General features: G+C 44.0%; 1 long non-coding RNA gene across 1 annotated transcript; it reads right to left on the reverse strand.

Moving 5' to 3' along the window:
* Positions 1 to 1,351: 1,351 nt before the first annotated feature.
* Positions 1,352 to 56,277, reverse strand: LOC148222537 (uncharacterized). Its single transcript, XR_015806128.1, has 5 exons — positions 56,193 to 56,277; positions 55,007 to 55,150; positions 43,997 to 44,165; positions 16,938 to 17,046; positions 1,352 to 1,983 (listed from the first exon to the last, which is right to left on the reverse strand). It is a non-coding gene; the product is annotated as an uncharacterized LOC148222537 (long non-coding RNA).
* Between the last annotated feature and the right edge of the window lie 424 nt (positions 56,278 to 56,701).

The following is a 56,701-nucleotide window of genomic DNA, read 5'->3' on the forward strand; positions in this document are numbered from 1 at the left end:
GCTTTCACGGAGGGATCTGCTGTAACTTGGGGCTCTCTATTAACTTACCCAGGCATTCACTTTACCCAGAGGTATTTCTCACTCTTCCAGTGTCAATGAAATTGCTCCTGCACAGCAACATAAAGGGATATAGATGCTGCTGAAAATTTCCTATGAAAGAAATTAAATCACTCTTACAAATATACAGCGAAGATAAAGGATGAGAAGCTGAAATTACAGTAAAAGATTCTTAGAGAAAGGTGCTTGATGGTAGGATTTAAATGAAAAGTCAACACTCACCTGAGGCTTCAAGTCTGGGGAGATTGTCTCTGGGATCAGACAGGACAGAAGTGAAGACAAGAACAGGGCTTTGTAACAGGAAAGTTACAGAGATATCAGTATTAACAAAAAGCCTTGAGAAACAAAGGTTAGGACAGTAACCATGTGCTTTGTCTTTCTCAGCTGTTGAGTAGAAGCTGGTTTTGCATTAAACTTTGTATTTTTATGAAGAGATCAATTACTTCTCGTTGCAGTTCCATCCCAAGTTTGTAGCCACGGCACAGAGTGTAAGGAGGTGTAAGGCACCTCAGCAGGCAGCAGCAGCAGCAGGAGCACAGGGTGGCTCCCAGCAGCGAGGGTCAGTGTGTGCACCCCGGGCTGCTCTGCAGAGTGCCAGGGGTGATGCTACTCTGGGACTCTCACTGGACGTTTAACACCCACTTCTGCATGCTTTTGTTTGGGTTTCTCTCTGCTCTTCCTGGGACTACTTACAAGTGATTACAAAACGTTATCAGGCTTCTTCCCTCTTGCTATTGCAAAATGTTCATAAAAAGAGCAGTGCTCTCCTTCATACTCCATCCAAAGGCAGACATTGGTGCCTGTTCAGTTTTCACTGTCTTTCTTGTGCGTGCAGTGAATTCTTCCGGCCTGCCATCAAATATTTCCAGGAGACCCTCGAGCTGGGGGTTCAGCTGTCTGGCTCCTGTACGAGGTTTGCAGTCTACCCTCTCCAAGGGCCTCTGTCCATGGAGGGCAGCGAGGAATTTCCTTTGACCTGGGTGGGCTCTGGGTCTGACACCCTCTGGAAAGGTAGCAAAGCCATGGGTACACTCTATTTTTCTCATTCTCATATCCCTCACACTGGAATAAAACTTTGCCTTGGGTTCAATGGGATCACTTCTTATTAACTCTAGCACAAATAGGAGCAGGAGCTGGTCTGCAAATGTTGAATTATTCATTGTGTCTTCAGCAGGGCTTTCTAAGATACCCAGTATCTTTGATCTATGACATCACTGGTTGTGGAAGCCAAGAGGAGACATTCTACAATTGAAATGTAAATTCCCAGATATGACCTGAAATGTAAATTCCAGTAATGTTCCTCCTCCAGGTGATCTCTTATTTCATACAAACCCATCTTCACAAATATTCACCACCCCCACTGCAGCTAACTTTGTATAATTTAAAAGCAATGATGCACAACTAATTGCTGGTGCATTGTGCTCAGTTATAGCAGCAGTGAATGATTTCCAAAAGTTGATTATTCTTGGATGAATGATTTTCTTACCTCTGGTACATGCAGGATTTACTTTTGCTGCTGTGATAGACAGCTAACCACATGTTCTGCCTCAGTGGAACAGCAGTGTGTGGTGGTGAAATCCATTCTGTGCTTTGCAGTGGGTGTGTTCTCTTATGGTTTTTGACACTGATGTTTTATGGTGTACACAATCACCAGGCCACACTTGAAAGAGAGAGGGCTAAAATGGAATTTAATACCTGTAAATTTGATCCAAAGCCTTCAAAGAGTTTCCAAAAAAAGAATTATGCACACTGGCAGGAGACAGTGTTTGCAGATGTAATATGTTTACTCTCCTCAGTTGTAGAACGTGCAGAAAATAAATACCACCACATGCATTCTTCATGGAAGGCAGGTAACTTCAGTGGGCTCCTCAGAAGGCTGAAATTTGACTATCAATCTTCTGTCTGTAGGCTGCCCAGCAGGATTATCTACAAGGTGTTCAGAAAATATCAGTTCAAACAGAGACATCAAACTATCTCTTTTCGTTTTGGCAAATTAACAGAATCTTTTGCGCTCAAAGCCACTCACTGATACGGAGACCAGCTCTCAATGTCCAACCCTCAGTGCTGAAAGAAGAGGGAAATTATTTAAGAAGTTTAAATGAGTAGAAGCTCAAACTGGTATTTCTGAAATAATTTAACAGGTTGCCCAGAGAATCTGTGGCTGCCCCATCCCTGGAAGTGTCCAAGGCCAGGCTGTACTTCCTGCAGACACCCAGATATCTAAATGGTGTCATAAAATTGCACCAAGTTTCACTCCTTGTGGAAGTCCATGGGATTTAGCTCCTCCAGTCTCAATGTTTGTAAAGCAAATTAATAAACTGAGGAGAAGCTAGTCCAGGCTGTATTGTTATCCGTTAGGGTTGAACCTGCCAAGAGCAGATCCTGATGTGATTACTGAGACAAAAGTATCACTGAAGTTCTGGAATTTTGCCCAAATTAAGACTTCAGCACTCAGTCCTTGGTCTTTTATGTCATCAGCAATCATAATGAGGTTATTTGTTAGTGTTCTCAGCTAAATAGTATCTAACAAGAAATCGTCACATTTGTTTGACAGAACAAAATATATTTTCGTGTGAAATCTGTTCTTCAAAATTCCAAGCCCTGTTTACACCCAGGAAATTGCTTCATTTGTAGCAATTTCCTTTTCTTTAATTCCATTTCCAATTCCCATTATGAAACTCCCAGGCATGTAATATGGCCCAAAAAATAGGTGGAGTAGGACCAGAAAGGAGGAAATACCTGCCCTTTTGTACATTTTACTCCCATTTCGAGAAGGAAAACAGGGGAGACATATACAGAAATTCCAAATGTAAGCAGTTACAATAATTAGCAGCAAGATTAGCACTTGATTAGCACTTTTTTGATTTTTTCCATATCCCCCTTTGCAGCCAGACATAAGTGGAATATTGTGGCTGACGTACTAACAGCCCTTTTGTGAAAATTCCAGTGCAGATTATGAAGCTACGCCCCGAGCCCTGCTCGCAGCAGAGGTAGATGTCACCATACCCAGCTCACAGGCTGCAAAACACCCCTCAAAGCCATGTTCAGGATTAGCCACAGAGCCATGCTGAGTGTGAGCCAGCTGGAGCCACCCCGTGCTCTTCTCCTTGCTCACTTCCCAGAAATACCCCGAGCTGGGCTGGGAGAGGCAGTTTTGGGGTTTGAACTGGGGTTCTCTAGCCCGTGCTGTGGTGTTGGCATCACTGCCCCTTCCCTGTGCTCCATCCACACCGAGGGTGCTGCCCTGCACTGTGCACTCCTGCAATCTGCAGGCTCCCAGGATGGGGTCCCTGGTGAGATCCCACTCCAGGCAGGGCTGTCTGAGTGCTGCCCTCGCTCTGTCTGCCTTGTGGTGATATTTGTGTCACCAGCAGCCAGTGACAAGGTGGCAACAAACAGCATTGCTGGGCAGGGAGGAGCAGATGTTTGACACGGGAAAGGCACTGGCACGGGAGTGTAAGAGCCAGAACAAACAAAAGAAAAAAAGAGGTTGGTATATATTTTTCTTCCTTGATAACAGAACTGACTTAGCAGAGAGGGGAATCAGAATGCCAGGAATTACCTCCCTGACCCCAGCAGTGAAATGCAGTGGCACCACAGCTCACCTCTCCCATGCTCTAGTGCTCTTTTTCATCTCCAGCCACTCCTGGACTGGACTCCAGCTTCCCTTGTCCTTAGGAAAGCTCCTGTTGCTGTTGACAAATGTCATCAGTGCAATGTCCCTGGGAGTTCCACAGCCACGTTTGTAACAGGGTGTGTAGCTCTTCACTTCCTACCAAGAAGGGAGATATGATTGCAAATCCCAATGTGCTGGGGGAAAGGGAGCCTCTTTCTCATAGCCATATCTTCCTCCATGTGTTTCCTTCCCAGCCTTCTTCATCTGCCCAGCAGCTTCTCCACAGCTCCTACTGCAGCCAGGAGGGTGTTTGCCTTTGGAGATCTCCTGGCAACTGCTGGTAGGTGAGGTCTGAAGTGGACCCTGCTCTTGAGCACTGATGCAAACAGCTCAGTTCTGCTCAGCCCCAGAAACCTGACAGAAGCTTGCGGTGGAATTGGGAAAAAATGTAAAGCCCAGTTACTCCGGGTGAGAGCCTCACAGGACAGCAGTCAGTTAAGAAATTACTCTTCAACTCACAGTGTTTTCCATGAGGTTTTCCTAAATAAATTAAATCCAGCTCCTGCATATAGAAAATGCAAGTGTTCTTCTAAGCTTCTTGAAATTCACACAGTGAAAAATACTGGAGAGTTGGGACTTCAGTCACTGGTTTCTGTACTGATTTGCATGCAAGGGTTGTGCACCAGATTGTGGTGACATTCCAGCTGCACCAGCTGTGCTCCAAGCCCTGCTTCTTTATGTGGGAAATTTAGCCAAACCGTGTATTTTATATTGCTTTATGTTCTTGTTTTCCTTTGTGAAGCAAAAGCTTTAAGAAAAAAAAAGGTGGGGGGAGAAGGGAAAAAAAAAAAGGCAAAACCCTCACAAAACCCTAAAACCTGAACCATTTTCACTTTGAACACACCAAAGAATCCTGATCAGGGTACAAAATAAAGTAGAATTTTAGCATTGTTAAGGCTGCAGCCTTCTCTCCTGTGCCCTGTGGAAATCAGTCCAGCTTTTCCTCTGCTGCAGCTCTGCTCCAGCCAGACAAGTTGTTCTGCCTGGTTAAACCTGTGCCGTGTGTTTCATGAGCAATGTAAAAGATCCTTATTGCTGTTCTAAAAATACAATGTACTCAACAATCCTAATCCAACAGTGCAAGACAACACAGGTTTCTTTCATTAGTGGATTGTGGTAGGTATTGCTGAATCTAGTTCAAACAATTACCATTCAATGTTATATCTGCAGGCAGTGTAATAAACTGGAACTGTTTTCACTCTGATCAGTCACATGAGAGGTATCTCCTTACTGCTGCATCCCCTTAAGCATCCTTATTCACTCATATGTGCATTTTGGCAAGTGCTGCATCCTCTCCACCATTATTTAATGTACAGATCTCAGCCAGGGCTCGTTATTTTGGGAGTTGGGCAGTGCCTCCTCAAAGTGCCACTGAGGGTGCACCCAAAGTCAGATGCTGAGCCCAAATTCTGAGGCTGATGAGCTGGGTCAGAGCATTCAGCCAGGACTGTGGTGATGGGAGCAGCCTTTTAGGTTCTTAATCTTCAAGATTTGGGGGGTTTGTTGTGGTTTTGGTTTGGTGTTTTTGAGAATAGTTCTATGAGGAATAGAAGGAAGTGGTGAAAGGAAAGATTTACTAAACTCTTCATAAAATAGGCTTGAATTCTTGGTCTGAATTAATGTTCTGATATGGTTTTTTCTTCTAAATCTTATGTCTTGTGCAGAAGATGCAGCATTATCTCGTCAGATGAAGATTGGGGCGTTTTTTGAAGCCACAACACTGCTACATGTTGTAGTTGACCACAGTTTATTTTAAAAAGAGCAGCTGGACAAAGTGAGGTCAAGGAAGTTGTGTTAATGTGAGTCAAAAAACGAGAGGGAAGAAGTCTGCTAAATGAAGAATTTCAAGGTTTGCATCCTTCCCAAAAAATTAACTTCTTGATGAAGTTTCCTTGCATTCCTAGTTGAGCTCTGCTAGATTTCATTCTGTAGGGATCAATCCAGAACAAACTATGGCATGGGATTGCAGGGGAGTGTGGGAGGTGATGGGCAGGCTGAGAGCAAGGGAAGCTCAGATCTTGCCTGGGAAGGAAAATGTGTCACTCCATGCAAAGGAGGCATTGACTGCTGTGGGTCAGCTCTTACTTCTGCTGGGGTGGAGACGACCTGGTTGTAGACCTCAGGGAGTAGAGGATTATCTTCCTTAATTGTATGTGTGAACATAAAATTAAATAAGGCTAATGAATCATGTAAAAGAAACCATTTTAAAAGCTCAGGCAACTAAACCTGGGTGAATTTCTGTTTAAAGCTGTATCCAGTGATGTAGCGTCACTCAGGAAAGCGTGTGCATGTACCAGGTTATCACACGTGCTCAAATGAGCTCCCTTCCCAGAGCTAATGCTGCTTCGGGGGGCAGGTAATAAACAAAGAGTGTAGGTAGGCTCCAGAATAGATTAGCTAATTAGCTTTTTTCTTTTTTATGTCTGAGCTGTGAAAATTGGCTGCAGCACTCCCTGTGATTATAACTTTTGCCTACTACAAATTTTGCTGATGTTTGGTTGAGGGAAAAATAGCAATTACGCAAGCCACAGGTGCCGTGATAGCACTCCAAGGTGTGTTGATGAAGTAAACAGCCCTGCAGGATCAATTTCCCTGTGTTTCAAAGCAGAGCATGTCTTCTGTAAATCTGCTGATGCTGAAAGATGTGGCTCTTCACATGTCCAAATCTCAGAGCCAAACAGCCACAGAGAACTCCTGTAAGGGAGTGACCTCGTTATATTTCTTGTAGGTTGGGCTCAAATGTGTCATGTGAAAGTAAACATCATGTCCTGCTGTAAAAAGGGCTCAGTGTTCCTCATCAGTGCAAGAATCCAGGATGGGGAAGGCAATGATGTTCCCTCTGCTGCTTCTGCTTTGCCTTCTGAAAAGGTAGAGAATGAAGAGGCATTTCAGGTCCACAGGTGTATTGTTAGTCTTGCACTGACTCCATGTACTCATGTGAAATACTTGCATAGTGAAATATCCCCTCCAACAGAAAATTCATCTCTGCTTTATCAAGTGTGACCAAATAGAACACAAGACTGCCTTCTCATAAGATTCCACAATGGTTTGGGTGAGAAGGAACCTAAAAATCACCTAATTCCAAACCCCTGCCGCGGGCAGGGACACCTTCCACTTGTCTTCTTCTTGTGTCCCCTCAACAACTCCTGATCTCCTCCTTTCCAGTGCAGGCTCTGCTGCTTTATCTCTCCCATCTCAGACACTCTGTGCCTGTAAGAATTTCCACTTCTTGATCATACTATTTTCTATCTTCTCTCTGGTGTCTAAAACACTTCAGTGTTCTGTGCAGTGCTACTTAATGAGTTTAAACTGAATTTAAAACAGCTGAATGTAGCTTCAAGACAACTAGATATATTTTGTAGGGGAAAAACTAACTGGAGAGAGAATGAGAAAATCCCTTCTAACATTTTCACTGTGAACACTGAAGGGTAATTCTGTAGTTTATTTGCAACTCAGCCTTGGTTTTTTCTCTCTTAAATTTAGGTCTCTAAAGAACCTCCAGCACATATTTGCTCCCGAAATTTCACTGATAGTTGCAGGAAAATTGCACCACAAGGACACTGTAAACTGCACAGTGGTAGATTTCCTTGGGCTGAGGATGATGTAGAGAGAAATCTGCAGCTGGAGGAATGGGACACACACAGACCCCAAACACACAGCAACCCCAAACACACACACCCAGAGACCCACCCCAAAAAAACCCCAAGCAAACTCTCCTATTCAGATGGAGAGGGAGCTCTTCAGGAGGCTTTTTGTAGGAAACACAGAGTAAAAAGTGTTGTGCAAGCCCAGGGCCTGGCACACAGCTGGCTTTTACCTAAATAGAATAGGAGAGCTGGGGAAGGTGGGGCAAGGCAAGCCTGGGGCAGGCAGGCGTGACAAGGAGCCTTCCTACAAAGGGAGTGGAGGACTTTCGACTGAAATGGCTTTGAGAGGATTATGTGGGTGCATTTGGAAAGAAGTGGTGACTGTATTTGCTCACCATCCCAAGCTGGCACTAGTTTTTGGAGAGGGTGGAAGGTATTCCCCTTTCTGCTGGCACTGTTTACATGAAAAACCTGAGCTTGTAGGAGGATATAAACTGGGGGAAATGGTGAGTTACTTCTTGGTTAGCTGTGGGAAGCTAAGGAAGATGAGTGGCTGTTTGTTCACTGGATTACTCCTGGAGGAGTGGGGAATGTCTCTGGAGGGGAACTGCCATGGGCAGCACAGTCTGACAGCTGCTTCTGGGTGAGGAGTCCTTTCATTTGCAGTGCTGGATGCAGCACACCTGTATGAAAGTCTCACTCAAGTGAATCCTTGCAAACAGGGCTTTGTGGAAAAGAAAGAGTGGTTTGGCAGATACAGCACAGCTTTCATGAGATACTTCTGATTAATGTGGATTTGCCATCTCTGCCCCACCATCTGCTACCCAAGAATAGAAAATTTGGAGTGTTACTGCTGCTGCCTCTAAGCTTCCAGTTAGGATTCAGGTTTTAATGGAATAATTACATCACAAACCAGCGAGATCTTGCTCTCAAGCCGTTAATGATCATTCCAAAAACGAAATTTGTAATTTGCTGGTTTCCCTGTCCCTCTTTTGTGCCCTTGCCCTGTAGGAGGTGGCCAGCCAAGCTGGGCTCAAGCTGTGCTGCAGTGGCTGTGCTGGGCTGGCCATGGCTGGTGTGTAGCCAGCTCCAGGCAGGGCAGGGCAGGGGGGAAGCTCTTTGCTTCTGCCTGGCACAACAACTCGTCTGACAATGGGCTCTGCAACAGCAATGCCCGGGTTTGAAAAGCAGCTCTCCTATGGCTGCTGGGGGGTGTGAGGGATCTGGAGTCAGTGTGGCTCAAGGGAGCCAGGATGAAATGATGATGATGGTGGTGATGTAACCTGTATTGCAAAGTGCCGAGAAACATTATTTTGTTTTGTTGTTTTGTTGTTGTTGTTGTTTTGGTTTTGGGTTATGGTTTTGGAGAGGGTTTTTTGGGGGGCGGGGTTGTGTTTTGTTTTGGTGAGGTTTTTGTGGTTTTTTTAGTAAGCCAATAAGCTCCCATCAAGGGAATTGATTCTGGGTTTTTATTTCTTCCTCCCCCTCCCCCAGTGTGCACTCTTAATGCTTACGGAAAGTTAAGAGTCACTTTGTATTTTGTTTTGCTCTTCCTTAAATGGGGATGTTCCATCTACTCTCTTCTCAAGCCTGATCAAGCCTTCTATTTGATCCCAAATAGCCCAGGTTTTCAGTTTATAGAATTATGAATAAAGGCTTCATGTGCCATTTAAGATACACGTTCCTTCTCATTCAGAAGTGTTTGGCATTTACCCTTCTTATTTAAACATGTTTAAGCGACTCCATTACTAAATACTGCTGGAGGGAACCAAAGAGGGAGAAGAAATTTGGCATCAATCCCAGTGCAATTTGGAGGTGAAGGTCTGAGGATGCTCACTATCCTATAGAATGACAGTAATTAAAATTAATGAAAAATCACTGCATAACACCCACCACTTGACATATTTCCTCGGGTGGTTTTTGCTAAAATCTCCAAGAGAGACCTGTGGCTTGGGGCTTTGAAGTTCCCCTGCCCCTCCTCAGTCTCACCTCAGCTTTCATAAGTACAGATAGATAGCTGAATAAATATTCCAAAAGAAGGTCATTACTTAAGACTCTTCTGTCCTAAGTAGATTAATTTCTGTCTCACATGCCTTTGTAAAACTGCATTGTGCCCAGGTAGAAGGATTAGAGTTTGAGGAGCTGCTCAGCCCAGTGGCAGGGATACAACTCCTTGGAGAGGCAGCAGGAGGAACAGCAGGGCTGGTGGAGGAATGGAGTGTGAAGGGGAAAAAAGCCCCAGCAATACACAGCAAAGACCCCCAAAACAAGTAAAGAATCCCCAAACTCCACCCCAAAAAATCAAGCCTCACAAAATATTCTGTGTGAAGATAAATCTGTTTCGTTGGTGAAGAAAAACAGACTCTGTTCTTCAAACCTGACTGATTGTGACCAACAGCCCAAGTCTGGTAAGACATGGGACAGGAGGCCCACAGAAACAGTTATTTCTTATTACACTTAAAATCTTTGGGTTGATTTCCTGGTTCTTATTAGGTGGAAGGATCTCATACCGGGATGCCAAATGGCAAACTCACTATTTGACAAACTTTGAGGAAGAAACCCATATTGTATGGGGTTTTTTTCTAGGTGAAACAGTGCTGAAAGAACCCTATTAAACTGTCTCTTCCTGTTGCTACCACACAGTGCCACCTACCCAGGCCTGTGGATTCTCTTTCAGATGAAGGAAACCTCGTCTCTTCTCTTCTCTTCTCTTCTCTTCTCTTCTCTTCTCTTCTCTTCTCTTCTCTTCTCTTCTCTTCTCTTCTCTTCTCTTCTCTTCTCTTCTCAATAAAGACTTCAGAGAAACACTTAAGTGGAAATTCTGATCTATTTGTGAAAATCTTTTCTTGCTGAGAAAAAAGATCAACATCAGCATATCAGGCAGGAGAGTTTCCAGTGTCACTTGGAAGTGATATTAAAAGACTCTTTTGAATCAGCAAAGCACCTAACGCGTAAAATCCTAGTGCTTTACAGCCTCAGTGTTTGGTGAACAGTCAAGACATTTTATTACCCTAAGGAAAGAGACAGAGTTGTTTTTGTCTTGGTACTTCTTATTCTGAGTTACTCTTTGTTTTTTGTCATGTTGCAAATCAGCAGTGAAGAAAACTCACTCAGCAAGCAGTAAAAGCAGCAACAAATGTTTACCCCTTGGGATATGTACTCTGGAGAGAAATCCCCACCCAAACGGAGCAGACACCTCAAGGTCTGCGCCTGCAAGTTCAGCTTGACTTGGAATACAGGCACGGAGCCAACCAAGGAATCCCACAATCCAGGGCTGTATTTGAGGTTAAAACATTCTCTCTCTAACAGGTTAATAAGTTATCCACGAAGCACCAGAAGCATCAGAAGTGCAGTTTGAAATATCTGATATTAAATCTCTAAAATAAACATTGAGAACTAGAGAAAATAAATTGCTCTGGGAAAGAATTGAGTAATGTTATGATTTCCCTCTTCCTCACCCCTTGAATATATTGCTTAATCTGTCCTAAGACTGTAATTACCATCCTTAAGAAGGATGTGCATATGGGTGCCTTTGGGTTCCACTCTCTGTTTCCCTTACAGCAGCAAAGAGGGACCTTCCTGACTTATCAGTGTTTATTAATAATCTGGATTTTGGGCAAGATTCTTATGCCACATTGATGAGAATGAATCCTGGTTCCAGAGTAGGATCCTTGCCACTGATATAATGAAACTTTTAACTTGGCAAAGTAAAATGTAATATTACTGTATTATATTTCTTATAATTAATAATATAATTATATATAATTATATTATTATATTTCTGTAATATGCAATGCAGAAATTGAGCATACCCCATTCAGCACTTCTTCCCCCACATAACTGAGTTCCAGTTTTGTTCCTCTGTACTTTTTCTGTGATGGTTTCACACTCTGAACTAGAAAAGGTTGAACTGGAAAATCTTCCTGGAGTTGCACATCTTTGCAAATATGGAGATTGTGTTATAATTTATGGGGCTGTGCTATAATGTCTTGAGCCATGGTATCCTCCTTCAGGAGTTCCTGGAGAATGGTTATTTATGTAGATGTTTGCTAATGAAATCCTGTTTGTTTCGAAATTGTCACACCTACAGCAGCAGTGTGATCACACCCTCAGACTATAAAATCTTCAGGGCAACAACTCCTAGTTTGCACCAAAGTGCAAAAATCATAAAATACATTAATCTGCCTTGTTCAGAGCATATGTATGACTGGCAAGTGCTTCCAGGAAAAACTGTGAATTCCTTTCTTTCCCAGAACTGTTCTATTCTGCATTTTCTTTAGTGAGTTCTGGAATTGAATTTTCAGCCTCTCTTCTTGTTCGTTAGATTTTGTTTCTTCCTGTCTTGTCTTCTAGGTTTTATGACTACTTATTTATAGGTTTGTTTCTTCCAGGCGGTTAAATTGATCTTTAATTTTATTTCATGACCACAGAGGAAAACAGCACAAGCTGCAGCAAGTTGGGAGGCAAGCAGGTATTGTGTGCACTTTCCTGAGGCTAAACAGACCTGTGCTCCAGTGTCTTGGCTGCTGAAGTGTGCTCTTGTAAGGAGGAGGATGTTAAAGGAGATCTGGGGAATTCGGTTTTTTATTGGATTAAATGGAATAAAGATGTGTGGCCACTGACCCGTGTGTGGCCAGAGTGGAGCTCAGGCCTGGGCTCGGTCACCGAGCTGGCCTGAGAGGGCAGGAGTGGCTGTGGGGAGAGCAGAAAAACCCCAATCTCTGGGGAGCAGAGATATTCACCGTGAGCCAGGGCTTGGGTCCCTGGAGCTGCTTTGGGAGTGGAAACGGAGAGAGCTGTGAAGGAAGAGGTTTCACACCAGAGCCGTGCCTGGTGCTGCCCAGAGCAGCAGACCAGAGCAGGGGGTTTGTGTTCCTCAGCTCCAGCTGCTGGGGGAAGCAGAGCTGACAGGACCTGAGCAGGGCTCGCTGCTGATGGAACAGGAGCTGCCTCCACTTGCCAGGCAGCTGTTTCATGGTGCAGCATGACTTTGCTACTGATCCCACTACTCTGGGGAATAGGATTTGCCACTTTGTTCCTGTGCCTTAAGCAATTGTCATGTTTTCAAAAGAAAATTGCTCTGCTACAGTTCTGATTTCCACTTTTTGAACGCTGTGTTTCGTTTCTGCTTTCTCTTTGCTTTTATGAGACAGAGGAAATCATTACCTTGACAAGATGCAGCAGTTTCCCCACATACAAGGGGGTCAGGGCACTTGGCAGGTGACAAGTCCCTCTGTCACACTGCTTGGCACGCTGGCCAGTGCCAGGCTGAATGGTTGAGAGACACAGTCATGCATTGTAGGGCTCTGGGAAGATCCTGGTGCTTGGCTCCAGCAGTTGGCTGTGATGGAAGGCACGTGTCCTTCACACACAAAAGATTAACTCCTTGTTCTGCAGGGCAGAGCTCAGGCTGGGCCCAAGGCTGCTGTGCCAGTGCTACACTTCAGCTTCTATTTGGTTAATACCAGAATGTATAAAACCACATGTTGAATACTTCTGTTGGAACCAAAGATCATTGTGTTCAGTAAATCCTCCTCAACAGCACTCTTTTTTGGGAGCTGATCCCTTGGCCAGGTATCAGTAGATTGTGATCAGAGCTTCCACTGCACAATATCACACACAGGAAAACTGAAATGTGTTTCCTGTGCTGGGACATCCTGCAGCAGTGATACTGTGTGTGGCTGGGGCAGGGATCATGGGAGCTCCAGCCCCTTCATGTTCTGCTGCTCTTCTTTGGGTTCTGCTGCTCTTTTGTGAGTTCTGCTGCTCTTCTGTGAGTTCTGCTGCCCTTCTGTGGGTTCTTCGGCTCTTCTTTGGGTTCTGCTGCCCTTCTGTGAGTTCTTCTGCTCTTCTGGGAGTTCTTTCAGGAGGGATTTGCCATCCCAGAAGGACAGCCTGAACTGTGGTGGATGAATCAAGTGTGGAACTGTGCACCAAATCTTACAACATTAGTACTAGCAAACACCTGAAAGAAATGCTGTAAGACCGACTTAAAACAACAGAAAAAACGGGAAATATTTCTGTGCACAGCAGGCAGCAGCCTTGTGGAACAGTCTGGGACTCCCTGGAGCTGGCTGCCCAGAACAGTGGTGGACACGGTGCTGTGTGCAGAGCCAGGGCTGGCTCCTTGGCAGCCTCAATCCCACACTGGGATCTCAGGGATGTACAGGGCATGATCTGTAGGGAGTGCCTGGCCTTCAGCTTTTGTCTAAGTAACTTCTTCCTCTTGCTACAGCTGGAGAGACAACATCAAACTAAAGGAAGCACTTGGCATTTCACACCTCCTTCCAGGGACTCTGAGGGACTGAATGCCTGTGGTTTGCCCCTCCAGAGAGTGAAGCTCTGGGGCTAAGGGGCACTGCAGTGCTCCTGACGTGTTTTGGGATCAGCCAAGCACATGGCTGAGCAGGATGTGCCTACATGCCTAAAGGGCAGGTGTTAACAGTGCCAAACTGGGAGTTCCCTCTGCATTGTAGAAGCTCCAGCAGCAGCTCCGCAGGTGGAGAGCCAGGAGTGGCCCTGCTAACCCAAAACAACGTGAATCTGACCCACAGTAAATTGGTTTGCTCAGATACCCTTCAGTGTAACTCCTCAGCTATGGTAGAAAAAGAATTCACAGTTTTTCCAGCAAAAGAAGTTTTGCTCCTTTAACCAGTTTAGGAGCCCTTGTTTATTTCAGTTTTGAAAAAGATCTCAGCAGGATTAAAATTTATGCCAGAGGTAGCTAATAAGCATCCCCTTTCCCTTGTCATAGCAGCAGGAAAATCATCAAGGGCTGCTTCTACATATAAACCATCTGCCTTCAATAAAATAACTGGATGCACAAACTTGGAATTTAATATCAGTCTTATTCAGTGTTTTTTTCAGGTTGTGCAGAGTAATGAAGTGAATTGTGTGAAATACTCCAATAATTTTTTTATTAATGTTGCCCAAGTTAGAGAACTAGCACTTACATAGTATTGACGTTTTCTTTGTTTGTTTCTTTCTTATCAAGTTTCAAATATTTTTGAGGGTTTGGCAGGCGTCCCTGATCCCTGAAGCTCTGGATGATTTATCACCTCCCTGTACAGAGGGAGCCGTGTGCCAGCTGCACTGCCTGCTCTCCTGTGTCGTTTCCAGCCCTCACTCCAAAGCTACCTGTGCACAGGCAGAGCTACACCAACACGTCCCCAGCCAGGACACTTCTCTCTGGGAAGTTTATTGCTCTAAAAGCTGTATTTTTAATGAACACGCTCAGGAAATGTGTTTGTAAACACAGATTTATGGCTATTTTGCTGCCTTCAGAGGAGATAATTTTGGAGTGTTTGTCTGGACCTCCTGATACCTTAGTTAACCACTTGCAGGTCTCAGCCTTTTCTGTATCATCACTCCATTTTAAAACTATGGCAAATTAGGCCTTTTAATTTTTTTTTTATTGAGCCATAAATTATGGTTTCCTGGATTTGACTTATGCTTTTTAATTAATATTTTCCCCATCCCTTTCCCCTTTCCAGAAAGTCTTTATCTGGCAGTTCTCCAGTAGAGGTTCTGCCCCAAGTTGAAATCCTGCTTCAGGATTTCCTGGTCTTGCCTCAGCTTATTGCACGTCCATGGAGTCATTCTGCAAACAAATTAATTTCTCCTTGTCTAGAAATTATAGAGCTCTTTCATTCTGTCCTTCTCCAAAGGATGTTAGAACAAATCTGTCTGAGGGGCTTTCAGGGCACTGTGCACTGTGTTGTCTGTGGGTAACAGCCAGGTGCATCTGCAGATAGAACAGGAGCAAGAGAGGCTTGAAGAATGGAGAGACTGGAAAAGCAAACTGTTATGGTGAAAATAGCTGTTTGTTCTTCCTGGGTTAGGGGATTAAACTAAATGGGTGTCATCACCCACCCAGACAAAAATCATGAAATCATCTGCCTTCCCCTGCACCTTGTTTTGGAGAAGGCTTTAGAAACTGCTCCCTTATATCTGCCCCCTTTTTTGTGGAGAAATGGTGAAAAGTTACAGCAAATTTTCTTCCGTGCCTCTTCTGCAGGCTTCAACCAAATATCTCAGGGTTCTGTTGCCTACCAGCTTTGGAGCTTTGGCATCTTGCCCTACAGATCTTCCACTGCAGATATGAACAGAGCTGTGGCTTTGTTTGGCTTGAAGTCGAGCTCTTCACAAGGGATTTGGGTAGCTGTGAAGCAAAGTGGCATGACAGGGTTCTGAGCATCCCTGCTCTCCTTTGTCAGCAGGTGACAATCTGTCACCAGTTAAAACTCTCAGGCACCCAGGAAAAAGAGCAGCAGATGGAGTCAGTTGCTAAGCAAACTGCTCACTGGCTTTGTGTGAGGTTTTAAAATCACAGAATCACAGAATTGTTAAGGTTGGAAAAGACCTTTAAGATCATCAAGTCCAACTGTCAAGCCAGCACTCCATATTCACCTCTAAACCATTTTGTGAGTTTCTAACTGAAGAGCACATTGTGGGCTTGCTGGGTTTGTTATTTTTCCCAGCCTTGCCCTCTATGCAGCTGTCATACAGAGAACAGGTCAGGCCAAGGCTGTCACTGCAGGGTGACACTGCCTGTGTCACTCCTTTAGGAGATCACAAGACTAACACTGCAGTGTGGCAACAAAATCTGCTTTTCTTCCTTGTTCTACCAATCCTATGCTCTGTGTAGGAATTTATCCTCTCTATGCTCAGTGCAATTTCTCTGACTTGTGTTCCTATGCCAGGGAAATGGAGCCCATGAACAATGTCCACAGGTATTGCTTGTGGGAGGTGCTGGACATCAGCTCTGCCACAGGGACTGGCTCTTGCTTTGTCCTACACTGTGCTGGGTGAGTTTTGTACTTCATACATTTTTAACACTAAAAATGCACTAGGTGGGAAGGATGTGCTGCTAATGCTGCACTTTGTCTATTTTTAGACAAAAATAAAATTTGCTCATTTGCAGTTGTTCCAATCGGGAACAAATATTCTCAGTCAATGCTGAAATTAAACCCATGTGAATGTGCTGGTTCTGCTTGTCACCCAGGCAGGTGCTGCTCTGAAATAGCTCCATTGATGTTCAGGAACACATCTGATCAAAGAGGACATCAAAAGCAGCACAATCTATAAAGCAATAGTGCCTGCATGGAGACACTGGTTTGCAATAAAACAGGAGAGCTTTATTGAATTACATCAAATTGTTCTTGGTGTGTTGGTAGCACAAGCAAATCTCACCTCTGGATTTTCGAAAGTGATGATGGGAGGGAGTGGAGGGAAGTGGATTAAGTTCTAAAGAAGAGCTGGCTTTGGCGTTTCTGATGAAGGTTTTGCTAGAGCAGGGTCCAGACACATACTGAGATTCCTGCAGGGCTCAGGCTCAGGACTTGGCTGAGGCTGTGGCTGGCAATTCTGCCTGGCTGGCTCGCTCTGCACCTGGCATATGAAGGCAAGTTTACATGTTTGCAGTGCAAGGAGATTAAAATACTGCTATAAAGGGGTAAGAGAGGAATGCTTTGGCATTATCAAGGTGTGCAAAATGATTCTCCCTGATGCGATGTGTGATGAGTGTGACTATGGAACCTTTACCTGCTGGGTTTTCTTGTTTGGTCCCTACACCCACTCTTGCACAATTGCCCAGTTAAAATGTTCATCTTTCTCACCTTTTGGCTGTTTGCATGAGAGCTGAGTGAATCTCTGAGGTGAAGCAGACCTGCAGATCTGGAACACGATGGGATCAGGCCACCAGGACGTTTTGGGCAATGTTTTAAGCTGTGAAAAGCACACAGTTAAAGAAGAGTTTTTCTGTTTCATCTAAAAGATCAATATCCATTTGACAGTGAGCAGAAGGGGGAGCCAGAAAGGCACAGTCAGTGCTCACCCTGTATCTGCCATGTGGTGGAAATGGTTCTGTGTCACTGTGCCTGGGTCCAAAAGCCTGAGCTGACCATATTTCTGTCATCTTACTTGTTATTTTTACTTTCTCCATCATCTTCCTGTAATACCAATTCACTTCAGTTCTAATAAAAACATTTGTAAGATAAAGGAGGCATCTTGGATGAACATTTGTTGTTTTAATTTCCAGCATTGATTCTCTGAAGATTGCTGGTCTCTGTGAGATGATATGTGGGTTTGTGGGGTTTTGTTCCTGTGGAGACTGGGAATCAGGAACATGCAGCACTATCTGCATTAGTATTCTTGTTAACCTGGAGTAAGAAAGTTGGAATACACTGACTTTGTATTTTATTCCCTTACAGAGGTAGAAAATTAATTTCCTAGGCTGGGAGATGCATTGGATGAACAGAGCTGTGTTTGGATGGGGGTTTCAAGGTTTTTCTTTGAGTTTTGGGTGTTTTGCCTTGTTTAGTTTTGCTTTTTCTTTTACTTTTTTTTTTCTATCCCCTAAAAAACCGTTCTAAACAGGAGTTGGAAAAAACCTGCAGATTTCAAATGAAGATGGATGTTCAGATGGGGCTTATTTGGAAGTTTTCAGTAGCAGTTCTGCAAACATTTCGCACTCTTGGAGTTTGAACCTTTGTCTCCCACGTTCCAGTGGAAGGTGTCCTTGGAGAGGGGATAGGACACAGGGATGTCCTTGGAGAGGGAAAAGGACACAGGGATGTCCTTGGGGGTGAGGACAGGACACAGGGATGTCCTTGGAGAGGAAAAAGGACACAGGGATGTCCTTGGGGGTGAGGATAGGACACAGGGATGTCCTTGGAGAGGGAAAAGGACACAGGGATGTCCTTAGGGGTGAGGATAGGACACAGGGATGTCCTTGGGGATAGGATAGGACACAGGGATGTCCTTGGAGAGGGAAAAGGACACAGGGATGTCCATGCAGAGGGGATAGGACACAGGGATGTCCTTGGAAATGAAAGGATTCTGCTGAGAAGCCCTTTGGGTTTTGGAAGTTAGCAAAGTCATGGTGGAGGTGTGCTGGGTACTTTCTCACTGGTGTGCCTTAGGTACCCTTTTAGAAAACCCTTTCTATTTTAGATTGAAGGAAAATGGAAAAGCACTCCAGAAATCCTTTATCAGGCTTTTTCTGTGGTTTGGTAGGTTTTTTCTTCCTCCCCTTCAGTTATTGTGTGGTCAGGCTTGACAGGCTTTTAATGCTCTGCCAGGTTCTCTGGGAGCTGCAGAGACCATCCTTCTAATGGATAAATGATGTAATTATATTTCAGCATCCTCTAAATGGGTCTCTTCTACTACTGGGGTGCTCACATGTCCATGCAGTTGAAAGTTTTGTTTGGTGCATCTGTTTTTAATGAGGATGTGGCCCTAAACTATCACAGAGGGCCAGGAGAGCCAGCTGTCAAGAGCTTCTGGTACCCAGAGCTGGCTGTGATGACTACAAATGTTTTTCATTTGTCTGATTAAATAACTTCTCCAACACAGTAATAATCAAACCTGCTTCTTTTCACTATTCAGCTACACTACTAAGTGACGAGAAATGTGAAGAAAAACCGGGGTGGGAAAAAAAGCCCTTCAGGACTTTAAAAGTTCACCTTTTAACCTGTATTTTCAACACCTGCCTTGAGCAGGGCTCTGGTGCCACAAGGCTGTGGAGTGATCCCCGTGCTGTCACACTGTGTGGTGCTGGTCCTACCTTCCCTGCAGCAAACTTCTGCTTCCAGAAAAGCCAAAAAGCCCTGGAGCCTGGCTGCTTTTAGAACAGGGATCACACTCCTGGGACTCTGTGTTCACCAGCGAGTAGGTGGAACACTTGACACCAAAAATTGCAAGCAGGGACTGGAATCTGTGTTTCTATTAGAAGCGGGGCTGCATTTTCCTCAACTGACCTCATGGAGGTTTTGAGGCAGAGACTGACTGGAGAGCCAGAGCTGGGGTGTAGACTCACCTGCCTTTGGGTGCTTTCTAGTAGTGCTTTGTGCTGCTGCCTGTACTTGAGCCACAGTGTTTGGATTTTCAGAACTCAGGGAACCTGTGTTTTGGGACTGCACTTGGTCTGCTTGCCTGGTTTCCAAGCCAATCTACAGTTCAGAACTTGTCTGTGTTTGGCAATAGATTTTAAAACATACACATGGCCAGTGGAGCCAGACGCCAAAATACAAATCCCAGAATCCCAGAATGGTTTGGATTGGAAGGGACCTTAAAGCTCATGCCAGTGCCACCCCTGCCATGGGCAGGGACACCTTCCATTGTCCCAGGCTGCTCCAAGTCCTGTCCAGCCTGGCCTTGGACGCTTCCAGGGATCCAGGGGCAGCCACAGCTTGTCTACCCTCCCAGAGAATTCCTTCCAATATCCCATCTATCCCTGCCCTCTGGCAGTGGAATCCATCCCCTGTGTCCTGTCCTTCCATCCCTTGTCCCCAGTCCCTCTCCAGCTCTCCTGGAGCCCCTTTATGCTCTGACAGGGGCTCTGAGCTCTCCCTGGAGCCTTCTCCTCTCCAGGGGAGCACCCCCAGCTCTCCCAGCCTGTCCATGTGTTATTGTGGGCAAACCAGAGGTGCACTTTGAGGATGTGTTATCTTCATTCAGGCGTAGCATCACTGGAGGACAGAAAGAGCAGGTGAATGCAGGCTTGCTGAGGAGCCCCTCTGGCTGTTGCTGACTGGACATGCTCACCTGCAGCAGCCTTGGTTCTCTCTGTTTTAAAATCCCCTAATCAGTCACTGCTGTGGTGTGTGTGTGCCTAAAGAAATCTCATTAAGGTCACTGGTGAGTTTTCTTGGACAGACATCACAGAAAACCTATGTCTTAAATGGTAGCTTTGGAAATCATTTAAATGGTAGATAATGATGCTGGTTTTTTACTCTGTGCTTCTGCAGCAGTGTGCTCAGAATAGATTGGAGTGGTTTTGGCCAGTTTGGATCTTTTATAGTCAATATTTACAAGAGAGAACTGAAGAGCAAAATAGGTGTGTTAGGTGATTAAAAAAGGGGAGAAAGAGAAAGAAAGAGTTGTTTACATTAAAGGAAGAACAGATGTCTAACAGCTTTAAAAATAAAAATAATCAATTTCCAGCAGTAGTGACTACGAAATAGAGCACTAGAACATGACTCCAGGGAGAGATAGTGGATAATGGGACCCAGTTTGTTGCCTGCCCAGTCCTTGAGCAGGTTAAGAGAAGCTTTTGAGAGCACCAAGCTGGGCTCAGGAATGCTGGGGCTCCTTTGTCCCATGGTTTTGAATTAAAAATCAAGTTGCAAACACCACATGTTAAACTCAGAACACTCTCGCCTGCAAAGAACTCAGAACAACATTTTACCTGCAAAGAACTCAGTTCCTCCTGCTCTGGGCAAGCCCCAGGGGCAGCTGAACACCCACAGCCAGTCCCTCGCACTTGTGCTGTAGGGTTTTGTTTTATTTTCAAAGCCGTTTCCTGTATTTTGCTCATGTAGAATTACAATTTAAAGCCCTGGCTGAGCTGTTTGGGTATGCACTTCAAAGAAATACAGACTTTCAAATGCAAACCAAACATGTATCACTTCTAGGGGCTGTTTCTATGTCACTTTTCACATTTTGTGATAACTTCGCAGAAAAATACTCTAAATGATGTGAATTTGCAGTGATTTTTTTTAAAATTCCTGAGAATTGTCCCTTGTGATTAAAGAGGTTGTAAATCAAGTGTGTAGGTAACTTTCTAAGCCTTGCTTTGCTTGCTGAGCTCTTTGATCTTTAGGTGCAGATGTTCAGCTGGGTGCCATAGCAGAGTCAGGCACCCGAGGCCCTCTGTCACCTCCATGCCATCAGCTCCATGCCTTCACCTGTGCCCTGGCACTGGGGGCTGCTCCCACCTCCTGGGGCCCCTCCACACGGAGTTCTCTTGATGGGGTCAAGCTCTGTGGGACTGAACCCTGGCCTCTGAACTGCCTGCTCTCCTAGAGCTGCATTTGCCTCCTGAGGTGTAACGCTCCCTCTGCTCTCAGGAAAGCCCCAAGACAAGCAGTTGTTAAATTTCAGTGGCCTCCATAGCTGGAAAATGTCTGAGGCATTTTAATCAAATCAATCAAACTGGCGCTAGTGCCTGTTTTGGCTCATAACAAAATCAGAGGAGAAGAGTAGTGCTGAACACACACATTGTGTTTTGTGCTGCAGTAAAGTGAAACAAATGCCCCGTTCTGTGGCAGCAGGTAATGACATCTCCCACAGAGCAGAGTTCCTGTGTTAATCATATTGGACTTCTCTAACTGTCTTGCTTCCTTCTCCCAGCCAACCAAGCAGGTTGCTGAAATTATGACAAATGCTCACACACTTCATGGAATAAAAATCCTAGTCAATCTTTTCCCCAGCCCACGGTGCCCAGAATGCTTCCAGTGAATTGTGTGGCCGTGCTTGCAGGCTTCCTCCACCCAAAGTTTTTAATGGAATTCCATCCGAAGCTGTCTCTAATATCTGTCCTGTTCATGGTCTTTCCTTTGCACAGTATAATGGATTCTTTAAGCTTTGAAAGTGAGTTGTTGTGGCCTAAAGTAACAAATCAGTTTTGGAATGCATGCTGTCTGTTGTAAATGATTTGGGGGCAATAAATTTTCTGGTACAAAGCAATAGGCAGAGTTTTCATAATGTTGAACAGTTTGGACTTGTCTTGAAGGGAACAATGTCGCGAAAGCAATGTGCTGGTTCCAACTATTTGCTATTATAAAAGACAATTTTTTTTTCCTTAAGGTAGAATCCTCATCAGATTTCATGCTTTGCTGTAACTTGTTTTATTCCTTATGTTAGACAAATAAAAATATTTAAGCATAGTTGTGTATCTGTTACATGTTTTAATGTAAATTTTTTTTTTAGGCTGCATAAGAAAGCTTATATGCATTACCCTTTTTACTAAAGACCCATTAAAGTGGATTTGATTGCTCCCAGAACTTTTGATAAGCTACATTTGAACCTGGATAATTGAAAACTCAGGCCTCAGTGCAGAAACTGTATGTTTTATCTCAAATTTAACATGATGGTTTTTCAGCACCCATTCGTTCTCTCCTGGAAATGTTCACAGGTGGCAATTTCTAGAGCTCTCCCACAGACAAATCTGATTAAATGGCTGCTCCAGACAGCCCTCAAATTAGAACTGGATTTTGATGAGACTGGATGTGCAGTAACTATCAAGAGACACGACTCTTTCACTTCTCCATTGCAGCATCTGTCTCACTGGTTCTGTACTGTGCAAACCATGAGAAGCTCAGTCTTTACCCAGGTATCCAGGCTGAGGGACTGCAGGGCAGGAAAAAATGAACCTCCTTCATTTCCAGCAGCCACGAGACTGAGTAACTTCCCTTTTCTAACTTTTCTGACACTTCTCTTTCCGCAGAGCCCCTTTCTTCCTGCAGTGCCCAGGGTGCCAGTCTGGGGGGACTGTTACTGCATCTGCCACTTTGGTTAGGGCTGGGTGTTCCTGGGTTAAATTAGAACAGTGGAAGAAACTTGTGCATTCAAAAGTGATTAAAATCTGCTCAAATGAGACCTTTGACTATAAACTGGGGAGTAATCGTTGAGTGGGTGAATTTCCACAGCAATCTGAGCCGTGCTACCTCGGGGTTTGTCATTAATCTGGCTCCAGTTTGTCATCTCAGGGTTGCATCAGCAGGCTCTTGGCTGAGGAGGGAGCAGAGGAGCTGCTTTTGCAGGGATGGGAAAGCTCAGGATTCTCTTCATCAGAAGGATTTGACAATCCTCCCCCTTCCCAACCCTGTGTGCACCTGTTCATGTCTGGAACAGGATAGTGGAGTGACTGCCACACAGGGACCTTTCCCCCGCTCCTGTGATCAGTTCTGTTTGCTCCTGGCCTGTTATTCCCAGGAGTGAGGATCAGCATCCATGGGCAGCAGCAGGCAGGGAACAGCAGGGCTGTGGCTGCTGGCTGGGCAGGGGAGGCTCCAGGGCTGCTGTACCAAGGGCAGGATGAGGCAAAGCCCTCCCAGACCCTTCCTCACTCCCTGCCCCTCTCCCTCCCTCCCTCCACCCCTGCCGTGGTCCCCAGGGATGCTGCCCCAGCAATGGGACACTTTCTCCCCATTTCTGAGAGCTGTCGATGTGTGTGAGTGCAAAGGGAGGAGAGAGCAAAGCACAAACATCGCAGGTATCCAAGCCTGCAGGAACCAGGATTCTCATTTCTGCGTCCTTTAGTCCTTTTTGCTCTCTCACAAACCAGCAGCTCTATGGCCACTCAGGAAATTAACTTACTTATTGATCTTCCCGAGGCCCTCGGGATGTAATTCTGTCTTTATTACATCAGATTTTAGAAGATATTTTTGAACAGTGGCAAAAGCATAGAAGTCACAGGGGAAAAAAATCACCAAAAAAAAAGGAAGAGAAGCAGCAGCAACCTTATGTCTCAGGTTTGTGGGGCTGATGAAATCAGTTTGTGTGCATGAGGAAGAGAAGGAAGATTTTAGCAATTTGTGTACTTTAGGAAATTTATATCAGAAAGCCTAATATTAGATTTATTTATAAGCTTCAATTCTTCCTTATTTTAGCTCACAGAGAAGAGTTCAGGGTTTATCATGCAGCTTTTTATTTCCACCACATATTTTCAGAACTACTTATCTTTATCATTCCCCTTTGCAGCCTAAAACTTGGCTTGCCAGCTCCTGAGGTTTTCCATGGAATTGCTTAAGGTGCTCCCATAACAGCCTGCACTAATTTCCATACGGCAAATGTTCTCCTCTTTCCCAAAGAACACCCTGGAATGTGTGACTTACACGAGCAGCCGCTGCAAGAATGTGCCCTGAATCTACAGTGATCAAATCTAAAACAGTTCATGCAGATCAATTCTGTTCTATCACGAGAATACGACTAATGTTGATTTCTTCATTCCAATTTATGCTTTGGACTTTCAGTTTTCCAGTATCTCCTAGTGAGATTTTCTAATATATAGGACAAATGTTCATATATACACAGGCACCTGATTTTTCTGGGACAGCTTTGCTAATATGCTCTTAGAAGTAACTCTTTGTCATTCAAACTCGATTTGAATGTTAGAAGCGAGATTTGAGTAAGAAATGAGAGAAGCAGTTCATTAAAAAATTATTTCTTTCTGACTTCCACAAAAACTAAGGCAATTGTTCAATCACGTTAAAAAATCAAGGCAGTTACAACTAAACTTTCTTGAGGATTTTGCTTTCAAGACTTATTCCAGGTTTCTTACAGAACATTCTTCTATGTACAGGAACTGAAGTCAGACCTGGCTCCAAAAAAAGGTGGCACCAAAAAACACGACATCCTGCAGCAATTAAAATTCTCTTTGACAGAACAGAAAATGTTGATGAGGCTCCCAGGAAATGAGAGAACAAGACAGTGCTGGTGATGAGTTGAGGTTTTATTTTCCCCTTATTAAAGCACCAGCAAAGCTGAGTCCTACATTCCCAACAGGTAAAGGATTCCAGCGTTATTATAACGTGGTTCAGTGTGAAGAGGTGAGGTCTGCAGAGTGAGAAGGAGCAGAAGACAGTCTGTCACCCTGGCATTTCTGTTTCTACATTTTCCTTATCACCAAGCAAAGAATGCATTTTCTCATTTATACCTACCTGTACCTTTATGTAGCACAACCAGCCTTTCATGCATTTCAGAGCAGTGGAGATGTCATGCTAATGATAAGTTCCTTTTTCTGCCTTTTGAAGGGCAATTTAAATTGTCTCCCTGACGCTGGGTTTGCATTAGTGATGCTGACACGTGTTCATGTGAGTACTGTAAATGGATAGTGGAGGAGTGGAGGTATTTCTTTCCTCAAGACTGATTTTTTTTCCCTCATTGAAATACAAATTGCCATGTCTGTTTGAAGCTGAAGTGTGGGGTGCTCTTATTAGCACCTCTAGCCTGAAGCCTTTTCATATTCAAATTAATGTTAAGTGTTACCAGGATTACACATCAGGCACTTTAAAAGAATGGGATGAGGAGCTCGTTTCAGCTGTTTATTGTTCATTCGAGGTTGTATTAACTATGCTCATTTTAAAATCTCATTTCTTCATCTTCTGATATTTTGGAAGAGAAATAAGAAAATGTAGATAAAATTTAGGCCTTGTCTTTGCTTACATCGATTACCCTTCATTTTGATCTTGCCTTTCTCCTAAATTAGCTAAATATTCAAAGAATAAGGGAACAGGAATGACTACAGAACTGAAGGGTTTCTGTTTTTTCTTTTTATTGATGCCATCTCCCTGGCTGCAGAAAAGAGACTGTCTGCAAAGAGACATGTGATGCTGACTGGCAGCTTTATAGATCTTTCTAAGCGTATGTTCAAGTACTAAAAAGAGTTTTTCTCCTCTCAGAATACACAGAGTGCAGCTTTAGAAGAGAATATTCTGCAACTGCATTCAGCCTGTGATTTTGGCGGCCAGCAGCAGTGTCTGGACTGACCGTGGGATGAAATGCTTCCAGGAAAGCTTTCAAATGTGCCGCAGCTCCATGCATCCTATGGCTATGTCCCCTCCATACAGCTCAGAGGATGCTGTGGATGCAGAAGCCCCCTTAAATATCAGGTTACTTCACATTTTTATATGCAGCATATCATCATGACCCTGTGATTTAAATGATCTTTGAATAGCAGGGCTCCTTCAGGGGTTTCAGGATTCAGAGCTCTGGGAGTGCCCCAGCCCAGCACAGGAGCTGTTGCTGCTGCCTCAGGTGCACAGGGGCAGTGAGAGGGTGTGACACAAGGCCAACTTCCACACTCCCTGTCTTCCTAAATCTGGGAAATCGTCACATGGGAAAGGAGCTACAAGGTGTACAGGACTGTCAAATAGAGGAAAAAGGTTCTCTGCAATACAAGATCCTAAAATATCTGATGTCACCCAGAATGGAAAAGAAGAGATTAGAGATTTTGGACAAGGGGAAGCAAGGAAAAAAGGAAAGGAGGATAACTGCCTCCTAAGACCCAATTTTAAGAGCAAGCCTTGAGTTCAAACCTTGGGCAGAGGTTCAAGTCAGTTCTTTATCTAGACCAGTTCACCTAATCCTGGTTATCAGCTTTCTCCTCTCCTGTAGCCATGGGTTGCTGTATAGCCAAAGGGAAGAAACTTCCCAGTCAAGAAATACCAAGGAACTTGCCTCAGCTAGCTGCAGAAGTTGAAAGAATTTTTCCTCTATTTCAGATTTCAGACACTTTTAACTGAAGTTTTTTTTCCTTTTTTCTTTCTTTTTTTTTTTTTTTCTTTTTTTTTTTTTTTTTTTTTTAATATGCCTCTCTCAGTTTTGATGGGACTCTAGTCTTTCAGTTCTGGACCCTCCAGGCTTTCAACTTTTCCAGTTCCTTCTCTGCAAGCAGGACTGCCCCAGCCTGTGCTGAGCACTCTGTGAATTCTGTGCAAAGATAAGTTCCTTTGAGGTCTTAGTGACCCTGCAATTTATTCCTGGACTGTGGTAAACTCTGATTTGTATAATCCATTGAAACTACTAAATAAAAAGGGTGCTATAGAATATTTTCCCGGTACAGCACCATGTCCTGAACAAAACAATGGAAGTAAAATGAAGAATTTCCAGAAGAACTGGCCATCTGTCCAAACACTGCTCAGCTCCTTGTCCGAAGGCTATTTTATGGAATTTGGTGTTGAAGTGTTTGCCTGTGCACCTGTGGTTGCACACAAGGACACTTTTTCTTCCTTAAATAAATATTTATACAGGAGATACTTGCACTTAATACTGCTTGTTTTCCTTTTGGTCTAGTGAAAATATTGCTATTAAAATAGAGCAGGACAGGAATACTCTGCAGCTCCTCTGCACAGAGCAGCTCCATCTGCTTCTGGAAGCTGAACATGTTTCACTGATTATTCACTGTGTAGCTCCTGTGACAGCAGCACTGAAGAGGAGCCTGCGGCTGGAGGCTGCTGGCCCAGAGTCACCCTGAGAGAGGCCTCAGGGACCTGGGGAGCACCAGGATTTTACCCCTTTCTGGGAGCACCAAGATTTTGCTGCTTTCCTTTCTGGGGAGGTCAAGCACAGCAGCCCTGGGCCCTCATCTAGCACTTTTAAACCATCTGGTGGATCTGAACGAGCTGCAATCCTTGGATGTCAAACGGATTTCAGTCCCAAAAATTATGTGATGTCAAAGCCCTCTGCTTACCTGGGGGTCAAAAATGGGAGCTACAGTGGCAGGGCTTGGCTCAGGCTCCTGGATACTGGCATCCTCTCGCTCCAGCTGAGCCTGTTAGCAGTTTTACAGAGCCCTGAGTGGGGTCTGCTCCTCACTAGCTCTTCCTTCAATACTGCCAGTGGGGAAAATTAGAAGTGAAAAATAAAATTTAAAAAAATCTTTATTTTCTTTGGCTGAATTACAGAAACCTTAGCAGATTCTCTTTAGGGATAATGGGCTCATCCTTACAGCAAAAGGGTGTAAATGGAATTTGGTCTGCTTTGTTATGAGAGATGACAACAACAAGTGAAATTTGGATAAATTTCAGTTCCCTGTTTTAGAAATGGATTGCTGAACTAAAAGGAAGAGCTGTGCTAGAAGAAACTTAAAATTCTGTGGTCTGGGGCTTTTTGTGCAGTTTAGAAAGCTCTGTCTTGTTTTCAGTTTCTCTGTGTGATTCACGAGAACACAGAACTGCTTTGGTTTATGAATTCAGTGATTCTCTGCAAAATTATTGAGTGTAATGAAAAGAATTTAAGTCCTTTTTCTTGTAGTGCCGTATTAATTCTTGGAGATGCAAAGTATTACAAAATGCACACCTTACAGTATAATACAAATCCTGGCAATAAAGCAGCCTCTGTTGCATTATAAGATACCAATGCTAAGTTTCCTTTATGCTGTGTGAATTTCTAACTCTTTGTTGCTGTTTAAGTAAAATTAACAAATGCAGTTTACTCCAAATATGTAACCTGCTGTTCTCTGGTGTTTGCAAGCAATCCTTAATCTTCCCTTTTCTCTTGCTGTCATCTCCAAGGGCTCTTCCTGCAATGATTAGAACCCTTTTTCACCTTTAGGAATGGCTCAGAATCACAAACAATATATTCAGATGAAAGGGAAATGCTTGACCAACCCGTCCTGGCAGCTCTTTGATCTCTTTGGGGCCAGAGCATCTTCCTGTCATCCCCTTGGGAAGGGGAACAAGTGAAGCATTGTCCTGGGGGGCAGAGAGGTCTGCATACCTCACTTAGACAGGAAAACACTGACCCCCTCCTGCCTGCTGAGCTGGATGGAAAACTGGGAATTTTCAGGAAGAAAAAAATAACAACAACGTGCTGTGAATGAACCGGCCAGTCAATCCTAGGACATCCCATAGGTGAGTGTGCAGAAGTTCCAGAGATTTCTCTGGCAGGAAAAAGCCTCTTGAATGAGACTATCAGAAAACAGAACATTCAGAGTATAACTGGAAATTGCAAAAAACAGCAAAGTGAGGAGAAAGCTTGAACTCGAGGTGAAGTTTGGCTTTAATTTAGAAACATGCTGGGTGTGCAAGTTTAGATTTAGGAAAGGAACTGAGAATTGTCATTTGAAGGCACAGCAGAAGCTCCTGGTGGTCAGCCTGCCCAAAAGACAAAGCTCTGATGGTTCAGGTGATGCTGAATTCATGCTGTGGGACTCTCTGTGTTAAGTGATTCTGGAGTATTTTCTGAAGAATTTTATGGTGGTTTCTATGTTTGAGATGTGTGATATGCAAGAAGGACATAGACGTAATTTCACTTGACAGTTGGGTGCCAGCACTAAGATCTTGGGTTTTGTTAAATCCTCCCAGATTTGAAAACCTTCAAATTACTGAACATTAAATTTAAGGCTGAGTGATATGGCCAAGTTCACAGAGAAAGGCCAGAGTCAGTGAGCAGTAAAACATGATCCAGGATCCACATCTAAAATGCTATTTTATATTGCTTTGAGACTTGCAATTATGACAATTTAAAATTACAACTGGCTGAATGCACAAACCAAACAGACCTGTCAAAGGCATAAGAGGTAATCTGCCATCTTCCTTTTCTGTTGTCTCCTATAATATGACAAAAAGATGGTTGTGTTCGCTGCACTGACTCTGCTCTGTAACTTCTCACTCTTGCCTCAATTCAAGGGGGGCAGAATTCTTGTCTTCCCCTAAACCTACTGTGCGTTTTGATAGAGGCCCTCTGATTTCTGATACAATGCGAAGTGCTGGTTAAGCTGATAGTGAGCAAATAATAATTTAAGTGTAATGAATACATGCTGATAGACAGATAAATCTTTTTCTTGGATTTTTGCATACTTAAGGATCTGGCCCAGCTCCATTCCATTGAGGGCAGATGAGATGCCTGTGAGATTAGTCCCAGATAATGACTACAGAACATTATGTCAGAGTGTAACAAAAGATTGTGTCGTATAGGTACTAAAAAACCTCAGTTACCTTCCTAAGGCAGTGCTTCAAAACCTGTTGGTTCAGCAGAACTTAAACTTGCATCAACAACTTTTTGGGCTCTTTAAAACATTTGTATCACTGAAATGCCGATTGATTTCTGCTGTGCTATTGTCCAATGTACGACCTGCTGAAAATATCCTGTGATATTGTTTTCCCCCTGCATCTTCTAAAGCAGTTACAAAATGTAGAGATGAAATGAGATACTGTAAAATGCAATTTCGATGGATTCTGCCTGATCCATGGGTAATGAAAGGGACACTGTTTGTGGGCTCAGGAGACATGGAAACCTTTGGGCACCGTGTCTGGCACAGTTTGTAAGCAATACCCAAAGCATCAAATGCCCAAAGCCAGTCAGGAATGACTCAGGGTGTTGTCCCAGCTCAACATGCAGAGGATGTCCTAAAGCCAAGTGGTTTTGTCTGAATGTGTGTGTTAACTTCTTATGTGCACTTAGGCACACAAAGGAGGAGATTGATTTCTAGAAAGGCTTCAATGTACAGTTATATCTAAGATTAGAGTTCATGATGGATGTCTTCAGAATATTGATATCATGTTACTCCCTCCATCAATCACAGTGTGTTCGCAACTACTTTGAAAATGAAGATCGACCAATTAAAATGACAAATAGGGGGTAAACAAGTCTTAGAGCTTAAGCTGCCTTAGAGCTGCTCAGGTGAGAGCCACCAGCACTGGGCTGGGATGCTCCGTGCTGCTCCAGAGTCAGGACTCTGCTGTGCTGGCCCTGTCCTGCCCACACACAGCAGGGACTGCAGCCAGGATGTGAACTGGAACCTGAGGTCTCTTCTGCTGAGCTTCAGATCCATGAACTAAACATCATACAGGAGAACTGAGGGCCTCCAATGGTGGCAAACCTTTAGACCACTATTCAAAACTCTCCAGAATATTCAGAATATGTTTTGAAATACTAAGCCATTTAATTTTTGTGGTGAATTCTCAAATCCTGTTTACCTTCTTTGTTGTGGAAATAATCAGAAACTGCCTGATTGGGATCATCCAAACAGCTGCTGGCAACTGCCATCATCTCCTGCAAAGTTGATATTAGCAAGAAATAATTGAATTTCTTATCTTTTACTACATAATTGCAACAACAACAACAAAAAAAACCCCAACACCCTACCTTAAAGGGAGGGGGAGGGCAAGGAAAGGTGCATAACTGAGGAGACAATCCCTGTCTCACACATGTAGTGACAAGCTTTATGTGATTTTTATGGCAATAATTACTGTATCCTGCTGATCAAGAATAATTATCATCACCATAGCAACTTCCTATGGAAAGAGTGATTGGGGGTGGGACAGAGCGGAATGGCTCCTCGAGAGCAGCATTGACTGGCTCGTTTGGGATGTTTCTGTGCTTCTCTTTGGGTCTTGAAATATTAATGCTCATCCTGCACGTTTGTTTTGGCTTCTGTATCCAGCAAGGAAATGGGGGGTGCAGCATCAGCATGAAAGCCCCAGAGCTGTGGCTGCACTTTAATTCAGGTCCTGCTTTGGCTGAGAGCTGGAAAGCAGAGCCTGGAGCCCCCGAGCTCAGAGAGCATGATTTCTGTTCTGAAACTCTCTCTTCTCATGATTTCTTGCAAAATTCATTGCATGCTGATATTTTTTTCATTTCTTCTTTCAGTTCCATTTCACCTGTGCAGAGATGATGCTGTTTCAAAGACACCTTTCAGATTATTTTAAATTGAAAAATAACATTTTGAGGAATACCAAGTGGCCTGGACATTCGTGAACACACAGAGCAGCCGTTTTAATGGTTTGAGCAGATGATGAAAACAACTCATAAAGTTAAGATTATGTATTCCAAAATATCAATATATCTGTACTGAAGTTTCCAAATTCCTCACACCAAGAGTTAAGGTAGCACAGACCCAGTGCTTCAGAGGAACCAGAGCAATAGATCTAGAATATGTGGCAAGTCTGCAAGCATGGTGCTAAAACTTTCCAGTCCTGAGGGTACAGTCAGTTGGACTTGTTCCTTTTAGCATTGCCAAAATAATTGCTGTGAGGCAGGGCTGAGCTGAGGACAGGGCCTGGCGTCCTGAAAATCTGAATTCCAGCATTTTGTCAATGAATTCCAGGTTTCTGATGCTTCCTTGGTGACACCACACGGGATGGTGAGCGATTTGGTGATGGTGGTGAAGGGGTTTTCTCCCTCTTTCTCTGAGAAGGGCTTTTCCTTCTTTCATGGAGATTTCCCCTCCCAGTGCCAGATTAACTTGGGGTGGTTATGATGCCATGGATGGTAAATCTTACGGGTGGGTGAGGAATGGTTTCATCTTGCCAGTCTGCAGATGTGGAGGGTCACTAAATAATATCTTGGTGAGTAGGTCTGTCACTGGAGGAGTGACATTCTCGTCCTTCAGGGCTGCTGGTGCTGTTCCAAAGTGCCTGTTTGCAGAGGTGGGGGATGAGAAATGTACCTGCTGTATTGAATTGTACTCATGCCCTTGTTTCTTCACTTTCTCAGTCTTCAGAAAGATGTGGTTTGAGATTCATTTCTACTTTTTGATCTTCTTGAGAGATCAAGTGTATTTTGGTTCACAACTGGCAAAACAGAGTCTGTAACTTGCAGCCCAAGAGCTGACAAGTGAAGGGAATGTTGTAGAGGGATTTTTGGAAGAAGAAAACTGCAGTAAGTGTGTAGTAAGAACAGGACAGGTGTTCATGGTCCTTCTTTGCTGCCATGAACCTGACTCCCAAGCTTCCAAGCCTTAGAAGACAGAATATTTTGAGTTGACCCCTTGGAACATGGTGTAGGTATTGACTTTTTGCCTTGCTTTTCAAGCCTCTCTGCACACACAGCCCAGGATTCTCCTCCTGCCTCCTCTAGCTCTGTGGCAGTGCCTGTGCCTGTCCCAGCAGAACCCCAGTGCTCAGGGTTCTGCCCCTGCTCACATCCCTGCTGTCCCCTGTCTGTCTGCTCCTTTCAGAGAATGTCCCCTTTTCCCACTGACAGAAAGGGAGGAATGGCTGAGGACTCCCATAGGCTGAGAGCTCTGTCTTGTCTCTCAGGACAGAGGCCCTGAGAGAGATGTCCCCAGGCATGGGAACGTGGTAGAACTCAGGTAAAAGGGGCAGAGCTTCTCTATCCACCATTTCTCAGCTTATTTTTTCCCTCCAAACATTTTCTCCTTGTTCTTCCCTGAATTCTGTAGAGGTAGCAGTCCAGGGATGCAAAATGGCAAAAAGAAGGCAGCACTCAAATTCAGGAGCCTTTTAGCACTTCATGTCCACCTGCACTTTCACCACTGCTGTCACCAGCCCAACTGTCTGTGCTCTGCCCCCAGAGATTCATTTGCAAGTGCTGGGGCTGTGGCAGACACTCAGAATTCAGACTCTTGGTTCTTTTCCTGGCACTCATTCCTGTGGCCGAGAAATGACTGCTGTGACTGATTCAAACTTATCCTGCTCTCAGTGCTTATTAAGATCTTTCATCTCCCACTCATTTCATTTGCATTGTATTGCTTCCAAGCTGCTGTGTGGCCTCCAGGGCACTTTAAAAGTCGTATTCTAAATCTACAAGTTGCTTCCTCTAAGAGCTGTTTTCCTCTCAAAATAGAAGCATGTACCTACTGGGGAAGGCAAGACAAGCCTGGGATGATTTTTTTCCTGTTGAGGTCTTATTTGTGTACAGAACATTATCACATGGAAATTTAGATGCTCTGAAAGTTCTGTAAAACCAAACAAGTGCTTCCTCCATTGTGGACAACGCTCTCGGGCACAGGGTAGGATTGTCGGGGGGTCCTGTGCAGGGCCAGGGGTTGGACTTGATGGAATCACAGGAAGCAGATTCTAGTTTTAGCTATTGTGCCTGACAAATCTCTAAGAACTTTGCTTCTGTTTTTTATAAGTAATGTAATAAGTAATGTATAAGCAATAAGAACTTACACAGTTCTGAATCAAAATAATTAATGTTTCTGCACTTTGACTGCATTTTCTACCTGTTGCTCTAACTACTGGGCACTAAAATGACAGCAAGAAACATTTGCAGAGTGTTACCAAATATCACATAATTAAGCAATTTGACATTGGAATGCAGAAAACAAAATGTAACAGTAAAAGACTGGTCTAGATTTCATCTGTTCAAAGTAATAATAAAGACATCAGCAGGGAAATCAGTCATGCACATATATTATTTGTGTGCACTTAAGTTGGACAGATAGGATAATGGATGTGGTATACACCAGATGTTACATTTCCTGGAAATAGATATGTTAAAGGAGCTCACAAGTGGTTGTCAATGCCCCTTTCATTACCCCATAATTCTAAATTTATACAGTTGAAATAAACATCTTTGTTTGTCTGAACTTGGGATTCACCTTTAAATTCTCTGTGCTACTTTTATGTGCACGGAATAATAGTTTAAAACTCTGCCATGCTATGCCATGGTGCTCCTTAAATCCTCTAACAAATTAAAAAGCTAGGAACTTTCTCACGGGCTCATTTTAGGACAGGAGCAGCAGCCAGGTGGGCACAGGGATGTTTAAATATAGCCAAGGCCCACACTTTGTCCATCACAACATGCAGAAATAACCTTCTCAGCTGTAATATAGCCAGCCCCTGTGGACCTGCACAGCAGTGGCTGATCCAGGTCAGTCATTTGTGGAAATTCCTCTTGCACATGCACAAAACATTTGGAATTGTTTTTAGAGATGTTTTCTTAAACAGAAGCCAATAACTAGGCTGTTTTAAGGATTAAAAGCGCTCTGTACTGCATGTGATAGTTTACCGAGGTAGTAGTTGGTCATGTTTTTGCAGGCCACTAAAAATAAAATCAATATAGTTGAAGAAGAAATACTATCAAGGTGCTCATACCTTCAGTATTCCATGGGAATGGCTGCTCAGCAGCCCAGGGAGCAGAGTGCTGGAAGCACACACTGTTTGCACAGGGAGCTGTAGAAAAAGGTATGTCTTCAGCTGTGGAGCTGCTTCTTTATGTAATTTATTCTGTGCAGGCTTCAAGCATTCACAACTCCATGTGTTTATCCCTCTGGTAACTACTGCCTCCCTGGGCAGAGTGGGACCCTATTCCTTACCCAGACACGAGGCCTGGCCTGTCACTGCAGACCCTGCCAGTCTCCTCTGGGGAGGGAGGGAAGGAAGGAATTTGTGTTTCTGTTCAGCTTTGTTTTCAACACCAGGAATCCTTCATTAGAAATGCTAGCCAGGAGGGGCAGCACACTTGGGTTATGTGACCTTGTGAGAAATGGTCTCCTCAGATCAGCACTCCATCTGATGAGGAATAGGATAAGGAATAGCACGAGGAATAGGATAAGGAATAGGATGAGGAATAGGATGGGGAATAGGATGAAAAATAGGATGAAGATTAGCTGCTGCTGACATCACCCTGCTGGACAACGCACGACTGGAACACTACTCCATATATTTGATGTCTGCAGGGCTTTCAGCCCCAGGCCAAGACACCTTCAGCAGCTCTGACTATTGATGGTGGTGTTCTCAGGGGGTTTGGGATGCTGAGGAGCACTTCACTGAAATCAGGAATAGGATCTGAATAAAGGAGGAGTCTGAAAAAGGAAGTACATTTGAGCTGGACAGAGCCTTTGGAGTGTGTGGAATGCACTTGTCAGCAGTTATTTTTGTGCCAATAAGTTAGATAACTGTTACTGTTTACATACCAATTTGCTCTGTTGTTGAATAATTTCTGTAGTAGTCAGGGCAACAGTTCTATCACATGATAAATTAATTACTCCAAAGATACCCATCTTCATAAAGGAGCTTCGTATCATCAGGTTATGCAGATGCTTGGAAAATGTAGTACATTTCTTAGTTGGGAGATAGGTCCAGTAAATAAACAAAAATCATCCCAGACTTCAGGCTCAGCCACAATCTGTGTGTGGTATAAGAAGTCTTCCCCCTGACTGGACTGGGATTCGGATCTAGTTTAAAGATCTGGTTAATAAAACCAAGCTCTTGAATTCTTTTCTGCCTGTTCCGTTTATGTTGATCTGAGCAGAAGCCCCCAGGCAAGAGAAGACTTGGCATGGGATGGGCAGAACCAGGTGGGAATTTGTCTTTTAATCCATTGTAAAGCCCATGGTACAGGATCAGAGGAAAGGTAGGGGGACTGCTGATCTTTGGCTTCTCATGGTGATTTTTCATGGAATAAGTGCACTCCCATGCCAGGAAAACGGAACTTGAGTTACTCAGCCTTGAAGCATCTCATTGTATAGAGGAATGAGGCTTCCAGAGGTCTGTGGTCAGGAGATTACAACCTCCTGAAAGTGCTGGAGACTTTAACTCTGATTCATTTCTACAGCAAACCCCAAAGTGTAGCATAAATATTTTCCTCCTGTTTTGATGATTTTAGAAGGTAAAGAAAAGAAAAAAATCATGGCAGAAGAGCAGAAGGCTTAGGTCTAAACTGACCTGAGGGTATTAATAAAGAACAGTGCTCATGGCTGGAATAAAATGGACTGTCAGGGTCTGAGTCACGGTGGGAAGTGCTGCAGCTGGAGATGTTTGTGGGTCAAGAGAGTAAATTTATCTTCAAGGTAGCAAGAAAGGGTGGATGTAGAACTCTCAGGTTAGGTAGGAAAGACCTGTCAAAAGAGGTTGTGGGTCTTCATCCCTGCTGGATCTCTCAGTCATGGTGCAGTGTCCTCCTTTGAGCTCTGCTAGAAATGCAGGTTATGGAGCTGAGTGGAAGAACCAGTAGCAATCTGTAAGTTCTCCCTATTAAAGGGCCTTGCTCTATTCCTGTGTTCTCCTGTTCAGACTCTGTGCTGCAAAAAGTTCTGTGACCTGTCTGGGGGCGGGGGTGCTGTGGCAGCTCTGGCCGGGTTTCCAGCATCCTGATAAAGAACTTGCTGACACACCTGAGACAGGCATCTCCCAGACTGTTAGAACTTTATTTCAGTGTATCAAAGCAAATTAGCTATCTACTTATATTAGAGTTAAGCTGCTCAATAGATCTAAACTTTTTTCCCCTTTTTTGCTACTTTTTATAATTTTGGAAGACAAAAGCTTTTCTAAAGTTAGTGTAAGAACTTCATAGTGATTGAAATCAAGGACTTTATTTAGCATGTCCAATGCACAGTGTGGTGGGATGCTGAAGATGTTTCATTAGGTTTCTTCACACAGTAATATTGGCAATATTCTGTCCAAGGGAAGAAAAGGTAGGAAAGAGGAAAAAAAAAAGCCAAAATTAAGAAGTACAAGGTGCTTAATTTTATGGAATCTGTGAAGAAATATGTCTTCAAAATCTTCAGAGCAAAAGAGCATGGGGAAGCAGCTCTATAATTACTCCAATCAGAAAGTATGCCAACAAAAAAGGAACAATTAGTGATGTTTCCCAGGCAGTGGATATTTCTTCTTACCTGAGTGATCTATTGCAGAGATATGTAATTAGGACCACATAATAACAGGTTGGGTAACTGTATCCCTGTCAAAAAGGGAAGAAAATCCATCCTATTGATAATTGCAGGTTTCTCTGTGTCTCACTTCTTTCCATCCTCCTTTTCTCCTCATCAGATTCCTTGAACGTGCCTGACATCTGGCTCACCATACTTTAGTTTGGATCAGTGGACACATTTCCATGTTCCACTCCAGGACCTGGAGGTGCCCCCAGGTGTGGATCTGCTGCTCTGGGGGTGTCCATGGGCAGGGGGGTGCTGCTGACCAAACACTGCACCAGGCCCTGCTAGAGCAGCCTCTGTGCTCTGCTGGCTCTCATGGCAAGGGGTGGCAGGAGGAGCCCCTCAGGGAGCACAGGCTGAGCAGTGCCCCAAGTCACCTGGGCTGTGCTGCCCATTCTGGAGCACCATGTGCTGGTGCTGCTCCTGGAGTATGGATGGACACCTGTGAGGGTGGCTGGGGCTTGTCTGCATCTCAGCCCTCAGCCACGGGGCACCTGCAGCTCTCCTCAGTCAAGCCAGGTTTGAACTGAATTTCAAGACTTTGAAACTGAAACCTGCAGCTTTTTGCATTGTAAACTGAAAATCTGACTGGTGCTTGAGAGGAACAAAGACCCTCCCTTTGTATTGCTCATAACAGTGAGTTCCTTTCTAAGAAATAGCATTTCATTTTTGTGGATATGAGGATGAAATGAAGCTGTCTTCAAATAAGTAAATAAATAAAGCAATAAACTACTCATGCAATGTCACATTTAGAGCAGAAGTAATTTTTCATCTTTGCAGACCCCCAGACAAATGGTGAAGCAAAGCTCCTCAGGTAGCCAAGAGCTCCAGGCTCTCCTTCCAGAGCAGGACAGAGCTCCCCTTGCACCCTGCCTGGGCAGAGGGCCCAGAGCAAGCCCGGAGGTTCTGCAGGACCTGCTGAGCTGAGCTGCAGCCAGGGAGCTTTCCTAGTGCCCGAGGGCTCTGCCAGGCTGGCAGCTGGAGCTGTGCACACATCCCTGTGCTCCCAGAGCAACCCTCCTGAAGCTCTGGCACCCTGCACTCCCCTCTATGCACAACTGCTCTGGTTTGCATCTAGAGAGTGACCAGTGACAGTACATTTCTGCATTTAGAACAAGGGGATAAGAGACAGCTTTATCTAGAAGATACTATTGGCCAATTATGACTTGCTTCCCTTTTTAAAGAGTAATAACAATATGTAATGAAAGACATTGTTTATTTTTGATCTTTGCCATTGAATTGGGTTTGTCCCAGTATGTTCTTTTAACTGGAAGTGTCATCTATGAACGTGGGAAGTATTTTTCACTTTTCAGAACCAGCAAATGAGCAAGTCAAGTGATTATTCATCATATTAGCATTTCCAGAAAAAACAAGTTTTCTAATGCTTATATAAAAGAACTGTAGTACCACTAAACCAAAAGCCAGCTTTCCAAAAATGTCAAGAACAAGAGAGGCTTCCAAATCTGTACCTATTTATTGAAAAGATCTATTACCAATCCAAGATTGTTACAGTGGCTTTTGAAATAAATTACACAAAGAACATAAATTGTATTTGTTATACAAAGTGACAGATAGAGAAGGGAGTTTTATTCACAAGTCCCTTGCAGTTTGATTCTCTCTGCTCACCTTTACATTAACAGACTGTTAGGATTACAAAGCCAGGAGCTGTCAGCTGTTTCCAGGAGGGTTTTTAGACCTCTTATTACATGACTCAGTAGCAGGGATTTTCCTCTGAGCGGGGGTCCATTCCCAGAGAAGTACGTTCTTGTGTTGGGCATCTTAAAACACATGATTTTAGATAAGCACAGCAATGGAGATTCAGCTGTATCCTAATATCCAATAGCACAGTGATCTTCGCTGCCTGAAAGCAGCTTAGGCCTCCCTAAATTTGTTCAAATAAGTAAGCATCATCTTTCAGAAAATTACCTACAGAATTCAATATAGATTATTAGAAGATAGATCATATAAACAATATAATAGTGTACCTTTCATCCCCATAATCTCTGTCCCTCCGGTGGTTTTAGATAACTGACTCAAAATGGCCATAACCTGACTCGAATCTTTTCGGAGAGAACCAGGATCTTTGTTCCTGGAGCTATTTCTGCCTCTTTTCCTTTTGTCACTAACAAAAAAGTAAGCCAAGAATCTTATTCCTCTGAATTCCCAAACTTCTTGCTCTGAATGCAGTTCCTTGCATTACTACCAAGATATCAATCTACACTTGTCCTGCTACTGTCAGCAGTGGCTCCCACCCCTGCAGCCTGTAGAGAGGAGACATTGCCATCTCGCCTCACAATCCAGACTTTGTTTCTCCCAGCAGGGAAAAGGCTCATTCCAAGATGCTGCACTTTCAGGTGTGTTGGCTTTCCCGTGGAATTTTTGCTTCCTGACAAAACCACTCAGATGGTGATTCTGCTGGAAAGCTGAGTTCCTCCTTGTGACTTCCTGATCATTACTCTTCTGATCATTACATCCACACGTTTAACTCACATAGAAATTAGCCCGTTTTGCCCTCTGACCTTGGGATTACAGTTAGAAGGTTAATTCCAGTGGTTCTTCTTGACTTGGGGAGGCTTGCACTGACTGTGTCTCCTTACAGCTTGACAGTGAAATTCTGGGAGTAGCATTTGACAATGCAGACAGCATCAATGGGGGCTAAAAGACCCAGCTGAGCATGAAGAAAGGATAAATTGATTACAGCTCCCTCAAGCGCAGATTGAACTGTCGGCTTCTGGTTACTGTTTGCTCTGTACTGCGTTTTGATTTTTTCTCGTTTTGATATAAAAGCCACATTACATGCAAGAAATAATGCCGAGGTATTTGTAGGGAAGATATTTTGATAAGAATCCAATCAAGAGTAGTTTCTGTCATAATTTTCTTCAGCTTTTAAGCCCTACTGGTACAGTGCTCCAAATAAAACATACTGTGGTGAAGTTCTCTTCTGACAAACCATCCTAAGGTTTGGTTAATTGTAACACAATAAAGAAATCATTAAAAACCGATAGGACAAGCTATAATCTTGGAGTCCTGGGGAAATACTTTTTAATGCCCCTCTGGTTTTTAATCAGTTTTCACATCTGATGGACAAACAGGAACTGAGCTGGTATCAGTGTTCCCCAGAGAGGCTGCACCTTCCCCATCCCTGGAAGTGATCAAGGCCAGGTTGGACAGAGCTGGGAGTGTCCTGGGACACTGGAAAGTGTCCCTGCCCATGGCAGGGGTGGCACTGGATTTAAGGTCCCTTCTAACCCAGCCCACTCCAGGATTCTGTGACTCCCTGTATAATGCAGCACATGCATCAAATCTCAGGATGGCAGGGGGAAATGCAAGTTCCAGCTGATTCAGACACTTCGTGGCCAGCTAAGTTCTTTGTCCTGTAAAGTGTTCATGTTCACTGAAAGTTTCTGGGGAGAAAAAGAGGAGAAAAATTCCAGCTTTACAGATAGAGAACTAATGCAGTGGGCATTAACTCTTTGTGAGCCAGAGCTGGTCACAAATTAAAGAGCGTTTGGTAGGAACCAGCTGTCCATGGAATCAGAAGATGTCATTGGAGTTCCAGCGACAGAAGAGAAGTGAAGGGTCCTGGAGAGTCAGTCCTGTGAGGAGCAGCTGAGGGAGCTGGAGCTGTTTAATTTGGAGAAAAGGAGGCTCAGGGGGGATCTTCTCACTCTCTCCAACTCCCTGGCAGGACGGTGCAGGCAAGGGGTGCCGGGCTCTGCTCCAGTGACAGGATAAGAGGAAATGGCCTCAAACTGCACAGGGGGAAGTTTAGGTTAGACACCAGGAGGAGTTTCTTCATGGAAAGCATTGTCAGGCATTGGACAGGGCTGTCCAGGGCAGTGGTGGGGTCCCCATCCCTGGAGGTGTCCAAGGACACCCTGGACGTGGCACTCAGTGCTCTGGGCTGGGCAAACAGGTGGGGTTGGGCACAGGATGGACTTGGTGCTCTTGGAGTTCTTTTCCAGCATTAATGGTTCTGGGGTTCTGTGGAACCTTCATCCCTCCCACAAAGAAGAAAGATAAGGAGTCTCCTACTGCCTTGCTGCTCCAAGATTTCTTAGAGGTTGCATTTCCTACGAGGGGAACATATCCTAGGTCCTCTGCCATGACCCAAATCCAACCCTAAACAGGGTAAATACACGTGAAACACTCAGTCCTGGGGTGCTGCAGGTGCTCAGGAGTCAACTAGGAAGTTTTGTCGACGTCAAACTCTTTGTTTATTCAGAAAAAGAAATAAATAAAGAAATATTTGTTTGAATTTTAAACTGAACTTCTGAAACAATTAAGTGGAGCTGAGCAAATTAATAAAACAAAGACTAATGACACGTCCCCCACACTGCTTGGCTGTGTGCCCCCATTGATGACTGGTAGAAAGTTACAGGCATTAAGTTGGTATTTTTCATTACTTGCGATGAAATATGAGGATTTCTTACCATTCCCTCTGCCTTATTCTTGTAACTAAAGCCACCCATTCATTACAAGAAATCATTATTTATTTGTGTGCAAGAAAGAATCCAGGCTACTTCACAAATTCTAGTGCTCTCTCAGTAGCCTGATTACTGTTACCATTCACCTTTTCTGTATGTACCCCTGAAATTTGTCTGCACCCAGCAGCAAAGGCCAATCCTGCAACAATGCACTTGTAGGCAGGAGGAAAATCCCAGCTTTGTTTGCAGCAAGTGTTTCATGATTGTTTCTCAGTGTTTTTTTACCTGTGTGAACCAAATGGGGGTTGTGTACATGCCCCAATTGCGTTTTAGCAAAGCCTGTTCTAGTGTCCACCTTAAAATTTATTCAGAATAACATGAAAAACGAAGTTGTGGATATAACCCTGAAGGCAACTGCATGTGAAGTCATTTATCACCAAAAAAAATGCGAGGAATGTTGAAAATAAAGTTAATGTTCATAGTCATATTTTCATTCTTTTAACCTATAGTGCTAAAGGCATTTCTCTTTGTTCTCTAAGCATTTTCCTTTCTTTTTATTCTTTATTTTTTTGATGCAAGACATTATAATGTATCAAAAAGCAACCTGAAACTATTCCTCTAAATGTGAGAAATGTGTAAGTTGAAGAAAAGAAAGAACCATATATCTTCCTGTTTTCCTCTCACCTTCCCCCAGCCAGAGGTTTTGCTGCTGCCTTGTGATACATCAAAAACAAGCTCTGGTGCCAACGTCTGACTTGCCAGAGCCACTGTGGTTTCTTCTCATGGCACAAATGCACTTGAAATAGTCAAAATCAGGGCATGATGGGACAGAGGTGCAACTTCTGTCAAATACAGGGACAGCAGCTTGCCATCCACAACTGGCAGCCAGCTCAGCAGTCTGGAGGGGTTCTTGCAGTTGTACTATTATTATTATTATTATTATTATTATTATTATTATTATTATTACTCTTATTATTATTAATTGTTATTAATGATGGTAGAATCCCTGAAGGGCAAAGAGAGGTCTGGGAGGGTTTTTTCATGTGGTCCCACTTACAAGAATTGCTGCAGTAAGAGGCTGATTGTCAGTGTGAGGTGCTCTGCCAGTGTGTGCATGTCTGGGTGTGCTCCCTCACCTCCCAGTGCCACTTTCCCTTCCTCAGCCTCCCAGATTCTCCGAGCTGACAGGGAAGACTACATTTGGATGTTCTGTCCAGAGCTGCCAGGTGTGCTCTCAGCTGTGTGTAGACTTGGCAGGATGCAGTTAGATCCACACTGGGAGGTGCTGTGAGATCCAGCTGGGTGAAGCCTGCAGGAGAAGTAGGGTGGCAGAGCTGTGAAGCTGCAGTGGTTTGCTGTGGAATGAGTGTGAAGAAGGCATGGGGCTGCTCTCCAGAAGCCATGGCTCTCCAGCCAGGCAAATGGTTTCAAAGTGGAGCTGCTGTCATGTGCACTCCGGAGTGGAAAGATCCCACAGCCTGGGGCTGTGTCTGAAGAACACAAAATTGGTTGTGCAGCCGTGAAGTTGGAATTACAAACCAGAAAGCCTCAGGATTAGGATTCCGAAGGAGTAGAGTTTAATTACAACAAGCTCTCTCAAGCATTGCTACACCACTTGCAGCAGTGTAGGCAATACTAATCTGTGCTAAAAGCCGTGCTCTACAAGTTGCTCTGCCATTTGGCAATTCGGGGCTGGAAATGTGTTCTGCTGCCTGGGCTGGGTCTTGGGGAGCTTGCAGAGACCCAGCTCTGGAGGACTCGGCTTTAATCTCTGTGGTGATGGAGCTCAGGAGCAGGAGGTGCTGGAAAAGGTGGAATTGTCCCTGCCCAGGATGACTTGGGTGTCTGAAGTATGCAAAGGCAGTAGCTGCAGAGCTGGTGGCTCAGGGAAAGCTCTGGCTGACTGTGTTCCAAGTCAAACACAATAAGCTGTAAACCCAATGGAATGTGAAAGAAATTCATACCTTAGTGAACCGTAAACAGAATCACGGATGATAAAATTTAATCAAAATGTAACATGCCTTCGGGATTCAGATCCAGTGTCTTTTGATGATTAGCAGGATTATCAAATGTAGATGCTCTTTTGAATACCATAATGATGTAACTTTGCACTCTATGGAACATCAATGCCAGAAATAATTTAACACCTGCACATAAATCATTTTGCAATTATCTTTTGGGAATTATTTTATCTTAATCTTTTTATTTTGTTCCAAATAAAATTAGAGAGGAACACTGAAAGATGACACTAGGTGAAACAGAGGAAGGATAGGAGCACTGTCAGGTTATATAAACTAAGCTAAATGTCTGTTTTCTATTATTTAATTTTTAGATTGACATGTAGCTTTGGCTAAGGACTGTAAAACAGAATTGGTTTGTGTGTATGTACATATAGTTAATTAAATGAAGCTTTAACTCAGCAAGATTGAAAATATATGTGCTCTGCTCTTTAGCATTAACAACAAGGATATTAAGGCTGGAAAACCTTGAGCCTGTTGATCCTCCTCTCCCTAAAGCAAAACAGACAGCTAAATTTGGGACTTAGAAGATTATCAGTCAGAAGTTACAAAAACTATTCTCAGGGAACAGAAAAGAGACAAAGTTAATTCTTCCTCACCTTAGGGAGAGCTGGGGGTACAAACCCCTGTGCAGCCAGAGAAGAAAACAGCCCCAGGTAGCTCCCAAAGTGGTGCTGGGTGGCTCACTGGTGTTAATGGAAACTGGAGCTAAATCCCATCAATCCTTTGAAAGCTGAACCCCCCATGCTGGAAGGGTGTAATGATGGGCTGTGTATGCAGAACAAAATAAGACAGAAATAAATTATTAGATTTGGGTGCACTTGAATTGTGTTCCAGCATCTGACCAGCTTTGTCTCCGCAGTGTTTTGAAAGGGAATTCTTGAAACCCTATTGCCAACAACTTTGCTTTCTGCTCTGAATCATCACTGGGGAGTAAAATCTCTAGTGTGTAATATGGACAGTAATGACAAGCAAGCAAACTGTGACAGCAACAATGTAGATGTCACTTTACATTAGGCCAAAAGAATGACAAAATGCCTCACTAAGGGTGTCAGTAACCAGTGGGCCAAGGTCTGCCCCAAAAGATTCTCATGCGAGCTCCTGCAAACACGCGAAATACCAGCAACTGCCTTTTATTTTTGTACAAATCCTTGTAATTTTCTGTACCTGTTTGGCATAGGAAAGTTTTCCCCTGTGTGCACAAGGGATTGTGAGCAGGCTGTGCAAAGGGAAGGGGTCCAGCTCACCTTCCTATCTGCAAGCAAGAGCTAAAAACCAAGCCTGGGGGATTCTTTCAAAAAAGAAAAAAGAAAAAAAGTTCACTAGCCTATTTACTAATTTTCAAACAGTGGAAGGATGAAGTTAAACAAGTAACTCAGGAGGTGACAAGGAACAGCCCTCAGTGAATAGCACAGCCTTTATCCTAGGATTGCAGTCCTGGTCAAAATTTGACGAAAGGAATTCTCAAAGGTGGAAATTACTGTGCCATTTTAGTGTGATTCAAGGATTTATTATATTTTTTTTTATTCCTGGTGTATTTCCATAAGTGTATGTTCCTTCCAGCTCAGGACATGCTATGGTTCTGTGATTCATGTAAATGTCTCAGTCTCGTCTGGGGAGAATTCAATATTTCTGCCTATGAGAAAACCGTAAATTGAGACATTTCTGTAGGTCTGAGCTTGGAGGAAGAGGTTTTTAGAAGTGAAAGGGAAGAAAAGTTTTGGTGTAAACATTTTCTAGGCTGGACAATATTGTATTTAGAAAACACACACACTTTACTTTCCCTGACGGGCTCTAGCAAAGCCACACACTAAGTAACTAAACTTTTAAAAATGCAGAAGGCTTTGTGAAATAAAGATAAGCAACACAATGGACTAAACAAAAGATGATTTTGGCCTTTTGGTTTGGCTTATTGGGCTTTTAAGTATATTTCTTTGTTGTTAAAGTTGTTGCAACAATATATGTGCACTGGAGTGCTGTTAAAAATGTTGGCATCTTTTATCTTAGTTTCTGACTGATTTTCTAAGCAAGTGATCTTAAATAATCTTAAATAATAATCTTAATCTTAAATAATTATTATGAAATTATTAGCAATTATTTTGGCGTTTGCTGAGGAGTACTGAGCAGATTTCAGCTGCTTAACTTTGCAGTAATCACTTTCAAATCTATTTAGATACAAATATTGATGCTCCTACATCTTCAGACCTGGAGAAAGGTTAAAAATCATAGAGTGATCTCCTTATATAGAAAATTGAATGTACCTCTGGTTTCCTTAAAAGTTCTTTGCCTTCACTGTATAACACAACATATCAGTCAGTAAAATTTAATGTGAAAAGGGGGAAGAATGTTTCATTAAGGCTCATAATAATGATTCCCTCTGATCAATTCCAGATTTTAAGATGAAGAATATAACATGAACCCGATTACTATTAACATAAGTTATGCAAATCTCTGATCAGGGATGGAATCATTATGCCACACTCACTATAAAGTAAGAGCACAGAAAAGCCTTTGTAATTTGAAATGGAAATTAAACCAAGAGAAAGATGCTCTATACCCATAGGATTTCTTCACAGCATCAGTGCAGGAATTAAAAGGTTGCACCAATTTTTTCTATATCCCACTAGGACTCTGACAATGTCTAGTTTACTATCACAATGTCTGCACTGAAATTCCAGAAGGGGCTTCACTGTCCAGTTTTGATTTCCCCACCATTTTTTTTTTGTTGTTGTTTACATTCCCACTAAATCTGAGAGGTGCTACAGGATGGAAAAACAGTGGTGGAAGTTTGAAGGATCTGACTGAGCTCTGAAACATCTCTGAATAGTCCTTGAGGAAGGCAGCAGAGGGACTTAAGAATAGAACTGTTATCTGCCTGAGTGTCTGGATCAGAGTCGTAGGTCAGCTGTGGTCACTTCTGAAACTGTTCTGGGAAGTTTAGGGTGCTTTGGGTTTTGGTGAAAGTGATAAGAAGTCACTCCAAGCTTTCCATGCAGATGATGTTCCTGTAGCTGTGATCCCTCATTAAAACCAGCAGGTAGGGAGGCTGTGGGGCTGCTGTTTGTGAGGTTTTACTCCAGGATGGATATTGCAGTGTGTTCATACCTGCAGGGGTGCTCCTGACACTCAAATCAACATTCAGAGCTGGGGGAAATTTCTCAGTGCTTGTTTAGATTTCTTTGACTTTAAGATGTAAATTATTCTTATTTAATAGATAGAAATAGAGGCCTGGGAATATCACTGAGTGTCATTCTTGGAATGCTGAAGAAGAAGGATGCTGAGAGAGGCAGAGCAGAGCTCCCTGTGCTGCCTCAGGGTGCATGGCTGCTCAGGGAGGCCCTGGTGCAGCAGCTGGTTGTGCTCCCAGCCCTGGCTCTGTGGAACACCACAGCTTGCTCTCCCTGTGCTCCCTGCAGCATGCCAGAGCCAGCAGGGCTGCTCTCCACATACCAGCCCTCCCAGAGATGTGCCTGGGCAGCACTGGAGTGTGTTTGTTCTGATTTAGCAACTATGTGAGGCACAGCAGAGCCGTGGAGAGCCCTACAGGGCTGGAGTGTTGGACAGAGAGGAGATGGGTGACCTGAACTTCACAGGTCACCTGTGCACCATCTTGGGCAGGCTCCCCAGAAAACCCACTGAGGCTCACCAGAGAGGAGGGATGTGTTTTGGAGCTGGTACTCTGCCCTTTGGACAGCTGCCCAAATTTTTCCCGACTTTATTATCAGACAGTGACATTTGTCAATTCATCCCACAGCCTCCAGCCCAGGAATTTTGTTGGGGATGTAGAAGGGAGAAGTGAAAAGATCATGTAAAAAAATCACTGCATGAATTGAAAGCTTTAAAACTAATAATGATCCTGTCCCTATGATATCTGGGACAAACTAAGTTCTGTCAGAGTACACACAAGCCAGGAAAGGCAGCTACAAAATCTCACTCTCTGGGCTTTGGGTTTTCACATGTATTTGGTTTGAGGCAAGTGGGTATATGAAAAGAACCACAGAAAGTTGTATTTAATAGTCAGGATATGTTAGGTTCTTGAATCATTAACCCTAAAGACAATTTGAAGTGTTAGCTTCCAACTTAAGGGAAGATTTAAGTAAATTGCATGTAAAATATTCCCATGTTTATTCTACAGTGAAGTGTTGCTTCACCTGACTGTAAAAATGAACTTCTTGAAACAGAAAGCCAAACTGAACTGGTCTCATTTATCATATCTCTGAAAGTGTGTGGCATTTCTTTCTTTCTCTCTCTTTTCCTGGGAGAAAGCAGAAGGAAAAGCCCTGACTGCAGGTTAAACAGTGTATATCCTCTAACTGCTGCACCAAATTGTTTCTCATGTGCTTAATGCATTTACTTTGAATCTAAAGCCTGGAGGTTTAACTCTGTGTGCCTTGAAATGAAAGTACACTCCGGTGATGAAGAAGGCATTTGCCTTCAGGTTGGGAAAAATTGGAGCTCACGTCATCTCAGCATGATTAGAGCTGGAGTGTACTGCTGACCTGGAGGCATGCAGCAACAGGCAGGAGGCACAGGCACAATCACTTCATTCTCTGGCTCTGCAGAATGGGGCTGTAGCAAGGTGAAAATCCCTCCAACAAGAATAATAAAGATCATGATTATTACGAAACCAAAAGATAGAAATATTTGAGTGTGTCATGACAGTGCTCACATGACAATGCTCAGAGTATGGGGTGTGTGCAGTGGCATGGAAATAATTTTTTTTTAACCAATGTAAAATTAAAGATCAGTTTTAGGAGTGAGGCTCAGTTTAAGGGAATTATACCACGCTTATAGGCTTGCAGAGTTTGCACTTCTATTAACCAGTGTAAGCGTGAAGAATCAGATTATAAACTGCAGAAATTCTATCCTACCAAACTCTACCAATTACTGAAGTCAGTCAGTAGTGACTTGGCCCTCTACCTGGCCCTCTACCTCTAATCAGCAAAGTGTGATATTTCCACAGAAAAACTGAATCCTTGTAATAATTTCTAGATTTGATTCCACATTGATCTTCATTTTCTGTTCCCTCCCCTTGCTTTCCTTCACAGTACTTTCTGGAAGGACTCCCCATCCCTGGAAGTGTCCAAGGCCAGGTTGGACAGGGCTTGGAGCCCTAGGACAGTGGTGGAAGGTGTCCCTGCCCTTGGCAGGGGTGGCACTGGATGGGCTTCCCTCCAACCCAACTCATTCTGGGATTTATAATAAATATTTGCACTTGCGGATTGCCTAGTTAGTGTTTGCAAAGGCACAAGTGGACTGAAGTTAGTTAATAGTAATTTAGCATGACCTCAAACTCAAGCCTTCAATGAAAAGGGAATAATGAAATTTCTGTGAGGAATAATATCACAAACAAGGAGGATCCTGAAATCTGAGACTTCAAAAATTTCCTGTAGAGGGAATCTTTGAAGTGTAGCAATAAGTCTTTATTTTTAGAGGAAAAATGCAAGATTACCTGTGTAGTGCCCCAGTAGTAATTGGGGGGAAAAGACACCTAACTGTAAGTTTTGGTGTTAATTTCCATGGAAAATGCATTTATAAATCACACTGTTGTCATTAAAATCTGTCTCATCTGTCTTTCCTTGTTGCCCAGCTGGCCTTGCAGGATGGTGTGTGGAGCTCCAGAGGGAGGTGTTGGGATTACACTTTTGGATCAGTGCTGGATGTAGTGAGCTCTGGGAGAGAGCATCTGCCAAGCTCCAGAGCTCTTCAGATGTCAGCTGGCTCCTTATCTGGCTGGGCTTCAGGCACTCATGCTTCCAGGGTGTATTAATTTCCAAAGTCAGGTTTTTGCCCTCTGTTTTGAGGTTCTATCCTTTAGAATTCCTGAACTTTTTCCAAAAATGTCAGCCCCACCCCAGACAGACCTATCTTTTAGGTAGGTCTGCCCGTTCTCCAGGAAGGCTTGTGCAGCCTTGTGTGTTGTAACCAAGGAGTGGATTCTGCTTGCCCTGCCCTGTGCTCTGGGGCTGCACTGGTGATCTCCAGCTCTGCCAGCAGGGCTTTCCTGGGCTTTCTCTGTGCTGTTTTCAGTGCAGGGGCCTCATTCTGCAGAGACAGGGGACAGTCTTTGTTCTGCAGGTGCAGTAGATTGTCTAAGTTTATATTAAATACTGCCTTTGAAAGTTGCCTGATGTCTTCATTTCCAGCACACCAGTGTATCTCTCTCAAACCCTGAGCTTTCCTGGCACTCAGCTCTTGGGGCTGCAGCTCACTGGCAGTGGTGCTGTGTCTGATTCTGGGTTTGGTTCAGCTCAGTTCCAGCTCCTACTAGCTGGAGGAAACCTTTGAGGAGAGCTGTGTACAGCTAACTTTGGTTAGGCATGCAAAAATAGGAATGTGCTTCTGCTTGGCCTTTGCCAGGACTGTACGATGAGTGATGTACATCAAAGGAGTACACCAGTACCTTTAACAAGCTCCAATAAAGGTATAAAATTAATGCTTTCTTCTTCTAATAAGAAATATCCAATGCAGGGATTTCTCTTTGAGACATTTTTTACTTTCATAACTTACCCAAAAATTTAAAGTGGTCCCTATTATTTTTTCTTCAGTTCAGCCTCACAGAGCTCCTTCACCCAGTGATTGTTGCTGGTCCCATGGGATATGGCAGCATCCTGTGGCACAGACACCCCTGCTGAAGAACCACATTTCCTGGTGTACATTTCCACCAGCACAGGGCATGGAAATGATGACAGCTATCTGTAAAATTTGGGTTGGAAATCAGTCCCATAAATGTGGAAGCCTTCTATTACCTTTGACCAGTAAAAGTGCACCATGGAGAACATGAGGCATAAATGCCATCTCTATAAAATAATCTTGTGCATTTCTGCAGAGTTTTTGTGCACTGTAAAGGTTAATGGCAGATCTCTGTCTTGCTGAAGAACTAACCAGCAGAGTGGTGGGGAGAAGGTGGATTTTGGTGGCCTCTCCCTGATTCCCCACAGATAGTCCAAAGTGCTCGAGTGGAACTTGCAGTGATTATTCTGTCAGCCTTTGATATAAGAAGTGGTTTTTTGTCCTGGAGGAAATGATGCGCTGCCCTCATTTTAGACAAATATAAGAACTTGCCAGCAGGTGGCATGCAAAGGGCAGGATTTCCCAGGGCTTTTTGCCTCGGTGGGGTTTTCCCTCGGCGGTGAAGTGAATGGGAGCAGGAGCTGGAGGGATGGGGCAGGGAGAGGCGCCCGCCCTGATTCCGCAGGAGCGGTGGCTGCTGTGCGCTGCCAACACAGCCCTGCCTCCTCCTCCCTGCACAGGGGTTTGGGATGTGTGCTCGGCTGCCATGGCTCTGGAGCTGTGGTGTCGCTGGCAGGATCCGGAGCGGCTCCAGCTCCATCCAGGGAGCTCCGAGCCCCGGCCCTGGCATGGGGCAGGGGCAGGGCCGGGGCTGGGGGCCAGCCATGGCCTGGGGCCGCCGGGAGCCTGCCCGGGGAGGAAACACACACTGCGTGTTGTTTGTGGCCTCCTTACAAATGGCTGGGTTTAAGAAGCTCCTGCTTCTCCCACATTAGCGCTCTAGACAAATCTTGAACCACCTTTGTGGCAAGGCCTAACAAACGCTGTCACTTTGACCTAATCCACTTTTCTGCACAGCTGTGCTAAAGTCACCTTTAGTTTTATCACATTTTAATGCAAACAAGGCCGGAAGGGTGCTTGTTTGGATTGAAGAAGCTGTGACAATCCATCTGAATGGGAACTTCAGTAACTGGGAAGAAAAATGTGACAGGGAGCTTTATCACTGCATTGTACACAACAATCTGAAAATTATTGCTTCTTTAGGGGCCTATTCTCCTCTTGAGGCCTAGCACAGTCTATGCTAAGCAGCCAGACAGCTCTGAATAGTTTGCCAGTCCTAAAGACAGATTTTAATTCTATTGTTTGTGGGTATCCCTGACTTTCCTAAGAGGATTCAAAGACAGGCTGCAGAACAAGGCAGCTGACATAAGACTTTAGCCAATCTTTAAAATTCAAATAGCAAAGGAGGTTTTCCCTGGTCCTCTTAAATTAGCCAACCTCAAGTGATGTTTGCTTTCAAAATTTGTCAAGTTCATTCAAAACTAAATGAACTCCCAAAACGTGCTTTTAAAAGCCTTTTTTAAAAAGTTTGCTTAACCACTAATTTCCTGTAACAGTGCGAATAAAGCAGGGAGGAAAGATCCTTTTTTTTCTTTTTAAAAATGGAAATTGTCATAGTAAGAGGTGCTTTTCAGAAATTACATATGTAAACATTTACCAAATATGGGTAAATATTTATATAGGCACAGATCATATTTGTACTAATTTCTTTTTAATACTTCAAGTAAATTCCAAGTGAAACCGAACAAGTGCTGAAATGCTGAAAAGCTTTATCTCAGCCTTTGATAAATCTACTGCAAGCTGAATATTCAAATATGCAGGACAGTGTTGAACAAATCCTTCTTGAGGCTGCAGAGTGAGGTACATGGAAAATAAGGGATTTGATCTCCTTAGGGGACAACAAACTGGGCTTGGTGGGACCAGGGACCTGGAGCTGCTTGGCTGGCTCTGCTGTCCCAGAGAACTGGCAAAGGAGCTCACAGTGTCAGGATCCTATTGCAGCAGCAGAAAGAGCCTCTCCCAGAACTCCCAAACCATCCATCCTGCTGGAAAATATTACATTTAATCTGTCCAGGACCCACAAAACTTCAGCTCATTGTGTGAAATGTTTTATAGAGAAGTGAAAATACTGTTCTGGTACAAATAGCAGCCAGGTAATTGTACTTACCTCGTACTGAGTTCTCACAGATAGAAACACATTTTAGGGAATGTCTGTAACAGAGAGTGGAGCTGTTCCTCCCTCACAGTGCCAGCACAGGCAAGGAGACAGGAGGACCAAAAAGTGCAATCTCCCCGTGACAGCTCAGCACTTGGTGTGGAAAAATGACTGAATTACTCGATTTTTCAATCTTTTCTCTCTTCCCTCCCACTCTCAATTCCTGAGATTGCAAATCTTTGTGAACAGTGGCACTACCAAAACCCAAAATTAAATTCAAGAATTCTGCTGAACTGAAAGAGTGGCAGCTGCCCAAACTGGCATTGGACCACATCTGCTTGAAAATAAATGCCCATCAGATTCTGCCTCTTCTCTCTAAAGAGAGCCTGTAGATTATGTAGCAGCTGGCAAATATTTCACCATGAAAAGGTGGGGTTTTTTTCATTTATTTTAAGAGAATCTGTATTTTGAACCCCTATAGTCTTTAATAACAGAAACTTGACAGCAGTGTGATTACCCTGGCTGTTTCCAGAGCCCCTCTGCATTCACAGGAGGCAGACCTTGGAGGACAGCTCCTGTCTCGTGGGAACTGGGGAGTGAAGCCCAGCAGTTCCTTTTTAATACAGCCTGTGGGGTTTATTCTGGGGCTGGGGGAGCAGAGGGTGCTGCTGGAACAGGAGTGAGCCCACAGCTGCTGCCCTGGACAGCTCTTCCCTGGGCTCCCACCCCGTCTGACTTCCCCAAACCCCCCAAAAGGCAGAGCCTCTCCTGCAGCAAGTGCTGCCTGTGTGGGGCCAGGATCCCTGAAGTGCCATTGCTACCCTGCTGGAGTGTGGCAGATCAGCAGCACAGCTGTGTGTTTGGACTGTGCCTGGCTCTGCTGAGCTTTGCCCAGGTGAGCTTTGCTCAGGACCCTGCCACCCTGCAGAGGTTGGCTCTTCTCTGCAGGGAATTGCACTTCAGCCCCACTTCATATGAATGTGAAGCTGCAAGGCTGTTTTCAACATATTTGAAATGCAATTAGGATTCTCTGTAATTAGTTACAAGTTCTGTGCCAAGACTTGTCTGCCATGTTGCAATTGCTGCTTCCAAAATACCTTTCAGCTCTTTCCATTGTATTCTTTGCATCTTGTGACCACTTTCCTTATGATTTGCTCATTGCCTTTCTGACACAATACATCCTTAACTTTCTACCTCTTCCAAAAAGCAATCCCTGCTTAAACTAATTACTTGCAGGTTTGCTCAGGTATTTTTTAAGTCACAAACATGAAGGAGAAATTGAAGGCTGGGAACCTACAGAACCCTGTCTCCTTATACAGGAATTTCAGGTTGTCCTCACCTTAGCACTGCCATCCATTTATAACCAGGCACTTTGCAGGGAAGGAAAAAAATCCTTTCTCCTTCCATACCTGCCTGTCTCAGGCTAGCAGTAATTATGTGGAGAGAGTTGGTAAATTCTTCAGCTTGGGTCTGCTTGTGTCTTCAGTGAAGCTCTAATGGATCTGGCTGTGCTCACAAGAGCTCTACACTCCAACCACTGCCATGGACCCCGTGCAGGATAATTAACCACAAAGTGAGTTATCTGTCCCAGGCTGAAAACATAATGAAAATCAAGGTCAGATACCCTGGACTAAGAGGAGTCTTCTGTGTGGGAGACCATATTGGTCTTCCCACCCCCTTTAAGACTGCAGTTTTTAATGTTTAATAGGATTATATCTTAAAAAGAACGTTTAAAATCTGTTATCATGAAGTAATGAGTGGACTTCATGCTAATTTTTAATCCACTAGTTTTTTTAAAAATTACTTAGAGCCCACTAAAGCTAGATTGCAGCAAATGAAAGAAGAAATCCTTCTAATTCATTATTCAGCAGTTTTCCAGCAATTGGAACTTATTCACAGAAATTCTAGGGATGTAGAGGGAATTTCTGGCAAATCTCATCATTAATGGCAATCAGCCTTGAGAGACTAAATCTTTGGGCAGTGCCAGAGCTGCTGTTCTAGAAGGTCTTTATTTGATTCCTTGTAGGCAAGGCTGTGGATTTGGGCCAAAAGCAGGATAACATGTCCAATGAAACTTGAGATTTGAGGCAGATCAGATAAGAGAAGTATGTGTATGTGTTGTATCAACAAAAAATTTTCATTTAATTAGAGTTCATATTTTGTTTTTTTTTTCCTAGGAATTGTGTTTTAGATTTCCTTGATCTAATATTGTCAAAGGAAAAAATGTAGCCACTGTCTATAGAGTTACAATCTAATATAGACAAACACATCATTTTTCAAGTTGCTAGTCCTGTCTATAGGTCAGGTCATTAGATTCATAAAGACAAGTGATGGGATCTAAAACTCCTACTGGAATACCAGGAGCAATTATCTTGGCAAAATCTGGGTAAAATTATTTTTTATTTAGAGGCTGAAATACTCTTTAATTGGAATCCCCTGTAATTACAAATCCATGTCCCAGAAATAAATTTCTGAGGGTAGAAGAAGACAGTCGTTAGCTCCTGCTAGAAAAGACTGTGTCATTCATTTCTGTTCATTTCATTTCCGAAAGTGGAAAATGGGCAGGTTGGAGGACTTGAAGGACTGTGGCATCTTGAAGCACCTCTGCAGTGCTGCCAATAAAGTGAGCTCTCAGGCCTGAGGTGTATTTCAGCTGCCCACATGTGAATGGAGCAAAGCCTGGCTCTCCTGCCCAAGCCTGCATGGTAATTTGGTTGCTAAACACAAGCTAGAAATAAAATCCCACTTGCTCTCTTCAATTTATGAGCTGCCTGCAGGGAAGCGCAAGGGTTTCAGTAAACTGAGATGTGAGGTGCTGTGCACTGGAATGTGTTGCTTTTCAATGTAAACCTCAGACTGTGGTATCATTTTCTCTGCTTACCTGGAGCTCCTGGAAGTTTTTGAAGTCATTGGTGGAAACTGCTCTGGAGTGGAGATGGAGAACTTTTCTCTGTCAGCAATCTACATTTGGCTTCCTCTTGCTGTGAAGTGCTCCCACAGCTTCCTCCAGTGCTTCAGTTTCAAGCTAGTTGTGAAAGAACTGAAGTGGTCACCAAAACTCCTTTTCCTGGCCCAGCATCACTGTGATTTCCAGCCACAGACTACCTGTCTCCTCAGTACTCCCGTGTGCACCTTGTCTTCTGCTGTGACCTCTTTGAGGTCTGAAATCAAATGCCAATTGGAACACAGTTGGCAGGGAGCTCACTAAGGACACTGACACTGTTAATCATAAATGTGGCATAAACAAGTCTCCAGATATTCAATTCACTCCTTCTGAGCACTAACACCTGACTGTGAGGTTTTAAACTGTCCTGAGAGAAAACTGTGACCATGTGTGATTAGAGAAATGGGGTTGATTCTAATACACATGAAAGCCTGTTGGTTTATTCTGTGGAGTTTATGGTATGAAATATTTCACAGCATATAAGCTGATGGGAATAGGTGCTTTGGTGAGCTTTAGCTTTAGCTCACTTTGGGGCCACTGTGCAGGTTGTCAGCTGTAGGGTCTCTTACTAAATGAAACCTTCTCTACACAAGCAATAATTGTTGCCCAGAGAGTAATGAGCTAAAGCCAGTACCTGTTGGACTGTGATGTACTTTGCTCATCTCTCACCTAACTGCAAAGTTCAGGGAAACCAAGGAATGAAAGTGTGACTGCACAGTGCCTGGGGCAGGGCAGGACCGGGGGATGGCTGTCCCAGGACAAAGCAGGACCGGGACATGGCGGATGTCAAAGGACAGAACAGGAGCCGAAGGATGGCTGTCCCAGGACAGAGCAGGACCCTGGTGGCGGCTGTCCCGGGGCTGCAGGAGGTGGCACCCCGGGTCCCCCCTGTCCCCGCGTAACCAGAGCTCCGCGCCGGGCCGGCCGCGCTCGCACAGGTATCAGCTGACGCTGCTGCGGCACGCTTTATTTCAAAGAAGTAGCGGTAACAATGGCTCACAGTAATAACAGCGCTGCCGCTTCCCCCAGGGGAAGGCACAGAATGCTATCTCGCCACATGATCTCATTTCTTTTAAGCTCTGCACTAACCGCTGACATATCGCATAAATGCCTCCTTTATTACCTGCCAGTGATTGTCTTCTGTGCTGGGAATGGCCCCCGGAACCCACGTCCTAATGCCAGCCGAGCGCTGCACTGCCTGCCTGTGAATTTGTCTGTGTCTGGCGCTCCGGGAGGCCCCCATCCACCTGAGCATCCTCGGTTACGGCGCTCTGAGACGCCTTTGTTCAGGTGCCTCGCCGGGCTGGGCCGGCAGCTGGCACCGGCCGGGGCTCTGTGGCTCTATTTGCCAAGTCGGTAATTTGCCATTGTAGTCGGGGGTGGGTTTCTTAAGCGGTGTCCAGCGGCTAATGTAGCCTGGCCACACATCCCTGCAAGGATTCTGGTTCTTATCTCTGCGGGTGCTTTCAGACAAAAGCGACATTCAGTCACATCGCTTCCCTTATCGGCTTGCTAGCAGATAAAATAGTTATTTTTCAAATTGCCTCTCTCTTTCCAGTTTTAAGTAAACCTATGTAGATACTTTTCAGACATTTTAGTCTGCAGATACTCATTTCACATAAACAATAATAC

This window comes from Sturnus vulgaris, chromosome 11 (genome assembly GCF_052056855.1).
Source record: "Sturnus vulgaris isolate bStuVul1 chromosome 11, bStuVul1.hap1, whole genome shotgun sequence".
NCBI classification, from domain to species: domain Eukaryota; kingdom Metazoa; phylum Chordata; class Aves; order Passeriformes; family Sturnidae; genus Sturnus; species Sturnus vulgaris.